Raw genomic sequence first — 72,089 nt, 5'->3', positions numbered from 1 at the left:
GAAAAGTGACCAAACAATCTTTTCTTTAGGAAAATATAGTTTCTCAAGTGGTTTTAGCACAACCCCAGCAACCAAGCTAAGGGTTACATCGTATCCCACCACACAGTGACACAATATATTGTAACAACATGTCTGAGAGGAGGGTGGGGAAGTCCCCAGGGAACCGGGGGGATCACTCCTCCTACCTTACCCTTAATACGGCCAGTTGAACAGGTAAACCTGTTAATATGTGAACACACTGTTCATTGTCATTACAGGCTGAGAAAAGAATTCATTCTTCACTCATATGTCACTGAGCATAGCTTTATAGGTTAAATTAACCCCCTTAGTTGTGAATACACGGTACATGAACACACATGATGTTTCTCAACACAACAAACCAGATCATTTTTACATCTGTAACAAACAACCCGATTTGCATGGAGAAGCTAATACCAGTGACAAGACAATTCACACACAACTCGCGTCGTATCCTAAATGTATTGCAGCAACACTCGTTTTGGAAAACATCGTTATTACAAAACATTAGAAGGGAAGGAAGAAGACGCGTTTTAAGGTCTGGTCAGGACCTTCCTTACCGTGAGCGCAGACCACGCGAACTGCAGTCTCTAACAGGGCACCGATAGTAAACACAGCATCCTGTGTTTGACGACACGGGCAGCGTCGCTGCTCCACCCCGCCGCTACGGTTCTCCTTGTTGACGCAGTCCTCGCCGGCCGGGCTCCCGGTAGGTTCGACTAACATCCTCTGTCAAAGATGACGTCGTAGTCAGAGTGTTTAAAGCATGTTATAGTCTCAGAACGTTCAACAGTGTAGCATTAAGCTAACAGCCGATCGGCTGATAACGAACATCCATGCCCACATTTCCTCGTTAGGGTATACTCTCATTTGTATATGAAAGATGGGGCCTACACGGTGACAGAGAAGCATCCACTCGTCCAGAGAATCCTGGGATCACTAGTTACTGGTCGTGGCCCGCTAGTTGACTATAATGGGCTTCAAACCAAGATCCTCCGCCGTCGCCTAAGAGGCTGAACAGAGGACCCTAATCTGGGGCCGGTTTTCGTAAACATTGTCAGCTAGCCCCATAGCACTAACAGACAAGTGGTGCTCGCAAGCAAACATTACTCACCCAACCTGGAACCCACCGCTTCTCACAACAGTCGGTGCGTCCTACAGTCCAGCTGTGTTGCTGGAGGGTCTTACCCCATCCAGCCGCAGCAAGGAGGATTGTAGTTGGGAAGCATGTCAGCGGCGTGAGCTCCTAATACGAAAAAACCCGGTGGAGGTGTAGAATGATCATCATCTTCCAGACACTCCAGTAACGAAGACAATATCGCCGTATTTTCTCGAAAATAGTGAGAGAGAAAATAAAGATATGATGTCAACGTATCTCTTGTTTTCCAACTTTCTTCTACTAACAACCTCGTCAAGTGGGGATCTACCGAAGGCACTTCCTTGTGGTGAAAGCGAAGGAGGTGAGTAGGTGACCACACCCCTGCTTATGTAGGTAAGCGGATGGGGGTGTGGCCAGACGATTGTTGGGATGTAAAGGTACATTGTGGAATTTTTTATTCAGTGCGCGTGCACGAGTGAAGTATAGTGCAGTAGTGACGCCGAGCGAGAACCATACGACACAGAACCCAAAATAAAGCACACTAGAATAAACTAAAATAAAAGCCACATAAACCGTGATCCATCACATAAACACCTCTGAAGCCGACTGGAAGCTGAATGGATGCAGAATGCATATTGAATAATTAATTGAATGTCCATATTAATAGGCCCCGTCTTACTCTGTACTGGGACTGCAGCACCCACTCTCCACACTTTAGATCACACAAACACACTTTATATTTATTGATAAAGGATTTGCACTACAACTCGTACACCTACTGTAAATTGTACCTAAATTGCACCTCATCCCATTTCTGCCTTGCACTATATAGTATTGTATATTAGTACACTGCATAGTATTGTATATTATATGGTAACTCAGTTACATCTATTCTGCATCGAACATTGTACATATGTCTATAGTACTGAACACTGTGACCTAATTTTTTTACTTCTAATTTACATGCTATACCATGTTATTTTATTTCATACTTATCTTGTCTTGCACAGTCTCTGGAGCGTAACAGTAAGAAGCATTTTGTATAAAAGTATTCTGTACTTCTGTATGACAACTATTAAAGAAACTTGAAACTTGACTTGTGCATTGCAACAACATTATTATGTATCAACATCGATTTAGTTAGCTGTTCAATTAGGCGTGTATGAACAAATGTGTGGGCATATAGTTGTGTAGTTAAGTATTCTTAGCTATTTCACATAGTTTGATTATTCCAGGACAACTATTGAAACCCTTCTGTAGTGAAAGGGTTAACCTTCTGTATTGTCGCAGTGAAAGGGTTAACCCTTTGGTAGTGTGGTAGTGAAAGGGTTAAACACAGTGCTCTGCCTCTTCTCCCAAGCTTGACAAATAAAATCTGCTACAAAAGAAGTTCCCATCCTGAAGCACAACATCTACTGCAGGGGTCGGCAATAGGCGGCCCGCGGGCCGAAATTGGCCCGCCAGCAATAATATCTGGCCCCTCAGATTATTTTCAAAAAAATAATAATAATAAATGTTTATTTTTTTATTTTTATTTTTTGCCCAACTAGGCTAGGCTATATGTTAGCTATAACGTCCAAATAGAGAAACTACCACCTAAAGAATGCTTATTATACTTTGTTTTATCCATGTTGAGAGTGAATAGCAGGTAGGCAGCGAGGTACAATGTAGCGCTTGCTCAACATGGAAAAAGTCGGTGGACAGCGCCTGGTGCTGAAATAACAAACAAGCAGTGTGGTGTGAAATTAAAACACCAGTTCAGTAAGTCATTCAAACTTTATCTTTACTTATATGACTGATGGCACCACACATGTGAACAGTAACAATGCAATTAAATTGAAGTCAAATCAGAGCAAAAAAAGCTGAATCTGCTTCAAGAAGATGCGCTACATTAGGTATATAAGGAATTACAACAAGACATTTATTAACTAAATAAAAAATACAATTAGGCTTTTAACCCTCTAAAGCCGGGCGCAACACTATAGACATGTTTTGTAAAACATTAAATATCATTGGATTTGTTTGTGATAAAGACTTGCTTTATTGTCATCTAAAAATTGTGTGCATCTCTCAGAGAATGCGCAGATGTAAAGCATAGAATCTTGAAATATCTAGATTGGTTGTTTTCTCTGGACTGCATCTAATCCGCTGTATCTATCCATTTATCATATATCTATGTCTGTCACTATAGCCAATGGAAATGCTAGAAATGGTCACGTGGACTGGGAGAACCAATGGAAGATTCCTATTGTTTCTCAATAGTCCAGTGCGCTCCACAGAAAGGGCTGTCAGATAGACGGGCTGGTTGTGCGTAATGTAAGATAGACCGATAAGAGAGAGGCGCTTGTCTCTGGTTTTATAATAAAATGGCAAAAAGACAAAGGTATAATGTTCAGTGAAAATGTGTATGTCGTTTACAGTTTATTATGCCACCTATGCAGCTAGTTTATTTTGTCCATTCTCTGCCTCTGCCACAAATGTATGTCTTAGTTATAAGGTGGTTAGTCACAGAGTTAAAATCTTTTCACTGTCAATATATTAAATTAGCCATTGTTTTTGTTCCCGGCCCCCCATACAATGGCTTGGAAAAAATGTGGCCCTCGGCCAAACTTAATTGAAGACCCCTGATCTACTGTATATAAAAGGACATTTTACTGAAAAGTACTTGTTGTGTAGTAAGAGACGGACAGACACGTTTGGTTCTATTGCAAAAACACACTGAGCTTTATTAGTCTCCACCCCCACAATCATCTCCAATGTCGTGCGTAACGTAACGTAACGTAACATGATGCATATAGCCAACAGCTGAGCTACATCCACAACAAAGTGCTTAGGAAGATAGTGGGTGACCCCTCTCACCCACTCTATGGGGAGTTTGAGCTGTTGCCCTCTGGTAGTCGTTACAGTTTTAAAAACTCCTTCATTCCTAATGCCATTAAGGCATTAAATTAATCTTGCACTCGTTAGACTCGGTCCTTTTATTGTATTCCCACGTTCTCTGCACTTCCTCATTACAGATGTGTGTATATGTATAATGTCTGTTGCCATTGTCATTGTTGTTTTATTTTCCACATTGGTATCTATAGGGACATCTATGGATCTCAGGGAATGTAATCACAGTGTCAGAAAAACTGTGTCTGTTACAGTGTTACATTTCAGTGAAAGCCAAGGTATGGTGAGGAGGGAGGGTGGGGGTGAGGGGGGTGCTTTCCCCCCCTAGGTGGATTTTTTTTGTCAAATCAGTTGTGCAATAGTCACTTTTGGTGAGTTGTTTCTATACAATTCACTTGTATGACATTTAGGTACCGTATGACACAGGACTACACAAGCATTTTTAATATAGAAATGTGTCAACCACAATATTTTGCATACAAATTATGCAGAATGTAATATCATAACTGTCTATTATTTTTCTTGCAATTGAGCCAATTTTCCTTAGGTACGGTTTTGAGGTGTGTGTTCAACAGAATATAGTATCAAAAACACATTCACAAAAAGTATGGGTTACTGAATGCTGAACTGCACTGTTATAATCACTAAGCCATTGTAAGACCTTACCTGTGTCCCTGTATCACTTGTCTCTGCTGCCCTCTGATTAAAAAACGTCTGTATGTCCATTTTCCCCTTTTTTTGGCATATTTCAGTTAGTCACAGTAAAAGTCACCTAGTAAAAGTGAGATAATTGACAATATCAAAACATGCTAGGGCTGTACCGAATAGTTCGAAGCCTTGTTCATAATGTTGACATTCGAATTCTAAATCAGCATAAAAAACTGTAATAAAAAAAAAATCAACTTTATTTTTTTATTTTTCTCATTTTTTATTTGCCAAGGTATGGCGAGTGCCATACCTTGCCATACCAAAATGACTCCCCTGGTCTGTTACTAGGCTTGAGTAAATTGTGATGAAACAAAGGAGAATATAAATTATGATTTTTCTTTGCATTTTTGACAGTGAATAATACCATGCTAAAAATGACCAGACATGAAACACTGATACTGAGCTCGTTCAGGACCTTCTTGAGATCACGTGTACAAAAAAGCTAAGCAAATTAATAAATGGAAGATGATTTAAACAGAAGGTTTTGTAGATACAGTACTGAATTCTGCCACCCGGACACATTATTCATTTGCGGTCCACTGATGGGCCGCTCGGGCTAAAGAGGTTAAGAGGGCAGATTATTTGACTATTTTCAAAGGCAGAAGGGCCAAAATATGGGTAGAGTTTATCGGTGAAGGTGCAGCCAGTGTAAGAATAGATGTGAGCCCTGGCTTCCACATCATAAAAGGAGACCTGACCCTCCTCATAATCTACAAACACCCCGATCACCTGTGGTTTCTCTCTCAGGGACAGGGCAAGGGTTTCCTGTCTAGCAGCTTCATATTTATCACCATTCGTCAGCATTATAGTCCAGTATCCATTGTCAGGGCTCAGACTGATGACTCCTTTCCTGTTGATGGACTCTCTGGCCACTCCTAAATCCCACTCAGGGTTCCCTTTAACCTGCACCTCATAGTAGAATCTCCCAGAGGAGAAGCTTTGCTTTCCCAGGACAATGGCTGCCCGGTCAAATCTCTCTGGGTTGTCAGGAAGGTCTTTCCGTATAACACTATCTTTTACTTCTTTCCCATCATCAGAGAGGATGAGGTCAGGATGTGCTGTGTCAGGGTCCAGAGTCACATCCACTGCATACCGCTGGATCCTCTTCAGCTTGACTTCAGGCAGCTTCTCCATCTCTTCACTGAGAGTCTCCTCCAGCCGAGCCACACTTCTCCTCATTATCTCCACACTCACATCACTGTGGACACTGACCTCAGACCAGTCCTTGGTGGGTGGAGGGGTGGAGAGAGATGGGAAGCTGTGGAGGAGGTGGAGGTGGTCTTCAGTGTGTGAGAGCTGCTCCAGCTCAGTGCTTCTCTTCTTTAGCTCAGTGATTTCCTGCTCCAGCTCCTTGATGAAGCCTTCAGCCTGTTTCTCTGCTGCTTTCTGCCTCCCCTCAATCACCTCAATGAGCTCAGCCTGACTTCTCTCAACGGAGGCCACCAGAGCAGTGAAGACCTTGACACTGTCTGCTATCTCTCTCTTTTCCTCGTTCTTGCTGAGGTCTACCGAGTGTTTGATCTGTTGGATCTTCTGCACACGCTCCTGGATCATCTGATGAACATCTGCCTCTTGTGTCCTCATCTCATCCTTCCTCTCTCTGTATTCTTTCTCTACAGGGACAGTGTCGTGGGTTTTGTGGTCTGTCTCAGTGCAGAACTGACACACACAGGCCTGGTCAGTCCTACAGAACAGCTCCAGCGGTCTCTCGTGCTTCTTACACATCATGTCCTCCAGGTTCTCCACAGGGTTGATCAGCTTGTGTTTCTTCAAGGCTGCAACTCTGTGATGAGGCTCCAGGTGGATCTCACAGTAAGAAGTCTGACACACCAGGCAGGACTTCATGGCCTTGATCTTCTTCCCAGTGCAGAAGTCACAGGTCACCTCTCCTGGTCTGGCAGGTTGCTGGTCTGGGCTTCTCTCTTGAACGGTCTTCCTGAACTGAGGTGCCATCTCTGATAGGACAATATTGACAAAGATATCTGGTCTCTTATCAAAAGTATGTTTACACATTGGACACTGGTATAGTTCAATGTTATCCCAGTACTTGGTGATGCAGGTCTTGCAGAAGGTGTGTCCACACTGGATGGAGACAGGCTCGGTGAAGACATCCAGACAGATGGAGCACAGGAACTGTTCTTCAGAAAAGAGATAGCTGGATGAGGCCATGTCTGTTAAATAATAAATACATTTCTTCATTAATTTTCAATTTAAAGTAACTGTAAATTCAACATAATTAAATCTTCATTTAAAATGTCATACATTTGATACAGTTAACCATTATCATCTTTTAAATAGACTAGATATAGCGTTGGATTTGCAGTTGGTTTCATAGCTACAGTACAGTATTTGTCTGAGAGACTAGTATGTGAAAACTGGGAAAGCCCAATCAGAATTCTTACCCATTACAAAAGTCCTTCAGGGATAAAAAAAAAAATATATATAAAGAATCTAACCCTAACCTTACTGTCATGCACTTGTCCTAATAAACTAACCTACACTGTAGCACTCAACACTTTGATACACAGCTGATAGAGTTGTACCCTTCCTGATGACTTGTCATACAGAACTTGTAAGTCGCTTTGGATAATAAGCTTGTGCAAACAAAACTAAATTAATAATGTTCTCTAGGGGCTAGAGATATTGTTTACAATGATTGAAACCAGCACATTAAATGCACATTCAAATGTGTAGATATGGTTTACATAAAAACCTTGGAGATCATTTTTCGTGCTAAGAGTAAGAACCTACGAGCTTGTATTCAATGTCTCTTTCAACCAAGAGAAGGAAAGTATAATTTAAGAGGGTTGTGTATTCTTAAAACATATAAAAGGGTAAGAACTAATGTAAAAGCTAGATGTGTTTCAATTTTGGGAGTTAAATTGTGGAATAGTCTTAGTGACGGGTTGAAGTTGTGTACCTCTCAGGGGAGATTTAAAAAGGCCCTGAAGGATAAAATAATTCAGGAGTACAGTTGAGTAAAACATCAAACGTCTATTTTCTCTTTTCTTTTTTCTCTTAAAGAATTTTTTTTTTATCTTGCAGCAAATTTTCTCTTATATATTTTGTTTTTAAGAATTGTAAAGGATAGGCAAAAATAAGCATGTGCTTCAGCCTATTCCTTTTTTCTGTTATTGAGTTTGGATTTTGTGTGTGAGCTTACTTTAAATAATGTACATTATTTTGTGATTTTTTCTTTTCCTTTTGAAAGTCCACACAAGTGTGTTTTTGATATTATCTGTAAACAAAGACCTATAAAACTATTCATCATCATCATCAAACCTCAAGGCACAGTCCTTCATTCTGCTCTCAGATTTATTAGATTAGATTCGTATATATATATATATATATATATGTGTTATTATACATTATTACACAGTCCCTTGTCCCACCATGTAAAATTCCTACAATTGAATTAAGTCTGTCTCACTTTTCTCTATCAAAACGCTTCTCTACAAGTATCTCACTCGGAAAGGGCCTCGGATCAAACAGGGACCAACATGTAACCACACGAGAATTTAGCCCCTTTCGTGACTTTCGGTTTGCAAGCCTGGGGCTTTTGTGACCGCGCTTTCGCATCGGGATCATCCAGGAAAACAACAACCAAGCGTGATCGCAGGGCTCGGGGTGTGTCAAAAATATATCAGATCTGAATTTCAAAGATACCCAGCGTACAATATGGGTTTAACACAGCTTCACGATGGGGTCTGGAAGCTCGGAGTTGCTAATAAACAGTTTAAAACATTGTTACTCGACGAGTGAACAATTTAGTGAACGCGGCATTAGCTGCCTGGTGCGCATGCGCTGTGACACCAACGGCGGAGATGGACGTTCGGTCTGTAAATACCACTCGTCGAGTAACAATGTTTTAAACTGTTTATTAGCAACTCCGAGCTTCCAGACCCCATCGTGAAGCTGTGTTAAACCCATATTGTACGCTGGGTATCTTTGAAATTCAGATCTGATATATTCTTGACACACCCCGAGCCCTGCGATCACGCTTGGTTGTTGTTTTCCTGGATGATCCCGATGCGAAAGCGAGTGACTGCGGTCACAAAAGCCCCAGGCTTGCAAACCGAAAGTCACGAAAGGGGCTAACGAGAACTGTACCTGCAGACCACGATAGTCAGCAGAAATAGCCACTGCTGAATAGTAAATATTATTCATTGCTGAAGATTCATATACATATTAACCCACCTGCAGTTCCTTTAGTGTCTTCAGTTCACAAGGCTAGATGTAACTTGTTTCTATTCAATAACCATGTAGACTAGCGAGTCAGTTTACTTTCACTTAGTAAACAATGAAACCTAGAAGGCTCCTCCCTCTTTTGGTGACGTGGCACTTAACCCTTCACATGAACCCCTTCTCCCATTTCCTGCTCTAAACCAACAAATTATCAAAGGATGACACACATTCTCTCTCTCACACAAACTTTATCTTCACTTTATTTCACATACTGTACTTCAATTGGATGTGTAAAATATTATTATATCCCAGACTGAGGGATATTATGGATTCACCTAATCGTGTCTGCAGATCATATGAAATGGACAAGCATCCGAACACAGTCAACCAAGCCTACTTAAAGGCACTGCACACCTGACACCAATCAAGCCCACACACCTGCCATGCCGCATGGCAATTAACTGGTGTCTGGTGATTGACAGCTCACCAGAGAAAACGTTAGGTTATGACTATAACCAAGTTCTGTTAGTTAGGGGCGATGCTTGGCATCACACTGCACTATCTCGCGTACGTGCACGCGTACTGAATAAACCACAAATGTACCTCTAATACCAGTATTAGTCTGACCACACCCCTCATCAGCTTACCTTCATAAGCAGGTGTGTGGTCACCTGCTCTCCTCCTTCCCAAGCTTTCACCACAAGGTGAGGACAAGGGCTGCAGCGGCCGTCTGATGCCAAGCATCGCCCCTAACTAACAGAACTTGGTTATAGTCATAACCTAACGTTCTGTATCGTTAGTGGCTTAGCTTGGCATCACACTGCACAAGGGAGGCCAAGCGGAGCCACTTGGCTGACAAATACACCCCGCTGACAGCCCCCCAAAACCATCAGAACAGGGAGGGCCGAGCCCCCCCGACCCCCCCTAATGGAGGGTATCCCCCCTATTAGAGGCTTCACGGGAAGGCGACGGACCCGACCGTGCGAAGAGGCACTCAAGCAACTTAACGCACAGGGTGAGCAGACCGTGGCTTGACCCCACGACTACACACACGCACAACCCGCATGCCACCCGGGAACGAACGGAGGAACAACCTCGTCATTGCCCCCAGAATCACGGGTCAAGGGCAAACCCAACCCCGTGGCAAGGCCGTAGCAGCGGAGCGCGAAGGAAGACCCAGACCCACCAAAAGGACTGGACTCCCTGGAATGGGGGCCCGGAGAAGTCCATGATGCCAGCATCAAGACCCCACCAGGTGGGCACGTAGTGCCCCGCCCCCCACATCGCCAGCGTATTCGGACAAAGGCCCCCCAGTTACTGCACCTGGTAATCCCAGGCGGTATCCCAACCAAGTACTAACCAGGCCAGAACCTGCTTAGCTTCCGAGATCGGACGAGATCGGGCGTGGTCAGGTCGGTATGGCCGTAAGCCGAGCGGGCCCCGTCCCCCCAACAGTACACCGCCTGGCACACTAACCCTGCAGAACAGACAGTCAGCATGGCCGTAAGCACACAAAAAAGGTTAACCAACGGAAGCAGGCAGCGCACCGGGGAAAAACCAGGCAACAGGCTGTTAACCCTAGCCTGGAGACTGCGGACGAGACAGGCGCCAGAGGGGACAGCTGAACACAGCCGCCCCGGCGGAAGGAGCGTAAGCTGGCGGTGTTGCATGACCAAGCCTCCATTCAACAACCCCCACCCAGAGGGGTCGAGGCAGAGAAGGCTGACACGATTGGCAGACGTCATGAACGTGCAGGGGCACCCTCAAACGGTGAACCCGGGAGTTGACACTGCTCCAACACACCAGGGAATCAACCACCTCGGTGTTACCCAATGCGGTGGTTGTTCCTATAACCCCTCAAGAAAAAACTCCAAAACACACCTGCGGGTATACACCGGCTATACCGCAGTACAAGTGTTCCAGTTTCCAAAAAGGGTTAACCCAGGCCTACGGGTCGCAAACATCACTTCGGACCGGGCCTGGCGGTACGGGAAGCACAGGGTCACCAGAGGAGGTCAAAAAACCACCCCCACAGGCCCCTCTTCGCCATGCGTGAGAGAGGAGCGAAAAATAATGGAGAACCAGCCCCTAAGCACACCGTACCTGGTATTCCCCGGCGGTCTCCCAACCAAGTACTAACCAGGACCAACCTGTGTAGCGGCCGAGATCCGACGAGATCGAGCGCGTACAGAATGGCATGGCTGTAAGCCATGACGACAGTGCTGAGTAAAAACATACCCAACCAGGGTCTCCATAGCGCTTAACCCTGTGACACCCAGACCGACCTGGCATTTTTCCCCCTGAAAAAAGCCCAAGTCCCTCAGGGTACCAGAACAGCAGATCTGCATCCCCGGCGGACAACGGGTTCAACTGATCTGGACCAGCGTGACCAGAACCAGTCCCGTGCCCTAACCACGCCGACATGCCTACTCCAGGAGAAGGGCAGATATGCGTGTTGATCTTAACATGAAAAGAAGGCGCCACCCAGACGTTCGGACGAACCGCGCCTGGTGGCCCACCCCAAGGGCGTGAGACCCCACTACATATGTTCAGATCCATCCCGTCATCATCCCCCAGACATGAACGAGAATCCGTCGACAACCCACCCAGGTCATGGGATGTGGTCGTCGGAAGAGGAAAAACCCCCATCTCAGTTGCTTTATAAAAACGCTGTTTCAACCACAAGCAACCAAGGCGTGCCAGTCAATCGCCTGTTTACAGCGAGCTAGCACTATACGTGCGTCGGGACACACCCCCATCAATGAACAGGCTATTCAGACCTGTCATTGAATCCCCAAGGCGCCCAGGGGAACGACAAGAGGGGTGTGACACTCCCTAACTCCAACACTTCTGGAATAGAAAGAAGGAAGCATCAACAGTATGTATCCCAGTCTACACAGCCGGGGTAAAAAAAATTTCACATTTTTACATCCCACCACCCTCCCATAGGAAAGAGACGGGGATCCCCAGAGAGACTTCCTACGCGAGCTGTACAGATTGAAAAGAATATATTGCACCTTGAGCCATGTAAAAAACTGGTTTTAGGGCCTCCGGGGAAGAGGCACTGAACCCATACACACTCAATAAACGAATTGAATCGAATATACATACAATAGAAAAGGACCCTTCTAGAGGGTCCACTCACTTTGACAATCTGAGGAGGAAGGCTCTGTACTCTGATGGAGGCTTCCTCACATGGAAGAAGGAGTCCGAACTCACAGAAGGCCTGAATAGGCGCTTGGTGAGGAGGAGCCCTGACCACCCCCCCTGAAAACAGATCCATCACATGGACCTGAACAGCACACGGAAGTCCTACCAACAGAGACGCGTCGCGCACGGTGACGTACTCTATGGCGGGGGAATTCCTGCGGTGCACACGCCCAATATACCAGGCCGTGGGACCAGGAACTCCCTCCCCCCCCCCCCCCCGTAACGTGCCGAACCGCCACGTGACGGGAACCTTGAAGGACAGGGGGTGTACCCCTGACCGACAGAACAATGGGGAGAGGAAAGGTTACCAGTTCACCCCTTTACGACCCCACACCCATGATACGACGTAACGACAAAAAGAGAATATGACACAGTCATAGTCAGCTCTATGAAGCGTTTCACAGCTCCACACAGCGCATGAGCTAACCTGCTATCTGATTTTTACTAAGGAAAAACACAGAATAGAGAGGGCTCTAAGAACCCCGGTCCAACATACACATGTGCTTCTGTGGCCAGTACAACCCAGTTGTAGGTCACATGACACACACAACCCATCATCACCTACAAAAAATGGCAAAAACACTCAACAGAGGAACGCCGTTTTTTTCACAATGAGAGAATACATCATTCTTGATTAGTATCGACCACAGGCCTTGCTAAGCACACATGACAGCAACCAAACCAATTTCCCTTTAGGAAATAAGTTTCTCCAGCAGATTTAGCACAACCTCAGCAATCAAGCTAAGAGTTACATCGTATCCCTACCACACAAAAGACACAATTAATGCACAACATGTCTGATAGGAGGTGATAAAGTCCCCAGGGAACCGGGGGGGAAAAAACACAATCCTCCTATTTTACCCTCAATACGGCCAGTTAAAACAGGAAAACCTGTTAATGTGTGAACACACTGTTCATTGTCATTACAGTCTGAGAAAGAACATTCTTTTACTCACTTGTCACCAAGCATAGCTTCATAGGTTAGTTGCCTTAGTAGTGAGTACACGGTACACATAAACACCATGATGTTTCTCACACAACAACCAGATCAATACATCACGATCTGCACGGAGAAGCTAACTGCCAGTGACAAAAACAGCTCACACATAACCCGCAACGTATCCTAAATGTATTGCAACAACACACGTTTTGGGAAAAAACACCGTTATTCACAATACATTTAGCAAAGTAAAACCAGAAGACGTGTTATGAGGTCTGGTCAACCCCGTACCTACCCGGAACGCAGATCAGCGAAGTGCAGTCACAAGACACCGTAGAACACAGCCGTCCTGTGTTGTTCGATCCGGGCAGCGTCGCCGCTCCAACCAGTCGCTACAGTCCTTTTTGTTGACGCAATCCCCGTCCAGGCTCAGGGCAGGGTCGACGAAACATCCCCTGTCAAGGATGACGTCGCGGTCAAGAGTGTAAAACATGTTAAAATCAAAGCACGTTCAACATCAGAAGCAAGCTCCCGGCGGCGCGCGAGAAGCTAAGCTACCCCGCGCCAGCCATGGCCATAGCAGCAAGCTAACGTTACCTAGCGACCACGACATGCTAGCCCCGCAGCTAACAGCTGACTGGCTAATAGTAGGCCTTAAGCAGGCCATGCAGCGATCCAGCAGGCTAACGCAGCAGTTAACAGCTGACTGGCTAACCGTAAGCTATGAACATGTAAACAATGACATAACACTCACCCAGACAGGCCGCCGTTCTGAACCTCTCCTCACTTTTTAAGAGAAAAGAGAAAACAAGACGTCAACACCGCTTCACAACGGTGACATTACCACATCCGACGGAAATCAGCACAGTACCAACTGGCCTGTGTAGCTGACTTTAAACATGAATCTGCCGCTATCGCACATTACATGCACATATCCCCTCGTGAAGGAATACTCTCATTTGGATATGAAAGATGGGGCCTTAACACGGTGACAGAGAGAATCCACTCGTCCAGAACACACAGGGATCACCAGTGTCAATGGTCGCGGCCCACTATAGTTAAAACTACAATGGTCTTCAGACCAAGGTCTTCTGTCGCCTAGGTGGCTAAACAAAGGACCCTAGCCTGGGGCCGGTTTCCATAAACTTTGTCAAGTAGCCCCCATAGCACTAACAGACAAGTGGAGCCCGCCAGCAAACACTACTCACCCAACCTGGAACGCACCGCTTCTCACAACAGCGGCATGTCCGACAGTTCAGCTGTGGCCTGACAGGTTTCACCCCAACAAACACAGCAAGGAACTGCAGTTGAGAAGCATGCAGCGGCGTGCTCCCAATACGAAAACCAGTGGAGGGTTTTTAGAATGATCATCATCTTCCAGACACTCCAGTACGAAGACAATATCGCCGTATTTTCTCGAAAAAATAGTGAGAGAGAAAATAAAGATATGATGTCAACGTATCCTTGTTTCCCAAAGCTGTTCCTAATCCAATTTCTTCCATCATGGTGTCAAGTGTGGGGATCTACCGAGGCACTTCTTCCTTGTGGTGAAAGCGAGAAGGAGGAGAGCAGGTGACCACACACCTGCTTATGAAGGTAAGCTGATGAGGGGTGTGGTCAGACTAATACTGGTATTAGAGGTACATTTGTGGTTTATTCAGTACGCGTGCACGTACGCGAGATAGTGCAGTGTGATGCCAAGCTAAGCCACTAACGATACAGAACCCAAAATAAAGCACACTAGAATAAACTAAAATAAAACCCACATAAACCGTGATCCATCACATAAACACCTCTGAAGCAGGCTGGAAGCTGAATGGATGCAGAATGCACATTGAATAATGAATTGAATGGCAACCATCCATATTAATAAGCGCTGTCATACTATGTACTGGGACTTGTGCATTGCAACAACATTAATATGTATCAACATCCATTTAGTTAGCTGTTCAATTAGGCGTGTATGAACAAACGTGTGGGCATATAGTTGTGTACAGTTAAGTATTCTTAGCTATTTCACATAGTTTGATTATTTCAGGACAACTATTCAAAACCACTATTATTTGCTGAGAGACAAAACCAGATCTATATTATGTAGATTGATTGATTGATTACAAAGTGCCCAACCCTCGTGGGTTTATAAGACACTAAAAATACTGTTGCAGTGTTTTATTACATTGCATTATGTAAATAAGAATTACATACAGATTACAGCTCAGCCTTAACCCTTTCACTACCACACTACAGACGGTTAACCTTCTGTAGTGAAACTGTTAACCCTTTGTCCCGTGGTAGTGAAAGGGTTAACCTTCTGTATCATCGCAGTGAAAGGGTTAACCCTTTGGTAGTGTGGTAGTGAAAGGGTTAAACACAGTGTTCTGCCTCTTCTCCCAAGCTTGACAAATAAAATCTGCTACAAAAGTTCCCATCCTGAAGCACAACATCTATATAAACGGAAGACATTTTACTTAAAAGTACTTGTTGTGTAGTAAGAGACGGACAGACACGTTTGGTTCTATTGCAAAAACACACTGAGCTTTATTAGTCTCCACCCCCACAATCATCTCCAACGTTGTGCGTAACGTAACATAACATAATGCATATAGCCAACAGCTGAACTACATCCACAACAAAGTGCTTAGGAAGAAAGTTAGGAAGATAGTGGGTGACCCCTCTCACCCACTCTATGGAGAGTTTGAGCTGTTGCCCTCTGGTAGTCGTTACAGTTTTAAAAACTCCTTCATTCCTAATGCCATTAAGGCATTAAATTAATCTTGCACTCGTTAGACTCTGTCCTTTTAATGTATTCCCACGTTCTCTGCACTTCCTCATTACAGATATAGGTATAATGTCTGCTGTCATTGTCATTGTTGTTTTATTTTCCACATTGGTATCTAGGGACATCTATGGATCTCAGGGAATGTAATCACAGTGTCATAAATACTGTGTCTGATACTAGGCTTGAGTAAATTGTGATGAAACAAGGAGAATATAAATTATGATTTTTCTTTGCATTTTTGACGGTGAATAATACCATGCTAAAAATGACCAGACATGAAACACTGATACTGAGCTCGTTCAGGACTTTCTTGAGATCATGTGTACAAAAAAGCTAAACAAATTAATAAATGGAAGATGATTTAAACAGAAGGTTTTGTAGATACAGTACTGAATTCTGCCACCCGGACACATTATTCATTATTCATCACTGAAGGACCGCTCGGGCTAAAGAGGTTAAGAGGGCAGATTATTAGACTATTTTCACAATTCATGCAAGGGCCAAAATATGGGTAGAGTTTATCGGTGAAAGTGCAGCCAGTGTAAGAATAAATATGAACCCTGGCTTCCACATCATAAAAGGAGACCTGACCCTCCTCATAATCTACAAACACCCCGATCACCTGTGGTTTCTCTCTCAGGGAGAGGGAGAGGTCTTTCTCTGCACAAGCTATATATTCATCACCATCACTCAGCATTATAGTCCAGTATCCATTGTCAGGGTTCAGCGTGATGTCTCCTTTCCTGTTGATGGACTCTCTGGCCACTCCTAAATCCCACTCAGTATTATCTTTAACCTGAACCTCATAGTAGAATCTCCCAGAGGAGAAGCTTTGCTTTCCCAGGACAATGGATGAGGGGTCAAATCTCTCTGGGTTGTCAGGAAGGTCTTTCCGTGTAACACCGCATTTTACTTCTTTCCATCATCGGAGAGGATGAAGTTAGGATTTGCTGTGTCAGGGTCCAGAGTCACATCCACTGCATACTGCTGGATCCTCTTCAGCTTGACTTCAGGCAGCTTCTCCATCTCTTCACTGAGAGTCTCCTCCAGCCGAGCCACACTTCTCCTCATTATCTCCACACTCACATCACTGTGGACACTGACCTCAGACCAGTCCTTGGTGGGTGGAGGGGTGGAGAGAGATGGGAAGCTGTGGAGGAGGTGGATGTGGTCTCAGTGTGTGAGAGCTGCTCCAGCTCAGTGCTTCTCTTCTTTAGCTCAGTGATTTCCTGCTCCAGCTCCTTGATGAAGCCTTCAGGCCTGTTTCTCTGCTGCTTTCTGCCTCCCCTCAATCACCTCAATGAGCTCAGCCTGAATTCTTCAACGGAGGCCACCAGAGCAGTGAAGACCTTGACACTGTCCGCTATCTCTCTCTTTTCCTCGTTCTTGCTGAGGTCTACCGAGTGTTTGATCTGTTGGATCTTCTGCACACGCTCCTGGATCATCTGATGAACATCTGCCTCTTGTGTCCTCATCTCATTCTTCCCTCTCTCTGTATTCTTTCTCTAGAGGGACAGTGTCGTGGGTTTTGTGGTCTATCTCAGTGCAGAACTGACACACACAGGCCTGGTCAGTCCTACAGAACAGCTCCAGCGGTCTCTCGTGCTTCTTACACATCATGTCCTCCAGGTTCTCCACAGGGTTGATCAGCTTGTGTTTCTTCAAGGCTGCAACTCTCTGATGAGGCTCCAGGTGGATCTCACAGTAAGAAGTCTGACACACCAGGCAGGACTTCATGGCCTTGATCTTCTTCCCAGTGCAGAAGTCACAGGTCCACCTCTCCTGGTCCTGGCAGGTTGCTGGTCTGGGCTGCTCTCTTGAACGGTCTTCCTGAACTGAGGTGCCATCTCTGATAGGACAATATTGACAAAGATATCTGGTCTCTTATCAAAAGTATGTTTTACACATTGGACACTGGTATAGTTCAATGTTATCCCAGTACTTGGTGATGCAGGTCTTGCAGAAGGTGTGTCCACAAGGGATGGAGACCGGCTCGGTGAAGACATCCAGACAGATGGAGCACAGGAACTGTTCTTCAGAAAAGAGATAGCTGGATGAGGCCATGTCTGTTAAATAATAAATACATTTCTTCATTAATTTTCAATTTAAAGTAACTGTAAATTCAACATAATTAAATCTTCATTAAAATGTCATACATTTGATACAGTTAACCATTATCATCTTTTAAATAGACTAGATATAGCGTTGGATTTGCAGTTGGTTTCATAGCTACAGTACAGTATTTGTCTGAGAGACTAGTATGTGAAAACTGGGAAAGCCCAATCAGAATTCTTACCCATTACAAAAGTCCTGCAGGGATAAAAAAAAAATAAAGAATCTAACCCTAACCATACTGTCATGCACTTGTCCTCAGGGAGCGAAATTAACTTTTTGACTCACCGGCCAGTGGCGGGTAGATGGGAAGAGTCTACCCGCCAAGCATATTTCTTACCTGCCAAATTTCTTTTGATTAAAAAAATATATATATAGATTTTATATAAAAAAAAAATTTAAATAAAATATATATTATATAATCATACTTGTAGTTGTATTATCTGCGAGACATCGCCACCACGCAATAAGTCAAAATGCTTGCTATCTGCAAACAGCTCCACTGTCTGTGTGTATACTTGAGTAGTCTCCAGCTCCAGCAAGGATTCTCCGGCCCTGCAGCTAGACCCTATATTCAGCTAGACCCTACATTCAGCATGCAAGGATTCTCCGGCGATGCAGCTGGACCTATTTATAACGTTACCGTTCTTTTGTCAAATCACATTCAACATGCCCTCTTCTAGAATACGCATTCAATCAATGTTATAAGACATTGATATCAGGAGCTATCTGTAGCTACTGCTAGTCCGGTAGATAACGTTAAGACAATTTAGTTTACTGGGACAGATGGATCAGCGTGAGCTAGCTAAGCTAGCTAACGAGGGACCGGAGGTATTATGCACTCGAGTAGACTATTGCTGGAGCATTTGTTGATATCAGCAGCTATCAGTAGCTAGCCAGCTAGATACCGTTAGACAATGCCTCGTCATGTATTAAACTAAAAGTGAATAGTTGACTGGGTCATTGTTTAAACAGTAACGTTAGACTCTTGGAGGTCCGATATAGACTAGAGCAGATGAAGTAAACAAGCCAGATAGCTTCCGATTGGTCATTTGCTTTTTTTCTCATGAAACCAGTCACGTCACTCTACTGTGATTGGACCTAGTGCGATGTGGGACTTGTAGTTTTTTAACGATCTCGCGGCGGAGAAAAAAAAGACGAGCGGCTATAATCTGTACTCGCACAAGAGTATCGTTATGAAGTTATGAACTACACGTCTACACGCCACACGGCGGGCAGCCCTCTAAGTGTCATGCGCCAAAGGTAAAAACAGCCCGCCCCTGGCGGGCGGCGGGCTTTAGTTTCGGTCCCTGCTTGTCCTAATAAACTAACCTACACTGTAGCACTCAACACTTTGATACACAGCTGATAGAGTTGTACCCTTCCTGATGACTTGTCATACAGAACATGTAAGTCGCTTTGGATAATAAGCTTGTGCAAACAAAACTAAATTAATAATGTTCTCTAGGGGCTAGAGATATTGTTTACAATGATTTGCATATATCGTATATGAATGGGTTTGTCATCGAACAAGTTACAGAACACAAATATCATGGCATCTGGCTTGATGATAATTCTTGTACAGGAATAGAACCAGCTTCTCTATGATTAGCAGAACGAGGGTAGTCTATCTATCTTGGATTATGGAGACGTGGTTTATAGAAATGCTGCCCCTTCCACTCTGAATGAAACCAGCACATTAAATGCACATTCAAATTTGTAGATATGGTTTACATAAAAACCTTGGAGATCATTTTTCGTGCTAAGAGTAAGAACCTACCAGCTTGTATTCAATGTCTCTTTCAACCAAGAGAAGGAAAGTATAATTTAAGAGGGTTGTGTATTCTTAAAACATATAAAAGGGTAAGAACTAATGTAAAAGCTAGATGTGTTTCAATTTTGGGAGTTAAATTGTGGAATAGTCTTAGTGACGGGTTGAAGTTGTGTACCTCTCAGGGGAGATTTAAAAAGGCCCTGAAGGATAAAATAATTCAGGAGTACAGTTGAGTAAAACATCAAACATTTATTTTCTCTTTTCTTTTTTCTCTTAAAGATTTTTTTTTTATCTTGCAGCAAATTTTCTCTTATATATTTTGTTTTTAAGAATTGTAAAGGATAGGCAAAAATAAGCATGTGCTTCAGCCTATTCCTTTTTTCTGTTATTGAGTTTGGATTTTGTGTGTGAGCTTACTTTAAATAATGTACATTTGTGATTTTTTCTTTTTCTTTTGAAAGAAAAACAAGTGTGTTTTTGATATTATCTGTAAACAAAGACCTATAAAACTATTCATCATCATCATCATCATCAAACCTCAAGGCACAGTCCTTCATTCTGCTCTCAGATTTATTAGATTAGATTCGTATATATATATATATGTTATTATACATTATTACACAGTCCCTTGTCCCACCATGTAAAATTCCTACAATTAAGTCTGTCTCACTTTTCTCTATCAAAACGCTTCTCTACAAGTATCTCACTCGGTGCATCACAGTCACGAAAGGGCCTCGGATCAAACAGGGACCAACATGTAACCAAACGAGAATTTAGCCCCTTTCGTGACTTTCGTGACCTGTTTGCGGACGACTCAGCCCTGCTGGTCTCTGACAAGAACAAGTTACAGGTTGAAAAAACCCTCAGCTCAGAACTAGGCAAAATCTGCATATGGCTCGCTGATAACAAACTATCATTACACATGGGCAAAACAGAGTCCATTCTCTTCGGTTCAAATAACAAACTCAGCAAGACCGACGGCTTCTCAGTTACAGTGGGTGACAATATTGTCACAAGGAAAGAAGATATTACCTACCTGGGTTCCATCCTAGAGGCAAATCTTTCCTGTGACAAAATGGCATCCAATGTAATAAAAAAAAGTCAACCAACGAACTCGATTCTTGTACCGGATCTCCTCACTGGTAAACAAGAATACCCTGAAGACTCTAGCAGGAGCACTCATTCAAGGGTACTACGACTATGCTTGCACCTCATGGTACCAAAGCACCTCAAAGGCGCTAAAAACAAAATTACAAACATCTCAAAACAAACTGGTCAGACTACTGCTCAGCGTTTCCGTTAGAACATATTCGTGCCGGTCTGGATGTCCTGCAAGATTTCTATCCCCGGACATATTCCTGAAATTCCGGTCAGAGTTTTAAACAGCAGTCTGTTATAATCACATTTTTATGAGCTAACGAATTCCGTTATATTGGACATTTGTATTAATTACATCAAGCGAAGAATGAGAAATTTATTTGCAGAATCAAATTACTATCTCTCGCCTCCCAAGTTAGTGCGATACGCTACCAGCATCAAGCTCCCGCGCCGCAGGCTCGCGGCTGCAGCAGCTGTCACACGCACCCCCAAATGAATCTCGAGTCGACATCGCTTCACCTCGTTGTATCAGACACGTCACACATGTCATAATGTTCAACTTCACACACAGCAAACTGTAGTTGATCATCACATTGCCTCGTTTGCATGCAGAGAGCGAGAGGACGAGCCACATGCTCGTAATGCGTTTGTTGATTTCATTATAGCCTACATTTAGTTATAATCAATTATATGCATTACTATGTGACACGGCAGTCAACCAACAGTTGCATTATGATTAAAAAATGTCAACACTTACTCACCCCGTCTCGTTCTGCCTATCCGTTTTGTACCTGCGACTAGATCCCCATTGCATTGGAACAGGTGGACTTCTGCGAGGCTCGCAACGGTAGCAGCAGACTGGGGATGCTCTTTGTGGTTCAATCAATAAAGTGTACTTTGTGTACGTTCAATCAATGTTATCTCTCGTACATCATAGACGCTAGACTACTAGACTATAATGTCGTACCTCAGCCAGGAGAATTTAACTTTCCACTCGGGCCGCCGCCTGAACGCTCGACATTTGTTTATTTTCCGCGGGAGCATCGGCGGTCTCTGTGACTTCAGAAGACTCATCTTCGTTGTCAATGTCATTATTATTAGACCTGCTTGTGCTTGGTTTCATGAAATATTTGTTAAGTTTAGCTTGTTTGGCCATCTCTCTCTCTCGCTCGTATAGCTGTTTGTCGTTATTATGGTGGCCAGACAGGCTCAAAAAAAGAAAAAAAAAGATTCACATCCGAGCGGCGCCATCCGCGCTTTATTAGAGCGAAGCACAATGAAACAAATGTAATGATTGTTTCGTTCATCGCATAGGCTATTTAATTTTAGCCTATTTTAATACAATTCAAATAATAAAATTGTGCTTAGAGGAATTATTTCCACCGGACATTATGACCGGAGATATTTAAATATTCGGACTTCAACATATTTTGCCAGTCAAATACCGGTAATTACCGGCTAACGGAAACGCTGCTACTGCTTGACCTTACTCCTAGAACCCACCTCACCCCTGCCCACTTTGCCAACCTAGGATGGCTTAGAGTAGACGACAGAGTACAGCAACTTGCAATGGGCCTGGTCTACAAGATACACTATACGACCGGGGTGCCCATGTACATGACAAAATACTTCCCAAAGGTCAGTGAATACCACGATCACTACACCAGAGGAAGCTCAACAAATCATGTTAAACCCAGATTCGGCTCAAACAAGGGACTAAACACGTTTCGCAATTATGCCACAACAATGTGGAACGCCCTACCCAAAGCTGTAAAGGAATGTGAATCCCTGCCCACATTCAAAACCGCTCTTAAAGAGCACCTACGGGAGGCTGCAATTCGAAACTGGCCACCGTAAATGCCCAAAACCCCCACCACCTCCTAATAGACAGTCTCCTCCCCACCGCATGTATATATTCCCTCCCCGCCGTATGTATATTTCCCTCCCACCCACCCACCCCCTCCTAATGTACAGTCCCCTCCCCATCATATGTATATACTCTGTCAGGATCTAGGGGTAACAGTACTGTATATTTGAATACCGCCTATGTCACAAATGTATCAGTACTAAATACCTATATGTCCCTATGCCATAAATGTCATGTATGTTGTGTATGTCATAAATGTCTATATGAATTGAAAATGGGGGACCCTGATGGAAACAAGACAAACGTCTTTCTCAGGTCTGCATCCCCTTAACAATTGTATGTATTGAGCCGTACTGTATTGTACCCATTCTGCAATCTGTTAAATAAAGTTTTCATTCATTCATTCAGCTGCCTGGTGCGCATGCACTGTGACACCAACGGCGGAGATGGACGTTCGGTCTGTAAATACCACTCGTCGAGTAACAATGTTTTAAACTGTTTATTAGCAACTCCGAGCTTCCAGACCCCATCGTGAAGCTGTGTTAAACCCATGTTGTAAGCTGGGTATCTTTGAAATTCAGATCTGATATATTTTTGACACACCCCGAGCCCTGCGATCACGCTTGGTTGTTGTTTTCCTGGATGATCCCGATGCGAAAGCGAGTGACTGCGGTCACAAAAGCCCCAGGCTTGCAAACCGAAAGTCACGAAAGGGGCTAACTAGCCCCTTTCGTGACTTTCGGTTTGCAAGCCTGTGGCTTTTGTGACCGGAGTCACTTGCCCACCCGCCCCGATCACCCAGTAGCGAAACGACCAAGCGTCGTCAAGGGGCTTGCGGTGTGTCAAGAATACATCAGATCTGAATTTCAAAGATACCCAGCGTACAATATGGGTCTAACACAGCTTCACGATGGGGTCTGGAAGCTCGGAGTTGCTAATAAACAGTTTAAAACATTGTTACTCGACGAGTGGTATTTACAGACCGAACGTCCATCTCCGCCGTTGGTGTCACAGCGCATGCGCACCATGCCGCGTTCACGTTACTGGGAAGAAGCGGAAGAACCAGTTTCCGACTGGGAAAAACCATTCACGTCAGCCTCCTAGTGGTAATTCCTACTAGGACATATGGGATTCTTTTATAGACCCCATATCTCCCACTTCGCGTCACGAATTGCGGAAGTATGGATGTGGGCGTTTCATCCATAGATATATATAGAGTCAAAGCGTGAAGGCTTCCTAGTTGTAGCAACGAGATGTCCTCTGGTTCTTCCGCTTCTTCCCAGTAACGTGAACGCGGCATGGTGCGCATGCGCTGTGACACCAACGGCGGAGATGGACGTTCGGTCTGTAAATACCACTCGTCGAGTAACAATGTTTTAAACTGTTTATTAGCAACTCCGAGCTTCCAGACCCCATCGTGAAGCTGTGTTAGACCCATATTGTACGCTGGGTATCTTTGAAATTCAGATCTGATGTATTCTTGACACACCGCGAGCCCCTTGACGACGCTTGGTCGTTTCGCTACTGGGTGATCGGGGCGGGTGGGCAAGTGACTCCGGTCACAAAAGCCACAGGCTTGCAAACCGAAAGTCACGAAAGGGGCTAGGGGCTAACGAGAACTGTACCTGCAGACCACGATAGTCAGCAGAAATAGCCACTGCTGAATAGTAAATATTATTCATTGCTAAAGATTCATACATATTAACTCACCTGCGGTTCCTTTAGTGTCTTCAGTTCACAAGGCTAGAGGTAACTTGTTTCTGTTCAATAACAATGTAGACTAGTAGCGAGTCAGTTTACTTTCACTTAGTAAACAATGAAACCTAGAAGGCTCCTCCCTCTTTTGGTGACGTGGAACTTAACCCTTCACATGAACCTCTTCTCCCATTTCCTGCTCTCTCTCTCTCTCTCTCTCTCTCTCTCTCTCTCTCTCTCTCTCTCTCTCTCTCTCTCTCTCTCTCTCTCTCTCTCTCTCTCTCTCTCTCTCTCTCTCTCTCTCTCACACACACACACACACAAACTTTATCTTCACTTTATTTCACATACTGTACTTTATTTGCCACAAATACTTCATTTGGATGTGAAAAATATTATTATATCCCAGAATGAGGGATATTATGGATTCACCCTAATCGTGTCTGCAGATCATATGAAATGGACAAGCATCCGAACACAGTCAACCAAGCCTACTTAAAGGCACTGCACACCTGACACCAATCAAGCCCACACACCTGCCATGCCGCATGGCAATTAACTGGTGTCTGGTGATTGACAGCTCACCAGAGAAAACGTTGGGTTATGACTATAACCAAGTTCTGTTAGTATAGCGACGCTCGGCATCGCTCTCTGCACTATCTCGCATACGTGCACGCGCACTGAATAAAGACCACAATGTACCTTTAATCCCAATATTCGTCTGACCACACCCCTATCAGCTTACCCATATAAGCAGGGGTGGGGCCACCCACTCTCCTCCTTCCCAAGCTTTCGCCACAAGGCGAGGTCAAAGGCTGCAGTGGCGTCGGATGCCGAGCGTCGCTATACTAACAGAACTTGGTTATAGTCATAACCCAACGTTCTGTATCGTATCGCTCTCGCTCGGCATCGCTCTCTGCACAAGGGAGGCCGAGCGAGAGCCAACGGCCGACAAATACACCCCGCTGACAGCCCCCCACAAACCATCAGAACAGGGAGGGCCGAGCCCCCCCGACCCACCCTAATGGCGGGCACCCCCCCTATTAGGGGCTTCACGGGAGGGCGACGGACCCGACCGTGCGAAGAGGCACTCAAGCAACTCAACGCACAGGGTGAGCAGACCGTGGCTTGACCCCACGACTACACACACGCACAACCCGCATGCCACCCGGGAACGAACGGAGGAACAACCTCGTTACTGCCCCCAGAATCACGGGGTCAAGGGCAAACCCAACCCCGTGGCAAGGCCGTAGCAGCGGAGCACGAAGGAAGACCCAGACCCACCAAAAGGACTGGACTCCCTAGAATGGGGGCCCGGAGAAGTCCATGATGCCAGCATCAAGACCCCACCAGGTGGGCACGTAGTGCCCCGCCCCCCACATCGCCAGCGTATTCGGACAAAGGCCCCTCAGTTACTGCACCTGGTATTCCCAGGCGGAATCCCATCCAAGTACTAACCAGGCCAGAACCTGCTTAGCTTCCGAGATCGGACGAGATCGGGCGTGTTCAGGTTGGTATGGCCGTAAGCCGAGCGGGCCCTGTCCCCCCAATAGTACACCGCCTGGCACACTGACCCTGCAGAACAGGCAGTCAGCATGGCCGTAAGCACACAAAAAAGGTTAACCAACGGAAGCAGGCAGCGCACCGGGGAAAAACCAGGCAACAGGCTGTTAACCCTAGCCTGGAGACTGCGGACGAGACAGGCGCCAGAGGGGACAGCTGAACACAGCCGCCCCGGCGGAAGGAGCGTAAGCTGGCGGTGTTGCATGACCAAGCCTCCATTTAAAAACCCCCACCCAGAGGGGTCGAGGCAGAGAAGGCTGACACGATTGGCAGACGTCATGAACGTGCAGGGGCACCCTCAAACGGTGAACCCGGGAGTTGACACTGCTCCAACACACCAGGGAATCAACCACCTCGGTGTTACCCAATGCGGTGGTTGTTCCTATAACCCCTCAAGAAAAAACTCCAAAACACACCTGCGGGTATACACCGGCTATACCGCAGTACAAGTGTTTCAGTTTCCAAAAAGGGTTAACCCAGGCCTACGGGTCGCAAACATCACTTCGGACCGGGCCTGGCGGTACGGGAAGCACAGGGTCACCAGAGGAGGTCAAAAAACCACCCCCACAGGCCCCTCTTCGCCATGCGTGAGAGAGGAGCGAAAAATAATGGAGAACCAGCCCCTAAGCACACCGTACCTGGTATTCCCCGGCGGTCTCCCAACCAAGTACTAACCAGGACCAACCTGTGTAGCGGCCGAGATCCGACGAGATCGAGCGCGTACAGAATGGCATGGCTGTAAGCCATGACGATAGTGCTGAGTAAAAACATACCCAACCAGGGTCTCCATAGCGCTTAACCCTGTGACACCCAGACTGACCTGGCATTTTTCCCCCTGAAAAAAGCCCAAGTCCCTCAGGGTACCAGAACAGCAGATCTGCATCCCCGGCGGACAACGGGTTCAACTGATCTGGACCAGCGTGACCAGAACCAGTCCCGTGCCCTAACCACGCCGACATGCCTACTCCAGGAGAAGGGCAGATATGCGTGTTGATCTTAACATGAAAAGAAGGCGCCACCCAGACGTTCGGACGAACCGCGCCTGGTGGCCCACCCCAAGGGCGTGAGACCCCACCACATATGTTCAGATCCATCCCGTCATCATCCCCCAGACATGAACGAGAATCCGTCGACAACCCACCCAGGTCATGGGATGTGGTCGTCGGAAGAGGAAAAACCCCCATCTCAGTTGCTTTATAAAAACGCTGTTTCAACCACAAGCAACCAAGGCGTGCCAGTCAATCGCCTGTTTACAGCGAGCTAGCACTATACGTGCGTCGGGACACACCCCCATCAATGAACAGGCTATTTAGACCTGTCATTGAATCCCCAAGGCGCCCAGGGGAACGACAAGAGGGGTGTGACACTCCCTAACTCCAACACTTCTGGAATAGAAAGAAGGAAGCATCAACAGTATGTATCCCAGTCTACACAGCCGGGGTAAAAAATGTTCACATTTTTACATCCCACCACCCTCCCATAGGAAAGAGACGGGGATCCCCAGAGAGACTTCCCACGCGAGCTGTACAGATTGAAAAGAATATATTGCACCTTGAGCCATGTAAAAAACTGGTTTTAGGGCCTCCGGGGAAGAGGCACTGAACCCATACACACTCAATAAACGAATTGAATCGAATATACATACAATAGAAAAGGACCCTTCTAGAGGGTCCACTCACTTTGACAATCTGAGGAGGAAGGCTCTGTACTCTGATGGAGGCTTCCTCACATGGAAGAAGGAGTCCGAACTCACAGAAGGCCTGAATAGGCGCTTGGTGAGGAGGAGCCCTGACCACCCCCCCTGAAAACAGATCCATCACATGGACCTGAACAGCACACGGAAGTCCTACCAACAGAGACGCGCACGGTGACGTACTCTATGGCGGGGGAATTCCTGCGGTGCACACGCCCAATATACCAGGCCGTGGGACCAGGAACTCCCCCCCCCCCCCCCCCCCGTAACGTGCCGAACCGCCACGTGACGGGAACCTTGAAGGACAGGGGGTGTACCCCTGACCGACAGAACAATGGGGAGAGGAAAGGTTACCAGTTCACCCCTTTACGACCCCACACCCATGATACGATGTAACGACAAAAAGAGAATATGACACAGTCATAGTCAGCTCTATGAAGCGTTTCACAGCTCCACACAGCGCATGAGCTAACCTGCTATCTGATTTTTACTAAGGAAAAACACAGAATAGCGAGGGCTCTAAGAACCCCGGTCCAACATACACATGTGCTTCTGTGGCCAGTACAACCCAGTTGTAGGTCACATGACACACACAACCCATCATCACCTACAAAAAATGGCAAAAACACTCAACAGAGGAACGCCGTTTTTTTCACAATGAGAGAATACATCATTCTTGATTAGTATCGACCACAGGCCTTGCTAAGCACACATGACAGCAACCAAACCAATTTCCCTTTAGGAAATAAGTTTCTCCAGCAGATTTAGCACAACCTCAGCAATCAAGCTAAGAGTTACATCGTATCCCTACCACACAAAAGACACAATTAATGCACAACATGTCTGATAGGAGGATGAAAAAGTCCCCAGGGAACCGGGGGGGAAACACAATCCTCCTATTTTACCCTCAATACGGCCAGTTAAAACAGGAAAACCTGTTAATGTGTGAACACACTGTTCATTGTCATTACAGTCTGAGAAAGAACATTCTTTTACTCACTTGTCACCAAGCATAGCTTCATAGGTTAGTTACCTTAGTTGTGAGTACACGGCCGTGTTTCTCACACAACAACCAGATCATTACATCCCGTTTGCACGGAGAAGCTAACTGCCAGTGACAAAAACAGCTCACACATAACCCGCAACGTATCCTAAATGCATTGTAGCAACACACGTTTTGGGAAAAACACCGTTATTCACAATACATTTAGCAAAGTAAAACCAGAAGACGTGTTATGAGGTCTGGTCAACCCCGTTCCTACCCGGAACGCAGATCAGCGAAGTGCAGTCACAGACACCGTAGGAACACAGCCGCTCCTGTGTTGTCCGAACTGGGCAGCGTCACCGCCCCAACCCGCACTACAGTCCCCTGTTGATGCAACCTTGCCGTCCTGGCTCAGGGCAGGGTCGACGAAAACATCCCCTGTCAAGGATGACGTCGTGGTCAAGAGTGTAAAACATGTTAAAATCAAAGCACGTTCAACAGAATAGCATCAAGCTAACGGCCGCTCCAACCGTTCGGGTGCTACTGCTTCTGCTCGCGAGACGCCGATCTAACGACGCACGCGATCAGAAGCGAGCTCACGGCGGCGCGCGAGAAGCTAAGCTACCCCGCGCCAGGCCATGGCCATAGCAGCAAGCTAACGTTACCTAGCGACCACGACATGCTAGCCCCGCAGCTAACAGCTGACTGGCTAATAGTAGGCCCTAAGCAGGCCATGCAGCGATCCAGCAGGCTAACGCAGCAGTTAACAGCTGACTGGCTAACCGTAAGCTATGAACATGTAAACAATGACATAACACTCACCCAGACAGGCCGCCGTTCTGAACCTCTCCTCACTTTTTAAGAGAAAAGAGAAAACAAGATGTCAACACCGCTTCACAACGGTGACTTTACCACATCCGACGGAATCAGCACAGTACCAACTGGCCTGTGTAGCTGACTTTGAACATGAATCTGCCGCTATCGCACATTACATGCACATATCCCCTCGTGAAGGAATACTCTCATTTGGATATGAAAGATGGGGCCTTAACACGGTGACAGAGAGAATCCACTCGTCCAGAACACACAGGGATCACCAGTGTCAATGGTCGCGGCCCACTAGTTAAAACTATAATGGTCTTCAGACCAAGGTCTTCTGTCGCCTAGGTGGCTGAACAAAGGACCCTAGCCTGGGGCCGGTTTCCATAAACTTTGTCAAGTAGCCCCCATAGCACTAACAGACAAGTGGAGCCCGCCAGCAAACACTACTCACCCAACCTGGAACGCACCGCTTCTCACAACAGCGGCATGTCCGACAGTTCAGCTGTGGCCTGACAGGTTTCACCCCAACAAACACAGCAAGGAACTGCAGTTGAGAAGCATGCAGCGGCGTGCTCCCAATACGAAAACCGGTGGAGGGTTTTTAGAATGATCATCATCTTCCAGACACTCCAGTACGAAGACAATATCGCCGTATTTTCTCGAAAATAGTGAGAGAGAAAATAAAGATATGATGTCAACGTATCCTTGTTTCCCAAAGCTGCTCCTAAACCTTTCTTCCATCATGGTGTCAAGTGTGGGGATCTACCGAGGCACTTCTTCCTTGTGGTGAAAGCGAGAAGGAGGAGAGTGGGTGGCCCCACCCCTGCTTATATGGGTAAGCTGATAGGGGTGTGGTCAGACGAATATTGGGATTAAAGGTACATTGTGGTCTTTATTCAGTGCGCGTGCACGTATGCGAGATAGTGCAGAGAGCGATGCCGAGCGAGAGCGATACGATACAGAACCCAAAATAAAGCACACTAGAATAAACTAAAATAAAACCCACATAAACCGTGATCCATCACATAAACACCTCTGAAGCAGGCTGGAAGCTGAATGGATGCAGAATGCACATTGAATAATGAATTGAATGGCAACCGTCCATATTAATAAGCGCTGTCATACTATGTACTGGGACTTGTGCATTGCAACAACATTATTATGTATCAACATCCATTTAGTTAGCTGTTCAATTAGGCGTGTATGAACAAATGTGTGGGCATATAGTTGTGTACAGTTAAGTATTCTTAGCCATTTCACATAGTTTGATTATTCCAGGACAACTATTCAAAACCACTATTATTTGCAGAGAGACTAAACCAGATCTATATTATGTAGATTGATTGATTACAAAGTGCCCAACCCTCATGGGTTTATAAGACACCAAAAATACTGTTGCAGTGTTTTATTACATTACATGATCTAAATAAGGATTACATAAATACAGATTACAGGTCAGCCTTAACCCTTTCACTACCACACTACAGACGGTTAACCTTCTGTAGTGAAAGGGTTAACCCTTTGTCAGTGAAAGGGTTAACCCTTTGGTAGTGTGGTAGTGAAAGGGTTAAACAGTGTTCTGCCTCTTCTCCCAAGCTTGACAAATAAAATCTGCTACAAAAGAAGTTCCCATCCTGAAGCACAACATCTACTGTATATAAAAGGACATTTTACTGAAAAGTACTTGTTGTGTAGTAAGAGACGGACAGACACGTTTGGTTCTATTGCAAAAACACACTGAGCTTTATTAGTCTCCACCCCCACAATCATCTCCAACATTGTGCGTAACGTAACGTAACATGATGCATATAGCCAACAGCTGAGCTACATCCACAACAAAGTGCTTAGGAAGATAGTGGGTGACCCCTCTCACCCACTCTATGGGGAGTTTGAGCTGTTGCCCTCTGGTAGTTGTTACGGTTTTAAAAACTCCTTCATTCCTAATGCCATTAAGGCATTAAATTAATCTTGCACTTGTTAAACTCTGTCCTTTTATTGTATTCCCACGTTCTCTGCACTTCCTCATTACAGATGTGTGTATATGTATAATGTCTGTTGTCATTGTCATTGTTGTTTTATTTTCCACATTGGTATCTATAGGGACATCTATGGATCTCAGGGAATGTAATCACAGTTACAATCCTCAGGGCAGCTCTGGCTGCAATTGTAGCTTACCACCACTGGTATGACTGTCTATGAACGAATAATGGACTCTGTGAAGCGCTCTGGGTCAGTGAAGAGCGCTATTTAAATCCAAGTCATCATTATTATTATTATTACAGTGTCAGAAATACTGTGTCTGTTACTAGGCTTGAGTAAATTGTGATGAAACAAAGGAGAATATAAATTATGATTTTTCTTTGCATTTTTGACGGTGAATAATACCATGCTAAAAATGACCAGACATGAAACACTGATACTGAGCTCGTTCAGGACCTTCTTGAGATCACGTGTACAAAAAAGCTAAGCAAATTAATAAATGGAAGATGATTTAAACAGAAGGTTTTGTAGATACAGTACTGAATTCTGCCACCCGGACACATTATTCATTTGCGGTCCACTGATGGGCCGCTCAGGCTAAAGAGGTTAAGAGGGCAGATTATTAGACTATTTTCAAAGGGAGAAGGGCCAAAATATGGGTAGAGTTTATCGGTGAAGGTGCAGCCAGTGTAAGAATAGATGTGAGCCCTGGCTTCCACATCATAAAAGGAGACCTGACCCTCCTCATAATCTACAAACACCCCGATCACCTGTGGTTTCTCTCTCAGGGACAGGGCAAGGGTTTCCTCTCTAGCAGCTCCATATTTATCACCATTCCTCAGCATTATAGTCCAGTATCCATTGTCAGGGCTCAGATTGATGCCTCCTTTCCTGTTGATGGACTCTCTGGCCACTCCTAAATCCCACTCAGGGTTCCCTTTAACCTGAACCTCATAGTAGAATCTCCCAGAGGAGAAGCTTTGCTTTCCCAGGACAATGGCTGCCTCGTCAAATCTCTCTGGGTTGTCAGGAAGGTCTTTCTGTATACCACCATCTTTTACTTCTTTCCCATCATCAGAGAGGATGAGGTCAGGATGTGCTGTGTCAGGGTCCAGAGTCACATCCACTGCATACTGCTGGATCCTCTTCAGCTTGACGTCAGGTAGCTTCTCCATCTCTTCACTGAGAGTCTCCTCCAGCCGAGCCACACTTCTCCTCATTATCTCCACACTCACATCACTGTGGACACTGACCTCAGACCAGTCCTTGGTGGGTGGAGGGGTGGAGAGAGATGGGAAGCTGTGGAGGAGGTGGAGGTGGTCTTCAGTGTGTGAGAGCTGCTCCAGCTCAGTGCTTCTCTTCTTTAGCTCAGTGATTTCCTGCTCCAGCTCCTTGATGAAGCCTTCAGCCTGTTTCTCTGCTGCTTTCTGCCTCCCCTCAATCACCTCAATGAGCTCAGCCTGACTTCTCTCAACGGAGGCCACCAGAGCAGTGAAGACCTTGACACTGTCTGCTATCTCTCTCTTTGCCTTGTTCTTGCTGAGGTCTACCGAGTGTTTGATCTGTTGGATCTTCTGCACACGCTCCTGGATCATCTGATGAACATCTGCCTCTTGTGTCCTCATCTCATCCTTCCTCTCTCTGTATTCTTTCTCTACAGGGACAGTGTCGTGGGTTTTGTGGTCTGTCTCAGTGCAGAACTGACACACACAGGCCTGGTCAGTCCTACAGAACAGCTCCAGCGGTCTCTCGTGCTTCTTACACATCATGTCCTCCAGGTTCTCCACAGGGTTGATCAGCTTGTGTTTTTTAAAGGAGGCCACTCTGTGATGAGGCTCCAGGTGGATCTCACAGTAGGAGGCCAGACACACCAGGCAGGAGTTCATGGCCTTGATCTTCTTCCCAGTGCAGATGTCACAGGTCACCTCTCCTGGTCTGGCAGGTTGCTGGTCTGGGCTGCTCTCTTGAACGGTCTTCCTGAACTGAGGTGCCATCTCTGATAGGACAATATTGACAAAGATATCTGGTCTCTTATCAAAAGTATGTTTACACATTGGACACTGGTACAGTTCATTGTTATCCCAGTACTTGGTGATGCAGGTCTTGCAGAAGGTGTGTCCACACTGGATGGAGACCGGCTCGGTGAAGACATCCAGACAGATGGAGCACAGGAACTGTTCTTCAGAAAAGAGATAGCTGGATGAGGCCATGTCTGTTAAATAATAAATACATTCTTCATTAATTTTCAATTTAAAGTAACTGTAAATTCAACATAATTAAATCTTCATTTAAAATGTCATACATTTGATACAGTTAACCATTATCCTCTTTTAAATAGACTAGATATAGTGCTGGATTTGCAGTTGGTTTCATAGCTACAGTACAGTATTTGTCTGAGAGACTAGTATGTGAAAACTGGGAAAGCCCAATCAGAATTCTTACCCATTACAAAAGTCCTGCAGGGATAAAAAAAATAAAAAATCTAACCCTAACCTTACTGACATGCACTTGTCCTAATAAACTAACCTAACACTGTAGCACTCAACACTTTGATACACAGCTACTCAGCTGATAGAGTTGTACCCTTCCTGATGACTTGTCATACAGAACTTGTAAGTCGCTTTGGATAATAAGCTTGTGCAAACAAAACTAAATTAATAATGTTCTCTAGGGGCTAGAGATATTGTTTACAATGATTTGCATATATCGTATATGAATGGGTTTGTCATCGAACAAGTTATAGAATACAAATATTATGGCATCTGGCTTGATGATAATTCTTGTACAGGAATAGAACCAGCTTCTCTATGATTAGCAGAACGAGGGTAGTCTATCTATCTTGGATTATGGAGACGTGGTTTATAGAAATGCTGCCCCTTCCACTCCAGCACATTAAATGCACATACAAATTTGTAGATATGGTTTACATAAAAACCTTGGAGATCATTTTTCGTGCTAAGAGTAAGAACCTACCAGCTTGTATTCAATGTCTCTTTCAACCAAGAGAAGGAAAGTATAATTTAAGAGGGTTGTGTATTCTTAAAACATATAAAAAGGTAAGAACTAATGTAAAAGCTAGATGTGTTTCAATTTTGGGAGTTAAATTGTGGAATAGTCTTAGTGACAGGTTGAAGTTGTGTACCTCTCAGGGGAGATTTAAAAAGGCCCTGAAGGATAAAATAATTCAGGAGGAATTATAGGCAAAAATAAGCATGTGCTTCAGCCTATTCCTTTTTTCTGTCATTGAGTTTGGATTTTGTGTGTGAGCTTACTTTAAATATGTACATTTGTGATTTTTTCTTTTTTTTCTTTTCCTTTTGAAAGTCCACACAAGTGTGTTTTTGATTTATCTGTAAACAAAGACCGAAAATAAAACTATTCATCATCATCATCATCATCATCATCAAACCTCAAGGCACAGTCCTTCATTCTGCTCTCAGATTTATTAGATTAGATTCGTATATATATATGTTATTATACATTATTACACAGTCCCTTGTCCCACCATGTAAAATTCCTACAATTAAGTCTGTCTCACTTTTCTCTATCAAAACACTTCTCTACAAGTATTCACTCGGTGCATCACAGTCACGAAAGGGCCTCGGATCAAACAGGGACCAACATGTAACCAACGAGAACTGTACCTGCAGACCATGATAGTCAGCAGAAATAGCCACTGCTGAATAGTAAATATTATTCATTGCTGAAGATTCATATACATATTAACTCACCTGCGGTTCCTTTAGTGTCTTCAGTTCACAAGGATAGAGGTAACTTGTTTCTGTTCAATAACTATGTAGACTAGCGAGTCAGTTTACTTTCACTTAGTAAACAATGAAACCTAGAAGGCTCCTCCCTCTTTTGGTGACGTGGACCTTAACACTTTGACGACCACGGTTTTCAGTGTAATATGGTTCTATACAACCAGGGTTTGTCAACAAACCGATGTACTTTTGGATAGCTATATATATACTTTATAGTATTGCTATCTGTCCATTCTCATTGTCACTTGAGTGCATAAACCGTGCCTTCATATTGGCTTAAAGAAAATAAAAATCCATCGGTTGGTTGTCATTTTATAGCGTTGTGAATATAAGCTTTATCGCAGTTTTAGTCTCGTCTTTTTTCTGGAAAGCTGTTTATAGGGCTAAAGGCTAGTCACGTTATATCTTACGGCATTTCTGTTGTATATATACGAATGAAATAAAACAAACTGCTTAGCATCCGGACTATTACAGAGCATCTATGGATGAAATGGGGGCAGCGGGGGACGCTGATTAGTATTATTGATTAGCAATACAGTGTGCGTTCAAGTAGCCACATTAACTGATCGATCGCTTGCGAATTACAACAATGTCCAATCCGGCTGTAATTTGGGTGAATAGTATCCTACCGTCAGCCCATGTGATCGCCGGCAGCATTTCCCCATTATTCCTCGGCATCTGGTAGATCGATATGTCCATTGGCTGATCATAAATCCCATTATTCCAGGCTGAAATCTGCACTTCGAACCGTGATCCATGGTGCAGGATGTTCGCCTGGGACCCAGGCTCATATGAAACGCCCAAAGACAGTAAAAAATGTTTTCCCCTATTCGCCCTCAATGATACTGCAGTGGAGCGATGGCGCCCATAAGCGGATCTGGCCGGTATTGCATGTTGCGGAAATCAAATATGCGGGTAAATCTGCAGAGTCGATCGGGGACGTTAACACTTTGGTCGCCAGGCTTAAATTCAGAATAAACCATCCCACGCCAGCTCTATTTGTCTATGGAAAAGTTCCCCTTCTTTGCAGGGCTATAACTTTTTAAATTGTATTGCTAAATTGACATTACTATGGCCCATTCAACATCAAGTATCTATTGTTCAGGGTGTAGCAACGTTATACTTTTTCATTCACATATTCATACTAAAATATGGTCTAAAGTATAAGTATGTTTTTATCGTTTTCTGCAGCTTTCTCCAGAACGTGATTTATAGCCCTAAATGCATTATATTGATTCAGATTCAGATTCAGAGTTTTTATGATGATTTGATGATTGTATACAGTTTGATAGCAATCGGCGCGAGATAAAAAAAATGTCAAATGGACGTGCTTCTAGAAGTTACTACTTATCATCTGATGTTGACCGGATGGGGGGGGGGGTCGTTTATAATTCCGTGGCCAACGTTCGGTGATGAGTGTGGAGCAGAAATATTCCTATTATGGGATGTAGAAATATGCGATCCATCTCCAGGTTGTAATAGTATATACGTCCAAATCATGTTGTTTATCGAGTTATTGGTAACGGATTGCTATCCATTGTGTCTAGCTTGAGTCCCGGGACTATTAGCGAGTGATCGAACCGAATTGGAATGAGCACCAGCTTCCATTTCCGGTTTCCGGTTTGAGCGATCCGCCGATCGGCCACCAGATGGCGCTCTTGAAATCGTTGGAGAGTTGAGAGGGGATCAACAGTAGATCTCAAGTCTCCGGGGGAGAAATATGATTTTTGAAATATTGATCTCAAAGACGTGGTACGGCGTCTTTGGCAGAATGAGCATGGCGGGGAATGACTTGGAAAGGCGTTTTTGGAGACCATAGTGTTAATACGGTTATTAATATGGAATAAAACAATAACAACTTGCCACAAGTTAACTCGTGGCTCTGGTCCACAACGCATGGCACCGAAACCCGAGTTAACTCGTGGCTGGTCCCTATAGTGTTTGTTAACCATTCACATGAGGTCCGTGTACGTTTTGATAGTTCATTTTTCATTTCAAACGGAACTACGAAAAAAGGAAAAAAACTGAAATACGAGGTGTTTTCCTATTTCCGTTTGAAACCAAAATAAAAAAAACAGGGAAAAACTGAAATACGAAGCTGTTTTTCATATTTTGGTGTCAGAATCAAATGAAAAAAGGAGTAAATAATGGGCCGATTTAGGTCCGTGTACATTTTGATAGTTCGTTTTTCGTTTTTGATGTGAAGAATGGAGAACGGAACCACGTGACAAGTACATTTTTCAATGTAAAAGCCATGCACGATCTAACGTTAACGAATATGTATAACGTTATGAATAAATACATGCATACAGATCTATACCAGGGCAACGTTATGATACATACATTTTTTGTTTTGTGCATTTCATTTAGACATGATCTTTTATGTGAAGTAATAGCCTAATATGGTCTGTCCCAAATAGTGTTGTCTAAACGCACGTTACCCAACAGATATCCTAGTTCAGTGGTCGCAATAGGCGACTCGCAGGCTGAAATAGGTCTGCCAGCAATAATATCTGCCCGTCAGATTATTTTGAGAATGATTTTTGTTATGAAGATTCGCTTTATTGTATCGCAATCGGGAGATTTAGGTAAAGTTAGAAAGATATTCACAGATTCGAATTTCCGCTGTCAATAATTCTTAAGCGAAATGTTTTTAAAACACAAAGTCGAAGCTTTTAAATCCCTGCTTAAGACTCATCTTTTCTCTCTCTCCTTCAACCTACCTTGATCTCACCTGGTCGGGGACTGACCTTTAGATTAATCTGTGTAGTTTAGTTATGGTACAGGGTACTACATGGTACCACTGGGTAGTTTACTATAGGGTAGTTTAGTTAGGGTACAGGGTACTACATGGTACCACAGAGTACTACATGGTACTGCATGGCACTACAGGGTACTACATGGCTCTACATGGCTCTACATGGCACTACATGGCACTACATGGCACTACAGGGTACTACATGGTACCACAGGGCACTACAGGGTACTACATGGCACTACAGGGTACTACAGGGTACTACAGGGTACTACATGGCACTACGGAGTACTATAGGGTACTACATGGCACTACAGGGTACTACATGGCACTACAGGGTACTACATGTCTGCTCCTTTGCAGCACCACAAACATGGGAACTCTCTAACTCTCCCCCCCCCCCCCCCCCCTCTTTCCCCCCCCCTCCCCCCCCTCCCTCCCCCCCCCTCCCTTCCCCCTTCTCTCTGAGTGCCCGTCTCCTGGCGCTGACTAAGGTGATGGATGCCTCGGGGTCTTGGCCAAGATTGTAGTGACTGCTCTACATGCACCTCCGAGGCCTTGGATCAGTTATTCACCGCCGTCTGTCCGTGGTCCTGTCAACTGATTAACAGTATTAACAGACTGTTAACCAGTGATGGGAATAATGGCACTATAAGTAACTTCGTTACTAACGGCGTTCGTTTTTTCAGTAACGATTACTCTTCCAATCTTAATAACGTCGTTACCGTTACTACAAAAAAATGCGGCGCGTTACTATGAATGAACCTGTTTCTTTCATCAGACATATCTCTGCGCCGAGAGGCAATAATATGTTCTTCCTTGTTTAGTGGACAGTGCGCGAGCCAAGCATACATGCTGACGATTGGCTGAGGTTGAATACAATGTCATGGTAAGCCAATCAGAGGTGGAGGTGGGCGGGTGTCTAAAGCATCCAGAGTCTGACACACAGCGCGACAAGACAAGCGATCACTGATCAGTCAGCATGAGACCGCGGTCCGTGTAGTGTACGTTTTGAGCTCAAAAACGAATCCAACGAACAACACAAGCGACTCAGTCAACATGAGACCGCGGGTCCATGAGCATTTTGTGTTCACTCTTTGCAGCGCAGGGCACTGAGTGGCTCTACAGCAGTGCTGACAGCCTTATCAACAGTGCTGCACTTCCTGGTTTAATAGCACAGGCTTCAGGTGCTCAGAGATATATATATCTCTGTATGTCATGCATGTCTTAAATGTAATGATTAGATTAGTTTAGATGATTCGATTAGATTCTTATATCTGTATGTTGTGTATGTCATTGATTGATTGATTGAAAAGTTTATTAACAGATTGCAGAATGGGTACAGTACAGTACAGCTCAATACATACAATTGTTAAGGGGATGCAGACCAGAGAAAGACTTTCGTCATAAATGTCATGAATTGAAAATGGGGGACCCTGATGTAAACAAGACGAAACTCTTTCTCTGGTCTGCATCCCCTTAACAATTGTGTGTATTGAGCCGTACTGTATTGTACCCATTCTGAAATCTGTTAATTAAAATGTTCAATCAATCAGTATATATGTTATTTATTTTTGGTATAGTGCTTAACAAGCATAATTTAATGTTGCCCAGTTGTGGCCTGTTGAGGGGCAATACATATCAAAAGTTCCAAAACATCTATTCGGTTTGTATTTGTATGATCCACTATATAAACATAGTAATTATAATATCTACATAGCCTACATGTCATTTGATTGGAGGCTAGTCTCACTTTGTCCCACAGCAACATTAAAATAGTTTAGATTTGTGTATGTTGTTTATGTAAAAAAAAATCTTGAAAGTAACGCAATAGTTACTTTCTGAAGTAACTAGTTACTTTTATAATTTGTAACTGAGTAAGTAATTTAGTTACTTTTTGGAAGAAGTAACTAGTAACTGTAACTAGTTACTTTTTTAAAGTAACTTGCCCAACACTGCTGTTAACAGATTAACAGTCAACGCGGTTTCATTGCTGGGTTAAGTACTTCTATTCTATTCACATAATACGCTTACTTCATATATCTACTCCATTCACATATATGCCTACCACTTGTATCTATTGCTATGTCCGCCTACTACAATCTCATGAGCTGTCTAACGCCTGTCCCGTCTCCCTGTCTCCCTATGACTTGCTGTCCTGGAGTGTTGACCGGAGTGTTGGACGTCCCGTGACGAAGGCCAGGAGATTGCGACCCCCTCTGCGTGCCCCCCTGTCTCCGGAGGTCTCGTAGTGGTGACCGGAGTGCCGGATGTCCCGCGATGATGTCGGGGAGTTCGCGACCCTCTCTGCGCCACCCCCTATCTCCCTGTCTCCGGCTGTCCCTGAGCAACGACCGGAGTGTTGAATGTACCGTGACTAAGACGGGGAGGACGTGACCCTCTTTGCGCCGCCCCTGTGCCTCAAATAGATCCGCTATCAACTCTATCTTTAATCTTTCAAAATGTTCAGTTGCTATCGCTATCAGCTCGGAGCGAATTTCCGGCAGTGTAGACGCATCGTGGCGTATTACTGCCCTCCGCAATTCTTTTTATGGGCTCTTCTACTTCGCCTTCTTCTTCTTCTTCTACTGGACCCCGTCATCAACTACATTGTCCATTGGAGTGCAGCTAATGCTGCTACTTCCTGTCTGAGCCCCCCTCCGCGGGACCCTCCTTGCCCCCTGCAATCTTTTTCTGGGCTGCTTTGTCCCTCGCAGCCCCCTCAGCCAATTCCCTAAGCACCACCTCCCAGTCCAGACCTTCCATTCCCAGATGTTGAACCGCTATCCTAACAATCATCTTCACCATCGCTGTTCTACCCTTAGCCTCTGCCATACCAGTAACTACCCCTGCCACGAAGGCCACAATACCTAATTTCTCCTCCCTTCCCCTCTCTCTTTCCTCCTGCTCTACCCTCTCTGCCAAACGCCCTCCTTCAACCCCCTGCACCCTTTCTTGGCTGCCCTGTCCCACCCTGCTAACCGCCTCAGCATACGACAACTTACCCTCCCTTCTCACTCTCCGATCCGCGACCTCCTTCTTCATCACCTCACACCCCCTAAACGCTACACTATGCTCCCCACCACAACTACAGCACATCGGCTTCACTCCCTCTCCACACTTCCCATATTCATGTTCCCCGCCACACCTAGCGCACCTCAGCCCCTTCCTACACGTGGTAGCTATATGGCCAAACTCCTGGCACCTATAGCACCTAAGAGGATTCTGGACAAATGCCCTAACCCTATACATCCTACGCCCTACAAACACCTCACTAGGAACAACACCACCCTCAAACTTAATCACTACCGTCTCCGTCACTGCCCTCTCTGCTCCCCTCTTCATCCTTTCTGCACTCTTAACTATGCCATTACACCCGTCCTCCTTTAGCTTTTCCACCAGCTGCTCTACGCTAACTTCGACCGGTACCCAAGCTATCATACCCCTTACATCCCCCCTCCCCTACTCTCGCCACCCTACTTATACCCACCCCACCAATGCTCCCCATCTTCCTAGCCCTCTCCACCTGCCCCTCACTACTACACCCTACGGCCAGATTCCCATCCCACAAAACTCTCGCGTACTTTACCTCACCTAATTGCTCGGCAATGAGTTTGGGCAACTCGAGCCTACCTACTTTCCCCACTCCCCTCTCCCCCTCAAGCCTGACCACTATATGAATCACTTCCTCTTTTGCCACATCATTTCCAGCACCCTCGCCTCCCGGCCCACTTGAGCTATCGTCCCTCGCTTTCTTCCTCTTCCCCCATTCTTCCCCACTCTCCTCCCCCCTACTCTCCACGTCACCACCCGACCCCTTACCCTTGCCCTGGCTACTCTCACCCCCATCGCTGTCGTTCCTCTCCGTCTGTTTCTTCCTCTTCTTCACCACCATTACCCACCCCTCTTTCTCATTCTCCTCCCCACTCTTCTCCATTCTGTCCAGGTGTCTGGTGTCTTCCTCCTCCCACACGGTGTCTTCCTCCCACATCTTATGGTCTCTGGTGTCTTCCTCCTCCCCACTATACTCCATTCTGTCACCACCCGACTCCTTCCCTTTGCCATTCTTACCCCTATCGCTATCTACCTCGCCCTTCTCACTCCATTTACTTCCATCATGATCCTCCCAATACCCTGGATAGCCTCTCTTCTTCTTCTTCTTATTTGAATTTCCGGCAGTGTAGACGCATCGTGGCGTATTACTGCCCTCCGCAATTCTTTTTATGGGCTCTTCTTCTTCTCCTTCTTCTCCTTCTTCACCATCTTTTTCTCCTTCTACTGGACCCCGTCATCAACTACATTGTCCATTGGAGTGCAGCTAATGCTGCTACTTCCTGTCTGAGCCCCCCTCCGCGGGACCCTCCTTGCCCCCTGCGATCTTATTCTGGGCTGCTTTGTCCCTCTCAGCCCCCTCAGCCAATTCGCTATACACCTCCTCCCAGCCCAGACCTTCCAATCCCAGATGTTGAACCGCTATCCTAACAATCATCTTCACCATCGCTGTTTTACCATTAGCCTCTGCCATACCAGTAACTACCCCTGCCACGAAGGCCACAATACCTAATTTCTCCTCCCTTCCCCTCTCTCTTTCCACCTGCTCTACCCTCTCTGCCACATGCCCTCCTTCCACCCCCTGCACCCTTTCTTGGCTGCCCTGTCCTACCCTGCTAACCGCCTCAGCACACGACAACTTACCCTCCCTTCTCACTCTCCGAACCGCGACCTCCTTCTTCATCACCTCACACCCCCTAAACGCTACACTATGCTCCCCACCACAACTACAGCACTTCGGCTTCACTCCCTCTCCACACTTCCCATATTCATGTTCCCCGCCACACCTAGCGCACCTCAGCCCCTTCCTACACGTGGTAGCTATATGGCCAAACTCCTGGCACCTATAGCACCTAAGAGGATTCTGGACAAATGCCATAACCCTATACATCCTACGCCCTACAAACACCTCCCTAGGAACAACCCCACCCTCAAACGTAATCACTACCGTCTCCGTCACTGCCCTCTCTGCTCCCCTCTTCATCCTTTCTGCACTCTTAACTATGCCATTACGCCCGTTCTCCTTTAGCTTTTCCACCAGCTGCTCTACTGTAACCTCGACCGGTACCCCAGCTATCACCCCCTTACATCCCCCCTCCCCTACTCTCGCCACCCTACTTATACCCACCCCACCAATGCTCCCCATCTTCCTAGCCCTCTCCACCTGCCCCTCACTACCACACCCTACGGCCAGATTCCCATCCCACAAAACTCTCGCGTACTTTACCTCCCCTAATTGCTCGGCAATGAGTTTGGGCCACTCAAGCCTACCTACTTTCCCCTCTCCCCTCTCCCCCTCAAGCCTGACCACTATATGAATCACTTCCTCTTTTGCCACATCATTTCCAGCACCCTCGCCTCCCGGCCCACTTGAGCTATCGTCCCTCGCTTTCTTCCTCTTCCCCCCTTCTTCCCCACTCTCCTCCCCCCTACTCTCCACGGCACCACCCGACCCCTTACCCTTGCCCTGGCTACTCTCACCCCCATCGCTGTCGTTCCTCTCCGTCTGTTTCTTCCTCTTCTTCCCCGCCATTTCCCACACCTCCCTCTCAATCTCTTCTTTCTCACTCTCCCTCTCCTCCCCACTATACTCCATTCTGTCACCACCCGACTCTTTGCCCTGGCTATTCTCACCCCTATCGCTGTCGCTCCTTGCTTGCAGCTCCTTTTTAGCTCGCGACGACATTCTCGCCAAGACCGAGTTATACTCGTCAAGGCTCAACAATTCCCACCCGTCGTCACGCGTCTTCAGCTCGTCAAGGCTCATCAATTCCCACCACTTGTTGTCACTCCCCTTCATGTCACCATCGTTTCTTCCACTTGAGCTATCGTCCCGCACTTTCTTCCCTTCTCCCCCACTCTCCTCCCCCCTACTCTCACCCGACCCCTTACCCTTCCACTGATCGCGAATATCTGTCGTTCTGGAAATTCGTATCTCCATTTGCCGTTCTTCCTCTCCCTTCTTCTTCTTCTTTCCACCACCCATCCTTTCCACAGCAAAACAGTCGGCAAGGCACCTTGGTTGAGAAATGCAGGTCTATCTGTTCAGTACTGTTTCCAGCTTTCCACAGCAAAACAGTCGGCAAGGCACCTTGGTTGAGAAATGCAGGTCTATCTGTTCAGTACTGTTTCCAGAGAATTGTTGAATATATATAGAACACAAATGTTCTAGAATGTGCTATTATGACATCATCTGTGACATCACAAATGTTCTAGAATGTTTGATTATGACATCATACTGTGACACAAATCTTCTAGAATGTTCTATTATGACATCATACTGTGACATCACAACAGAACATGTTTGCGTTCCAAACCTTCGTTTTTAATTAAAAAAAAAAAAAAAAAAAAAAATTGTTTTATTATTATTATATATCCTCAAACTAAATCCTCAATTTGAATAAAGTGATTCAAACTTCGTCAGGGTTTTTCGCACGAATGTTCGAACCTTCGTTTTTAATAAAAAAAAAAAGAATAAATAAAATAATTCTAATTTATTTTTATAATTTTTATAATTTTTTTTATATATCCTCAAACTAAATCCTCAATTTGAATAAAGTGATTAATCTGATTAAATTAGTCTTTTTTCGTTTATTATTTTGTTAGTGATGTAATAAAAAATAACGGAACAAAAAAAACGATAATATACGATTGCTAAACAGTATGTCTGATATTATCGGCCTACCGATATTATCGGCCGATATTGGCATACAAATTTGATATCGGAAAATATCGGTATCGTTTTTCAAATTATTATTATTTTTTACATTTATTTAACCTTTATTTACCCAGGCAAGCAAGTAAGAACAAATTATTATTTTATTTATTGTCAAAGTATGCATAATGTTGTGTTAATTACACGACAAGAGATATGTAATGTTAATTACCTGAAATTATTCAGTTTTTGGGGGGGGGGGGGGGGGGACCCTGCATATATCGGTATCAGGCCATGTGAGCGGATCGGCGCGGGCGTGAAATCCGCTCTTCGCTCTAGACGGCTTGTTCCGCTCCGCTAATCGCTCATGTTGACCCCGCCCCCAAGTCGCTCTCCGCTCGCTCACCGCTCACCTTGAATCGAGCTCTCCCCGCTCCACATCGCTCGGCAGATTTTTATTTTATTTTTTTTTGAGCATGGTGTAAATGAGCTCAAACTACAACAGTCTACACCCCCTGGGCCCCTTAACAATTGTTTGTATTGAGCCGTATTGTAATTGTACCCATTCTGCAATGTTAAATAACGTTGTTTATCCATTCACTAGCTCTACTAAGCGATGATAGCTAGCCTAGCCACAATGCTATGGTCGCTGCCATTAACGTTAGCATGTAAGCTAACAACAACAACAATGGCGTCATACTTTTTCTAACAGGACGGTTCACCCTTCTCATTGGTTGAAAATGGCCTTCATGTTTGTACATCGCCATCTGTTGCTTTGGCATTGTACTACATGTATATTACATCAGTGTTAAACCACTGTGAGCGTCCTGGAGTGGATTGGAGCGGAGGAGAACTCTCGTTCCGTACGTCGCACCGACCCATTTTAAAACCCACTCCTCGCTCACGTCAAAACCGCCCGATCCGCTCCCCGCGCCGCTCACGCGCCGCGCCGCTCACATGGCCTGATTGGTATCGGTTGATATCGGTATCGGAAATTAAGAGTTGGACAATATCGGTATATCGGTAAAAAAGCCAATATCGAGCATCACTAAACACTCTGATTAACCAAAACACTTGAAAACTGGATGAATTATTATAATAATATGTGGTTGGCACTTTTTTATCGTTGCTATTGTAGATAACTGTGGCAATTCTAGAGTTAATACATGTAAAAAAATGTATTCATTGATAACCCAAAAAAAACATTATCTACTTGAGGAGAGAATGTGTATATCTGTGTTTTAACTTTGTGTACACACTTACCGCCCATAATGGGAGTAGGTATGCGTTACTCATAAATTGTTTCTGCTTGGGGAGAAGTCTTGGTTTTGGGGAGAGTAATACTTAGGGTTTCCAACCTGCTCTACTTCTAGAAACAAAACAGTGAACAAAATGTGTATTTTAGCAGCTTTAGGGGCTACAGGCGTGTAGTTCACCAGTTTGATAAGAATCTATTATTTGGGAAACAGAAAATACTCTGTTACACTTGTGAGTGTAATTTCATAGTTCTCCTAATCTCTCCCAGACACCAAGGTCGGTCGTGAAGTCATGCTCGCTACAAGACTGTTAAAACACTGCAGGCATTCATCATAATCAGGATTCATACGCAGGCTTGATAAAGTAGCTACACCACCAAGGCCGCAGTGTTCCTGCGAGGGGCCCCGTTTGCACCTCTTCAAAAGCATATCTCTTCCGTCTTCCAAATTACCATATAAAGCCCAACCCAATCAAAAATGATCCTCCCAAAACTAAAAGGCACCAATGATACGTCTCTATTCGCTATGCTTATAACGTAACACAATATGCTTTTGTTTGCTTTTCGCTCTGGCAAACCTGTGTTCATGTACGTGAGCTGTCTAACGCCTGTCCCGTCTCCCTGTCTCCCTGTGAGTTGCTGTCCCGAAGTGTTGACCGGAGTGTCGGACGTCCCGTGATGAAGGCCGGGAGGATGCGACCCTCTCTGCGTGCCCTCCTGTCTCCCTGTCTCCAACGGTCTCGTAGTGGTGACCGGAGTGCTGGACGTCCCGCGTTGATGTCGGGGAGGTTGCGACCCTCTCTGCGCCGCCCCCTATCTCCGGCTGTCTCGGAGCGATGACCGGAGTGTTGAACGTCCCGTGATTAAGACGGGGAGGACGCGACCCTCTTTGCGCCGCCCCTGTGCCTCAAATAGATTTGCTATCAGCTCTATCTTTAATCTTTCAAAATGTTCAGTTGCTATCGCTATCAGCTCTATCTTAAATTTTTCAAAATGTTCAGTTGCTATTGCATGCACTCATCTGTGTTTCACTACACACGTGAGTGCATGCTTACCAACTGTTAGTCTGCAACACTACTATCACCGACATCTAAGAACCATCTTCGACACAGTCAACCACCAGATCCTCCTTGCGGCCCTCGCAGGAATGGGAGTGGCTGGCTCTGCGCTGACATGGCTGTCATCATACCTCAATGACCGCTCCTACCAAGTGTCATGGAGAGGGACCCTGTCGGCCACCCGCCCCCTGCGGACGGGTGTCCCCCAGGGCTCGGTTTTAGGACCCCTTCTCTTCTCCCTCTACACTAAATCACTGGGTAACATTATCACGTCTCATGGCTTCTCCTACCATTGTTATGCCGACGATACTCAACTCTTCCTCTCCTTCCCTCCCTCAGATATCCACGTCTCTGAGCGGATCTCGGCCTGTCTGTCCGACATCTCAGCCTGGATGACGTCCAACCACCTCAAACTGAACCTAAGCAAAACAGAATTGCTCCACCTGCCGGCCAAATCCTCCCCCCTAACCGACCTTTCAATCACAGTCGAGAATACAGCTGTGACTGCGTCCCCGACCGCCAAGAACCTTGGTGTTGTCCTCGACGACCAGTTGAACTTCTCTGCTCACATCGCAGCGACGACCAGAACCTGCCGATTCCTCCTGAGCAACGTCAGAAGGATACGCCCCTTCCTGACAAAAGAAGCCACCCAACTCCTCGTCCAATCAACAGTCATCTCCCGCCTCGACTACTGCAATGCACTGCTCGCTGGCCTCCCGGCCACTGCCACTAAGCCTCTTCAACTCATTCAGAACGCAGCGGCCCGCCTGATCTCAAACCTACCGAAGTCGGCCCATGTCACCCCACTTCTTAGGGACCTGCACTGGCTCCCCATTGCTGCACGAATCCGCTTCAAGGCCCTCGACCTAGCATACCGTGCGGCAAAGGGAACCGCTCCCGCCTACCTCCGGTCAATGGTCTCTAACTACACACCCTCAAGACCCCTACGCTCTGCATCTTCTGGCCGCCTCAGACCTACTCCTATCCAAGCTCCGGGAGGGTCATCAAAGAGAAGTCGCCTATTCTCAGTCCTTGCCCCACAATGGTGGAATGAACTACCCACCCCAGTTAGGACAGCCGAATCACGTCCAATCTTTTGCCGTCGACTAAAGACGCACTTCTTCAACCATTATCTAAAAAAAAAAAAAAAAAAAAAAAAAAACAATAAAAAAATCTAACCCTAACTAACCGTACTGTCATGCACTTGTCCTAATAAACTAACCTACACTGTAGCACTCAACACTTTGATGAACATTGTTGCTCAGCTGATAGAGTTGTGCCCTTCCTGATGGCTTGTCGTACAGAACTTGTAAGTCGCTTTGGATAAAAGCGTCAGCTAAATGACTAAATGTAAATGTAAATGTAAATGTAAGAAGGGAGATCCCCCCTTGAATGGCCCTTCTAAGGTTTCTCTCCTCCACACTGCCTGTGGTGCATTTTTTCCTATTGTTAGGTTTTAGTGAGTTTTTCCTTACCTTCGCGTGGGGTATGTCTGGGAGTGCTTGCATTCATTCATTTATTTGCATTTATTTAAAATTTGTTGGACCTTATGGTGTTCTTGTTCTGTTCTTGACTTATTGGTATGTTTCTTCTTGACTTGTTTAAAGAAGACGTGTCCGGCCCATGGGGACATTAACGTGTGTTGTCGGGCCTTATAAATAAATTGTATTGTATTTGATTTGATTATGTACCGTGATATACGCTCTGCCAAACTGAGAGTCCCTCCATGGATGTAAACCTTCTTTTTCAAATAAACCAACCATCGTGAGTATCCAGAGCCTTATCTCCTTGCTTCATTTGATTACTTGATTCTTGTCTGACCATGTTACTGTTTGCTTTAATGCCGGGCGAGAACCTGTTGTGGTCTGACATTTACACACGCTCATCAGGCCTATCTTGGGTCTATTCTGTATGCCTTAAGCATTCTATGACCAGTCGAAATCCACGACATTCTTTGGTGTCTGAAGTGGGACGCTGACCGTTTTCTGTCCGGTGCCGACAGTCTCTTACCGGGGTTGCACCCCCTCGCATCGCTCTGCTACAGCCACGCCAGGACAGTGAGAGAGTCTGAGGGTAGTCGTCTGTCTGCACCGGCGGGACGGGCCAGTGTCCTCCCGGCATTTCATGCAAACGTCACTACACTCAGGGATAAGCAGGAGAGGAGCCGTCTGAATATTTCATTCTGTGCGTGCGTGCGTGTGTGTGTGTGTGACATCACATAGGGAAAGCCCCTATAGTCTTTCAGCTAGTTACTAACTTATTGTCTGTAAATATTGTCTTATTTAAACAGAAAGAACTACCAGATGTGCCTTTATTCCCTCGGGACGACTGTGTCTATGGTGAGGGTTAGAGTTGTGTCTATGGTTATGTGTTATGGTTTGTAACCGACCCCAAATGCACAACACAAGACAGGTATGAGAGTAAGCCAAGAAACGGGCATTTATTGAACAAAAGGAAAAACCGGCACTGTCCCTTTAAGGGAGAAACACAAAATACTGGAATAACAAGAGGGGAAGGTACAGTGCCTTTAAGAGGCGAGCTGGCTAAGGGGAAGGCAAGGGAAACAGGGCCGGAGCAAGGGAAGGCTGGAAAACAGGGAGGAACTAGGAGGACCGGACGGGAGGACTAGGAGGAACTAGAGAGGGGAGAACTAGGGACAGAGGCCCGCGGAGGCGGGCTGGGGACAGGGAAAGCAGGTGGGAACATCAGGGCCGCTCTGCAGACTTCTCTCGGCAGATCTCCAAGGTGGGAAGACGGGGCCGAGAGGGAGAGAGGAGAGGGTTAGAGTACAAAGGGGGAAAACAGGGGAGGTGCAGGAGAGGTGACTAGTCCAAATACAAAGTTATCCAAGTAAAAACAATCTTCGTGTAAAATACACAATGAGCAAAGTTCCAAAAACAATCCAAGGTGAATACTATCTTCGGTGTGAACAAACACACAGTGGGAGATGTAAAGTCCAAAAATAATATCCCAGTGAAAACAAACAAAGGCACACGCTGGGTGAGTGACTGTCTGATTAAAAAGGTGGTAATCTTCAGTGTTATAGAAACACACGAAAACGGAATTGATCAAGACAGTCAATAAAAACTCACCCAGACGTAATGCGTAATGGTGCTGGAACAGCAGCGGGGCGAGAGCGTCGCCACCGGGGAGCCGGCTGTCCGAGCGGAGGTCAGAGTGGTGCGCCACTGCTTGGAGTGCGCGCCGGTACAGAGAATGCATCTGGAGTGCGTCAGCGCGGAGGAGCGTGCCAAGCTCGGAGGTCTGGAAGGTGCGCGTCTACTGGGAGTGCGCGCTGGTACGGAGAGCGTGCCAAGCTCGGAGGTCTGGATGATGCGCGTCTGCTGGGAGTGCGCGCTGGTACGGAGGAGCGTGCCAAGCTCGGAGGTCTGGATGATGCGCGCCTGCTGGGAGTGCGCGCTGGTACGGAGGAGCGTGCCAAGCTCGGAGGTCTGGATGATGCGCGTCTGCTGGGAGTGCGCGATGGTACGGAGGAGCGTGCCAAGCTCGGAGGTCTGGAAGATGCGCGTCTGCTGGGAGTGCGCGCTGGTACGGAGGAGCGTGCCAAGCTCGGAGGTCTGGATGATGCGCGTCTGCTGGGAGTGCGCGATGGTACGGAGGAGCGTGCCAAGCTCGGAGGTCTGGATGGTGCGCGTCTGCTGGGAGTGCGCGCTGGTACGGAGGAGCGTGCCAAGCTCGGAGGTCTGGATGATGCGCGTCTGCTGGGAGTGCGCGATGGTACGGAGATAAAAACAGCATAGACAGAACAGAGGACCTCCCGAAGGAGTCTTGATGATAGAGAATATGATACCGAAAGTTACGGCATGTTACAACACGACCCCACGAGGAACAGAGTGGAAGAGCCAGGTACTTAAAGGCCACAGGGGAACTAATTAAAATGCACCACAGGTGCGAGAGGTAATTGATAATCGAACTAAAAGTGTGAGTTCGGCACCAGACCAATCAAACACATAATGACAGGTAGTACAAGGGTGTGGCCGCTGAGAGCAAACGAGAGTAACGAACAAGAGGGTGGGGGCTAGTGAGAGTGAGTGAGAAGGGAATTCCCTAACAGTAGGCTAAAGGAACAGAGAAAGTTGGTGAGCAGCGGACAAAACCTCACAGTTATGGTTAGAGTTAGGGTTAGTTATGTCCATGCAGAGCCACCCGTATCGAGTACCGATCTGATCCACCGCTATTACTGAACAGTTTAGACTTAGACAGTTTGGGGTCATTGGACAAAAGTGTTTGAGATATATGATACATTTATCTCCATTAGAGATAAATAATATGGTATCAGGTATCAGATTTTAGCATTGGGGAAATTATCTGATAGATAGCCTGATAATAGACCCATATCAGATGCTCTCTCTCTCTCTCTCCCTCTCTCTCTCTCTCTGATATCAGATGCTGTATTTTAGCCTGATAATATACTTATATCTGATGCTGTGTTTTAGCCTGATAATAGACCCATATATACATTTCAGGTCTTGCTCGAGAAAGAGATTGTTGATCTCAAGTGACTACCTGGTAAAATAAAGGTTAAATACATCATTTGAACTATTTATCTTCTGGAAATTTATTATAACGTGTTCCTTTTATCACAACTATAATAGTCATATTTGTTTTGAATGCTTAACTAAATAGTTTTTCCCTCCTAGCAATTTGTGTTCATATTATTCTTGTTAATCTTTTCACTGTCAATATATTAAATTAGCCATTGTTTTTGTTCCCGGCCCCCCATACAATGGCTTGGAAAAAATGTGGCCCTCGGCCAAACTTAATTGAAGACCCCTGATCTACTGTATATAAAAGGACATTTTACTGAAAAGTACTTGTTGTGTAGTAAGAGACGGACAGACACGCTTGGTTCTATTGCAAAAACACACTGAGCTTTATTAGTCTCCACCCCCACAATCATCTCCAATGTCGTGCGTAACGTAACGTAACATAACATGATGTTCCCCCCCTAGGTGGATTTTTTTTGTCAAATCAGTTGTGCAATAGTCACTTTTGGTGAGTTGTTTCTATACAATTCACTTGTATGACATTTAGGTACGGTATGACACAGGACTACACAAGCATTTTTAATATAGAAATGTGTCAACCACAATATTTTGCATACAAATTATGCAGAATGTAATATCATAACTGTCTATTATTTTTCTTGCAATTGAGCCAATTTTCCTTAGGTACGGTTTTGAGGTGTGTGTTCAACAGAATATAGTATCAAAAACACATTCACAAAAAGTATGGGTTACTGAATGCTGAACTGCACTGTTATAATCACTAAGCCATTGTAAGACCTTACCTGTGTCCCTGTATCACTTGTCTCTGCTGCCCTCTGATTAAAAAACGTCTGTATGTCCATTTTCCCTTTTTTTGGCATATTTCAGTTAGTCACAGTAAAAGTCACCTAGTAAAAGTGAGATAATTGACAATATCAAAACATGCTAGGGCTGTACCGAATAGTTTGAAGCCTCGTTCATAATGTTGACATTCGAATTCTAAATCAACATAAAAAACTAATAAAAAAAAAAAAAAAAATCTACTTTATTTTTTTATTTTTTTATTTGCCAAGGTATGGCGAGTGCCATACCTTGCCATACCAAAATGACGCCCCTGGTCTGTTACTAGGCTTGAGTAAATTGTGATGAAACAAAGGAGAATATAAATTATGATTTTTCTTTGCATTTTTGACTGTGAATAATACCATGCTAAAAATGACCAGACATGAAACACTGATACTGAGCTCGTTCAGGACCTTCTTGAGATCACGTGTACAAAAAAGCTAAACAAATTAATAAATGGAAGATGATTTAAACAGAAGGTTTTGTAGATACAGTACTGAATTCTGCCACCTGGACACATTATTCATTTGCGGTCCACTGATGGGCCGCTCGGGCTAATGAGGTTAAGAGGGCAGATTATTAGACTATTTTCAAAGGCAGAAGGGCCAAAATATGGGTAGAGTTTATCGGTGAAGGTGCAGCCAGTGTAAGAATAGATATGAGCCCTGGCTTCCACATCATAAAAGGAGACCTGACCCTCCTCATAATCTACAAACACCCCGATCACCTGTGGTTTCTCTCTCAGGGACAGGGCAAGGGTTTCCTCTGCACAAGCTATATATTCATCACCATCACTCAGCATTATAGTCCAGTATCCATTGTCAGGGTGCAGCGTGATGTCTCCTTTCCTGTTGATGGACTCTCTGGCCACTCCTAAATCCCACTCAGGGTTCCCTTTAACCTGCACCTCATAGTAGAATCTCCCAGAGGAGAAGCTTTGCTTTCCCAGGACAATCCATGTCTCGTCAAATCTCTCTGGGTTGTCAGGAAGGTCTTTCCGTGTAACACCGCATTTGACTTCTTTCCCATCATCGGAGAGGATGAGGTCAGGATGTGCTGTGTCAGGGTCCAGAGTCACATCCACTGCATACCGCTGGATCCTCTTCAGCTTGACTTCAGGCAGCTTCTCCATCTCTTCACTGAGAGTCTCCTCCAGCCGAGCCACACTTCTCCTCATTATCTCCACACTCACATCACTGTGGACACTGACCTCAGACCAGTCCTTGGTGGGTGGAGGGGTGGAGAGAGATGGGAAGCTGTGGAGGAGGTGGAGGTGGTCTTCAGTGTGTGAGAGCTGCTCCAGCTCAGTGCTTCTCTTCTTTAGCTCAGTGATTTCCTGCTCCAGCTCCTTGATGAAGCCTTCAGCCTGTTTCTCTGCTGCTTTCTGCCTCCCCTCAATCACCTCAATGAGCTCAGCCTGACTTCTCTCAACGGAGGCCACCAGAGCAGTGAAGACCTTGACACTGTCTGCTATCTCTCTCTTTTCCTCATTCTTGCTGAGGTCTACCGAGTGTTTGATCTGTTGGATCTTCTGCACACGCTCCTGGATCATCTGATGAACATCTGCCTCTTGTGTCCTCATCTCATCCTTCCTCTCTCTGTATTCTTTCTCTACAGGGACAGTGTCGTGGGTTTTGTGGTCTGTCTCAGTGCAGAACTGACACACACAGGCCTGGTCAGTCCTACAGAACAGCTCCAGCGGTCTCTCGTGCTTCTTACACATCATGTCCTCCAGGTTCTCCACAGGGTTGATCAGCTTGTGTTTCTTCAAGGCTGCAACTCTGTGATGAGGCTCCAGGTGGATCTCACAGTAAGAAGTCTGACACACCAGGCAGGACTTCATGGCCTTGATCTTCTTCCCAGTGCAGATGTCACAGGTCACCTCTCCTGGTCTGGCAGGTTGCTGGTCTGGGCTTCTCTCTTGAACGGTCTTCCTGAACTGAGGTGCCATCTCTGATAGGACAATATTGACAAAGATATCTGGTCTCTTATCAAAAGTATGTTTACACATTGGACACTGGTATAGTTCAATGTTATCCCAGTACTTGGTGATGCAGGTCTTGCAGAAGGTGTGTCCACAAGGGATGGAGACCGGCTCGGTGAAGACATCCAGACAGATGGAGCACAGGAACTGTTCTTCAGAAAAGAGATAGCTGGATGAGGCCATGTCTGTTAAATAATAAATACATTTCTTCATTAATTTTCAATTTAAAGTAACTGTAAATTCAACATAATTAAATCTTCATTTAAAATGTCATACATTTGATACAGTTAACCATTATCGTCTTTTAAATAGACTAGATATAGCGTTGGATTTGCAGTTGGTTTCATAGCTACAGTACAGTATTTGTCTGAGAGACTAGTATGTGAGAACTGGGAAAGCCCAATCAGAATTCTTACCCATTACAAAAGTCCTTCAGGGATAAAAAAAAAAAATAAAGAATCTAACCCTAACCTTACTGTCATGCACGTGTCCTAATAAACTAACCTACACTGTAGCACTCAACACTTTGATACTCAGCTGATAGAGTTGTACCCTTCCTGATGACTTGTCATACAGAACTTGTAAGTCGCTTTGGATAATAAGCTTGTGCAAACAAAACTAAATTAATAATGTTCTCTAGGGGCTAGAGATATTGTTTACAGTAATTTGCATATATCGTATATGAATGGGTTTGTCATCGAACAAGTTACAGAACACAAATATCATGGCATCTGGCTTGATGATAATTCTTGTACAGGAATAGAACCAGCTTCTCTATGATTAGCAGAACGAGGGTAGTCTATCTATCTTGGATTATGGAGACGTGGTTTATAGAAATGCTGCTCCTTCCACTCTGAATGAAACCAGCACATTAAATGCACATTCAAATTTGTAGATATGGTTTACATAAAAACCTTGGAGATCATTTTTCGTGCTAAGAGTAAGAACCTACCAGCTTGTATTCAATGTCTCTTTCAACCAAGAGAAGGAAAGTATAATTTAAGAGGGTTGTGTATTCTTAAAACATATAAAAGGGTAAGAACTAATGTAAAAGCTAGATGTGTTTCAATTTTGGGAGTTAAATTGTGGAATAGTCTAAGGCCCCGTTTAGACGGAAACGCTAGCAGGTGAATCCGCAAAAATATTTTTGCTGATGTGCCTTTCGTTTATACGGAAATGGCGTTTTTACGGGGTGAAACCGCAAAAAAGTGAGACTACCTTCCAGGGTGGAATTCCTAGAAACGCAAAAGCTTTGCGATCTCGTCTAAACTATCAAAACGTATAAATCTGTTAAAACGATGACGAAAGGGTTGTCACGGCTCTGGTCGCGCGTACTGCTTACGTCACAGGTAGCAGGTATGCGCCAGTAGCCGAGACGTAAACAAAGCAAGTATGTCTGACTTATATCAACGGAGATCACCTGAAGGCTACATTGGCAGTACTTTTAACCCTTTCACTGCCACACGAGTCACACGACAGAAGGTTACCCCTTTACTATCACACAACCGGCTGTCGTGTGGCAGTGAAAGGGTTAAATACACAAGAATCTGTCCCGCGGCGTGAGACCCGTGAGTGGACCCACTGTCTGTGAGTGACCCTGCTTTGGTGCAATCACATTCCCCATCCACAGTCTGCGAATCAGAGGCAGAGTAGGGCGGGTCTTCACAGCACGTCATGTGGCATATGCGCCAATCGTGTGACAGCGGGTCTCCGTCGTTACAGCGTCGTCTGCACGGAGAATTCCACTCCAAAACGCTCGTCTAAACGTAAAATTAAAAGTGAAACCGCAAGATGACTTTTGCGGTTTCTGTTCACAAAACGCTCGTCTAAACGGGGCCTTAGTGACAGGTTGAAGTTGTGTACCTCTCAGGGGAGATTTAAAAAGGCCCTGAAGGATAAAATAATTCAGGAGTACAGTTGAGTAAAACATCAAACATTTATTTTCTCTTTTCTTTTTTCTCTTAAAAATTTTTTTTTTCTTGCAGCAAATTTTCTCTTATATATTTTGTTTTTAAGAATTGTAAAGGATAGGCAAAAATAAGCATGTGCTTCAGCCTATTCCTTTTTTCTGTTATTGAGTTTGGATTTTGTGTGTGAGCTTACTTTAAATAATGTACATTTGTGATTTTTTTCTTTTTTTTCTTTTCCTTTTGAAAGTCCACACAAGTGTGTTTTTGATATTATCTGTAAACAAAGACCTATAAAACTATTCATCATCATCATCATCAAACCTCAAGGCACAGTCCTTCATTCTGCTCTCAGATTTATTAGATTAGATTCGTATATATATATGTTATTAAATTATACATTATTACACCGTCCCTTGTCCCACCATGTAAAATTCCTACAATTAAGTCTGTCTCACTTTTCTCTATCAAAACGCTTCTCTACAAGTATTCACTCGGTGCATCAGTCACGAAAGGGCCTCGGATCAAACAGGGACCAACATGTAACCAAACGAGAACTGTACCTGCAGACCACGATAGTCAGCAGAAATAGCCACTGCTGAATAGTAAATATTATTCATTGCTGAAGATTCATACATATTAACTCACCTGCGGTTCCTTTAGTGTCTTCAGTTCACAAGGCTAGAGGTAACTTGTTTCTGTTCAATAACAATGTAGACTAGCGAGTCAGTTTACTTTCACTTAGTAAACAATGAAACCTAGAAGGCTCCTCCCTCTTTCGGTGACGTGGAACTTAACCCTTCACATGAACCTCTTCTCCCATTTCCTGCTCTAAACCAACAAATTATCAAAGGATGACACATTCTCTCTCTCTCTCTCACACACACAAACGTTATCTTCACTTTATTTCACATACTGTACTTTATTTGCCACAAATACTTCCTTTGGATGTAAAAAATATTATTATATCCCAGAATGAGGGATATTATGGATTCACCCTAATCGTGTCTGCAGATCATATGAAATGGACAAGCATCCGAACACAGTCAACCAAGCCTACTTAAAGGCACTGCACACCTGACACCAATCAAGCCCACACACCTGCCATGCCGCATGGCAATTAACTGGTGTCTGGTGATTGACAGCTCACCAGAGAAAACCCAAAATAAAGCACACTAGAATAAACTAAAACCCACATAAACCGTGATCCATCACATAAACACCTCTGAAGCAGGCTGGAAGCTGAATGGATGCAGAATGCACATTGAATAATGAATTGAATGGCAACCGTCCATATTAATAAGCGCTGTCATACTCTGTACTGGGACTTGTGCATTGCAACAACATTATTATGTATCAACATCCATTTAGTTAGCTGTTCAATTAGGCGCGTATGAACAAATGTGTGGGCATATAGTCGTGTACAGTTAAGTATTCTTAGCTATTTCACATAGTTTGATTATTCCAGGACAACTATTATTTGCTGAGAGACAAAACCAGATCTATATTATGTAGATTGATTGATTACAAAGTGCCCAACCCTCATGGGTTAATAAGACACTAAAAATACTGTTGCAGTGTTTTATTACATTGCATTATGTAAATAAGAATTACATAAATACAGATTACAGCTCAGCCTTAACCCTTTCACTACCACACTACAGACGGTTAACCTTCTGTAGTGAAACTGTTAACCCTTTGTCCCGTGGTAGTGAAAGGGTTAACCTTCTGTATCGTCGCAGTGAAAGGGTTAACCCTTTGGTAGTGTGGTAGTGAAAGGGTTAAACACAGTGTTCTGCCTCTTCTCCCAAGCTTGACAAATAAAATCTGCTACAAAAGTTCCCATCCTGAAGCACAACATCTATATAAACGGAAGACATTTTACTTAAAAGTACTTGTTGTGTAGTAAGAGACGGACAGACACGTTTGGTTCTATTGCAAAAACACACAGCTTTATTAGTCTCCACCCCCACAATCATCTCCAACGTTGTGCGTAACGTAACATAACATAATGCATATAGCCAACAGCTGAACTACATCCACAACAAAGTGCTTAGGAAGAAAGTTAGGAAGATAGTGGGTGACCCCTCTCACCCACTCTATGGAGAGTTTGAGCTGTTGTCCTCTGGTAGTCGTTCGTTTTAAAAACTCCTTCATTCCTAATGCCATTAAGGCATTAAATTAATCTTGCACTCGTTAGACTCTGTCCTTTTATTGTATTCCCACGTTCTCTGCACTTCCTCATTACAGATATAGGTATAATGTCTGCTGTCATTGTTGTTTTATTTTCCACATTGGTATCTAGGGACATCTATGGATCTCAGGGAATGTAATCACAGTGTCATAAATACTGTGTCTGTTACTAGGCTTGAGTAAATTGTGATGAAACGAGAATATAAATTATGATTTTTCTTTGCATTTTTTGACGGTGAATAATACCATGCTAAAAATGACCAGACATGAAACACTGATACTGAGCTCGTTCAGGACTTTCTTGAGATCATGTGTACAAAAAAGCTAAGCAAATTAATAAATGGAAGATGATTTAAACAGAAGGTTTTGTAGATACAGTACTGAATTCTGCCACCCGGACACATTATTCATTATTCATCACTGACGGACCGCTCGGGCTAAAGAGGTTAAGAGGGCAGATTATTAGACTATTTTCACAATTCGGGCCAAAATATGGGTAGAGTTTATCGGTGAAGGTGCAGCCAGTGTAAGAATAGATATGAGCCCTGGCTTCCACATCATAAAAGGAGACCTGACCCTCCTCATAATCTACAAACACCCCGATCACCTGTGGTTTCTCTCTCAGGGAGAGGGCTTCCTCTCCAGGAGATTTATATTCATCACCATTACTCAGCATTATAGTCCAGTATCCATCGTCAGGGCTCAGACTGATGTCTCCTTTCCTGTTGATGGACTCTCTGGCCACTCCTAAATCCCACTCAGGGTTCCCTTTAACCTGCACCTCATAGTAGAATCTCCCAGAGGAGAAGCTTTGCTTTCCCAGGACAATCCATGTCTCGTCAAATCTCTCTGGGTTGTCAGGAAGGTCTTTCCGTGTAACACCACATTTTACTTCTTTCCCATCATCGGAGAGGATGAGGTCAGGATGTGCTGTGTCAGGGTCCAGAGTCACATCCACTGCATACTGCTGGATCCTCTTCAGCTTGACTTCAGGCAGCTTCTCCATCTCTTCACTGAGAGTCTCCTCCAGCCGAGCCACACTTCTCCTCATTATCTCCACACTCACATCACTGTGGACACTGACCTCAGACCAGTCCTTGGTGGGTGGAGGGGTGGAGAGATATGGAAAGCTGTGGAGGAGGTGGAGGTGGTCTTCAGTGTGTGAGAGCTGCTCCAGCTCAGTGCTTCTCTTCTTTAGCTCAGTGATTTCCTGCTCCAGCTCCTTGATGAAGCCTTCAGCCTGTTTCTCTGCTGCTTTCTGCCTCCCCTCAATCACCTCAATGAGCTCAGCCTGACTTCTCTCAACGGAGGCCACCAGAGCAGTGAAGACCTTGACACTGTCTGCTATCTCTCTCTTTGCCTCGTTCTTGCTGAGGTCTACCGAGTGTTTGATCTGTTGGATCTTCTGCACACGCTCCTGGATCATCTGATGAACATCTGCCTCTTGTGTCCTCATCTCATTCTTCCTCTCTCTGTATTCTTTCTCTAGAGGGACAGTGTTGTGGGTTTTGTGGTCTGTCTCAGTGCAGAACTGACACACACAGGCCTGGTCAGTCCTACAGAACAGCTCCAGCGGTCTCTCGTGCTTCTTACACATCATGTCCTCCAGGTTCTCCACAGGGTTGATCAGCTTGTGTTTTTTAAAGGAGGCCACTCTCTGATGAGGCTCCAGGTGGATCTCACAGTAGGAGGCCAGACACACCAGGCAGGACTTCATGGCCTTGATCTTCTTCCCAGTGCAGATGTCACAGGTCACCTCTCCTGGTCTGGCAGGTTGCTGGTCTGGGCTGCTCTCTTGAATGGTCTTCCTGAACTGAGGTGCCATCTCTGATAGGACAATATTGACAAAGATATCTGGTCTCTTATCAAAAGTATGTTTACACATTGGACACTGGTACAGTTCATTGTTATCCCAGTACTTGGTGATGCAGGTCTTGCAGAAGGTGTGTCCACACTGGATGGAGACCGGCTCGGTGAAGACATCCAGACAGATGGAGCACAGGAACTGTTCTTCAGAAAAGAGATAGCTGGATGAGGCCATGTCTGTTAAATAATAAATACATTTCTTCATTAATTTTCAATTTAAAGTAACTGTAAATTCAACATAATTAAATCTTCATTTAAAATGTCATACATTTAATACAGTTAACCATTATCCTCTTTTAAATAGACAGATATAGCACTGGATTTGCAGTTGGTTTCATAGCTACAGTACAGTATTTGTCTGAGAGACTAGTATGTGAAAACTGGGAAAGCCCAATCAGAATTCTTACCCATTACAAAAGTCCTGCAGGGATAAAAAAAAAAAAAAAAAAATCTAACCCTAACCTTACTGTCATGCACTTGTCCTAATAAACTAACCTACACTGTAGCACTCAACACTTTGATACACAGCTACTCAGCTGATAGAGTTGTACCCTTCCTGATGACTTGTCATACAGAACTTGTAAGTCGCTTTGGATAATAAGCTTGTGCAAACAATACTAAATTAATAATGTTCTCTAGGGGCTAGAGATATTGTTTACAATGATTTGCATATATCGTATATGAATGGGTTTGTCATCGAACAAGTTACAGAACACAAATATCATGGCATCTGGCTTGATGATAATTCTTGTACAGGAATAGAACCAGCTTCTCTATGATTAGCAGAACGAGGGTAGTCTATCTATCTTGGATTATGGAGACGTGGTTTATAGAAATGCTGCTCCTTCCACTCTGAATGAAACCAGCACACTGGGATAACCAGAGGCAAGACCACCCGCATTTCATTGTATACTTGTATGCCGTGACAAATAAAACTCTTGACTTGACATTAAAATTTGTAGATATGGTTTACATAAAAACCTTGGAGATCATTTTTCGTGCTAAGAGTAAGAACCTACCAGCTTGTATTCAATGTCTCTTTCAACCAAGAGAAGGAAAGTATAATTTAAGAGGGTTGTGTATTCTTAAAACATACGGTAAGAACTAATGTAAAAGCTAGATGCGTTTCAATTTTGGGAGTTAAATTGTGGAATAGTCTTAGTGACGGGTTGAAGTTGTGTACCTCTCAGGGGAGATTTTAAAAGGCCCTGAAGGATAAAATAATTCAGGAGTACAGTTGAGTAAAACATCAAACATTTATTTTCTCTTTTCTTTTTTCTCTTAAAGAATTCTTTTTTCTCTTGCAGCATATTTTTACATTTTCTCTTATATTAAAGTATATTTAGTTTTTAAGAACTGTAAAGGATAGGCAAAAATAAGCATGTGCTTCAGCCTATTCCTTTTTTCGGTCATTGAGTTTGGATTTTGTGTGTGAGCTTACTTTGAATATGTACATTTGTGATTTGTCATTTTTTTTCTTTTCCTTTTGAAAGTCCACACGTGTGTTTTTCATTTATCTGTAAACAAAGACCGAAAATAAAACTATTCATCATCATCATCAAACCTCTAGGCACAGTCCTTCCTTCTGCTCTCAGATTTATTAGATTAGATTCGTATATATATATGTTATATATAATACATTATTACACAGTCCCTTGTCCCACCATGTAAAATTCCTACAATTAAGTCTCTCACTTTTCTCTATCAAAACGCTTCTCTACAAGTATTCACTCGGTGCATCACAGTCACGAAAGGGCCTCGGATCATACAGGGACCAACATGTAACCAAACGAGAACTGTACCTGCAGACCACGATAGTCAGCAGAAATAGCCACTGCTGAATAGTAAATATTATTCATTGCTGAAGATTCATATACACAATAACTCACCTGCGGTTCCTTTAGTGTCTTCAGTTCACAAGGCTAGATGTAACTTGTTTCTATTCAATAACCATGTAGACTAGCGAGTCAGTTTACTTTCACTTAGTAAACAATGAAACCTAGAAGGCTCCTCCCTCTTTTGGTGACGTAGAACTTAACCCTTCACATGAACCTCTTCTCCCATTTCCTGCTCTAAACCAACAAATTATCAAAGGATGACACACATTCTCTCTCTCACACAAACTTTATCTTCACTTTATTTCACATACTGTACTTTATTTGCCACAAATACTTCATTTGGATGTGTAAAATATTATTATATCCCAGACTGAGGGATATTATGGATTCACCCTAATTGTGTCTGCAGATCATATGAAATGGACAAGCATCCGAACACAGTCAACCAAGCCTACTTAAAGGCACTGCACACCTGACACCAATCAAGCCCACACACCTGCCATGCCGCATGGCAATTAACTGGTGTCTGGTGATTGTCAGCTCACCAGAGAAAACCCAAAATAAAGCACACTAGAATAAACTAAAATAAAACCCACATAAACCGTGATCCATCACATAAACACCTCTGAAGCAGGCTGGAAGCTGAATGGATGCAGAATGCACATTGAATAATGAATTGAATGGCAACCGTCCATATTAATAAGCGCTGTCATACTATGTAATGGGACTTGTGCATTGCAACAACATTATTATGTATCAACATCCATTTAGTTAGCTGTTCAATTAGGCGTGTATGAACAAATGTGTGGGCATATAGTTGTGTACAGTTAAGTATTCTTAGCTATTTCACATAGTTTGATTATTCCAGGACAACTATTCAAAACCACTATTATTTGCAGAGAGACAAAACCAGATCTATATTATGTAGAGTGATTGATTACAAAGTGCCCAACCCTCATGGGTTTATAAGACACCAAAAATACTGTTGCAGTGTTTTATTACATTACATGATCTAAATAAGGATTACATAAATACAGATTACAGCTCAGCCTTAACCCTTTATCGAGTTGTGTGGCAGTGAAAGGGTTAAACACAGTGTTCTGCCTCTTCTCCCAAGCTTGACAAATAAAATCTGCTACAAAAGAAGTTCCCATCCTGAAGCACAACATCTATATAAACGGAGGACATTTGACTGAAAAGTACTTGTTGTGTAGTAAGAGACGGACAGACACGCTTGGTTCTATTGCAAAAACACACTGAGCTTAATTAGTCTCCACCCCCACAATCATCTCCAGCGTTGTGCGTAACGTAACATAACATGATGCATATAGCCAACAGCTGAGCTACAGTAAATCCACAACAAAGTGCTTAGGAAGAAAGCTAGGAAGATAGTGGGTGACCCCTCTCACCCACTCTATGGGGAGTTTGAGCTGTTGCCCTCTGGTAGTCGTTACAGTTTTAAAAACTCCTTCAATCCTAATGCCATTAAGGCATTAAATTAATCTTGCACTCGTTAGACTCTGTCCTTTTATTGTATTCCCACGTTCTCTGCACTTCCTCATTACAGATATAGGTATAATGTCTGCTGTCATTGTCATTGTTGTTTTATTTTCCACATTGGTATCTAGGGACATCTATGGATCTCAGGGTATGTAATCACAGTGTCAGAAATACTGTGTCTGTTACTAGGCTTGAGTAAATTGTGATGAAACAAGGAGAATATAAATTATGATTTTTCTTTGCATTTTTTACGGTGAATAATACCATGCTAAAAATGACCAGGCAGACATGAAACACTGATACTGAGCTCGTTCAGGACTTTCTTGAGATCACGTGTACAAAAAAGCTAAGCAAATTAATAAATGGAATATGATTTAAACAGAAGGTTTTGTAGATACAGTACTGAATTCTGCCACCCGGACACATTATTCATTTGCGGTCCACTGACGGACCACTCGGGCTAAAGAGGTTAAGAGGGCAGATTATTAGACTATTTTCACAATTTGTGCAAGGGCCAAAATATGGGTAGAGTTTATCGGTGAAGGTGCAGCCAGTGTAAGAATATATATGAGCCCTGGCTTCCACATCATAAAAGGAGACCTGACCCTCCTCATAATCTACAAACACCCCGATCACCTGTGGTTTCTCTCTCAGGGAGAGGGAGAGGTCTTCCTCTGCACAAGCTATATATTCATAACCATTCGTCAGCATTATAGTCCAGTATCCATCGTCAGGGCTCAGACTGATGTCTCCTTTCCTGTTGATGGACTCTCTGGCCACTCCTAAATCCCACTCAGTATTATCTTTAACCTGAACCTCATAGTAGAATCTCCCAGAGGAGAAGCTTTGCTTTCCCAGGACAATGGCTGCCAGGTCAAATCTCTCTGGGTTGTCAGGAAGGTCTTTCAGTGTAACACCGCATTTTACTTCTTTCCCATCATCGGAGAGGATGAGCTTTGGATGTGCTGTGTCAGGGTCCAGAGTCACATCCACTGCATACTGCTGGATCCTCTTCAGCTTGACTTCAGGCAGCTTCTCCATCTCTTCACTGAGAGTCTCCTCCAGCCGAGCCACACTTCTCCTCATTATCTCCACACTCACATCACTGTGGACACTGACCTCAGACCAGTCCTTGGTGGGTGGAGGGGTGGAGAGATATGGAAAGCTGTGGAGGAGGTGGAGGTGGTCTTCAGTGTGTGAGAGCTGCTCCAGCTCAGTGCTTCTCTTCTTTAGCTCAGTGATTTCCTGCTCCAACTCCTTGATGAAGCTTTCAGCCTGTTTCTCTGCTGCTTTCTGCCTCCTCTCAATCACCTCAATGAGCTCAGCCTGACTTCTCTCAACAGAGGGCACCGGAGCAGTGAAGACCTCGACACTGTCCGCTATCTCTCTCTTTTCCTCGTTCTTGCTGAGGTCTACCGAGTGTTTGATCTGTTGGATCTTCTGCACACGCTCCTGGATCATCTGATGAACATCTGCCTCTTGTGTCCTCATCTCATTCTTCCTCTCTCTGTATTCTTTCTCTAGAGGGACAGTGTTGTGGGTTTTGTGGTCTGTCTCAGTGCAGAACTGACACACACGCCTCGTCAGTCCTACAGAACAGCTCCAGCGGTCTCTCGTGCTTCTTACACATCATGTCCTCCAGGTTCTCCACAGGGTTGATCAGCTTGTGTTTCTTCAAGGCTGCAACTCTCTGATGAGGCTCCAGGTGGATCTCACAGTAAGAAATCTGACACACCAGGCAGGACTTCATGGCCTTGATCTTCTTCCCAGTGCAGATGTCACAGGTCACCTCTCCTGGTCTGGCAGGTTGCTGGTCTGGGCTGCTCTCTTGAACGGTCTTCCTGAACTGAGGTGCCATCTCTGATAGGACAATATTGACAAAGATATCTGGTCTCTTATCAAAAGTATTTTTACACATTGGACACTGGTACAGTTAATTGTTATCCCAGTACTTGGTGATGCAGGTCTTGCAGAAGGTGTGTCCACAAGGGATGGAGACCGGCTCGGTGAAGACATCCAGACAGATGGAGCACAGGAACTGTTCTTCAGAAAAGAGATAGCTGGATGAGGCCATGTCTGTTAAATAATACATTTCTTCATTCATTTTCAATTTAAAGTAACTGTAAATTCAACATAATTAAATCTTCATTTAAAATGTCATACATTTGATAGTTTCATAGCTACAGTACAGTATTTGTCTGAGAGACTAGTATGTGAAAACTGGGGAAAGCCCAATCAGAATGCTTACGCATTACAAACGTCCTGTACCATTTATATGAATGATTGTTTTTTTGAACTTTTTCTCCCTTTTCAATTTTTCTCCCATCCCAATTTTAGCCGTGCCAACTCTCCCCTCCCCTGTCTTGATCGTTGCTTGCATGTGCCCCCCACTGGCTGGTTGTAGGGAGGATAGAAGCCCATCGCATGTCCCCTCCGATACATGTGGAGGCAGCCAGTCGCATCTTTTCACCTGCCAGCGCGGACTCATTTGGCGAGGAGTAACGTGTAGGAGGCTCACACTGCACCTGCCATTTTCCTGTCTCTGCTGTGCAGGTGCCCCAACAGACCTGTAGGAGTCTCTGTTTACAACGTCCAGATTACTACCCATCGACTTCCCACCCGCTAACTCTGCCAATTGAGTTCGTATGACGGCCGGCCCAAGCCGGAGGCAACGCCGACAGCCGGATTCGATACCGGTGTCTCTTGCGTTGGTGACAAGCGCAATGTCCGCTGCGCCACCCAGCCGCATTGATTGTCTCATCTTTGAATGGATGTCAAGTTCATCTTTATGCAGATGACACTATTGTTTATTGTATTGCTCCATCTGTTCAACTAGCCAATGATAACCTGCAACTCATTTAATGTTCTGCAAGATGTGGTTGTTGGCATTAAGCTTGTACTCGATGCAAACAAAACTAAATTAATAATGTTCTCTAAGGCTAGAGATATTGGTTACAATGATTTGCATATATCGGATATGAATAGGTTTGTCATCGAACAAGTTACAGAATACAAATATCATGGCATCTGGCTTGATGATAATTCTTGTACAGGAATAGATCCAGCTTCTCTATGATTAGCAGAACGAGGGTCGTCTATCTATCTTGGATTATGGAGACGTGGTTTATAGACATGCTGTTCCTTCCACTCTGAATGAGACCTCTAGGCACAGTCCTTCATTCTGCTCTCAGATGTATTAGATTAGATATGTATATATTTTATATATTATAAAATGTATTGTCATTATACAGCACAAGTACGGTACAACAAAAATTTAATTGGCATCCAATCAGAGGCAAATGTAACAGTAAAGCGCAATAGTAATATAAAATGTACAGGTGATTATATGGGCATAACATATATAAATGAGTGCTACTAGTAAGTAGTACTACGAGTAATAGTGCTAATCAGATATATGTACAAACTTTTAGTATTAATATGTACAATGATACAGGATATACACTATGATAAGTCATACTGGCCAGCAGCATAACTAGTAAGAGTAGGTAAGAGATATGTACATATATAGATATAATATTGTAATTAGTGCTGTCAGGCGATTACAAAAATTAATCTAATTAATTACAGGATTTGTAATGAATTAATCTAATTAATCACATTTTAATCGCATAACCATTTTATGCCTGATATTCTATATTCTATAATCATATTTCAAATTGCATGTGTCCGGATGGCAGAATTCAGTACTGTATCTACAAAACCTTCCGTTAAATTATCTTCCATCTATTAATTTGCTTAGATTTTTCAGGTCTGGTCAATTTGAGCATGGTGTTATTCACAGTCAAAGATAAAAAAAATGTATTGATATTCTCATTTGGTTCATTACAATTTACTCAAAATAAAATCTTCATTCAATCAATCACCACGCAGATTGATTGATTGAATGAAAATGTTATTAACAGATTGCAGAATGGGTACAATACAGTACGGCTCAATACACACAATTGTTATGGGGATGCAGACCAGAGAAAGACTTTCATCTTGTTTACATCAGGGTCCCCCATTTTCAATTCATAATGAATTGTAAGTAAGGGTGCAACTTGCACCGTGCAATCCATTCTTTGTGGATCTAGCCCACAGTATTTCTGACACTGGGAATACATTCCCTGAGATTTATAGATGTCCCTAGAATCAGATACCAAGAACATGCAAATGGACCATATAAAAAAAAGTCTGTAAATGTGTATTCTACATTCTTATGGAATGAATGATAAAAATAAATTATAAAAAAAAAAAATGTAATTAATTTTTAGTTAATTTTCATAACGCGATAATTCGCTGTGTAATTAATTAATCTAATTAACGCGATAAACTGACAGCCCTAATTGTAATGTTTCAAGGTTTCAAACGTTATTGACGACTCTCGAGGCAGGTGTTAGTTCTCACTCTTTGCTTCTTTATTACAACACAGGTGCATAGGTTGCAGTAGTATACACGTGACTCATCGCTACCACTTAACATGCCTCAAGAGAGTGCACCCTAGGTGTCACACCCTCTTATACCCTTTCCAGGTCAGCCCCTGCCCCCAATAGCATAAAACTGCAGTGCCGCAGCCCCATACATAGGAGGGGCCTGTACTGTGCGTTGGGGGCCTGTACTGTGCGGTGCACTACTGCGCATGCGAGAAACAAAGTAAAGTAATTCTAATCTAGTATAAGGGTTACATTTAGGCCCTAATCCAGAAGAGGTTAAGTTTAAGAGTAACAGTCAGGGCTGGTAATCCAATTGATATTCAGTTTAAGATAAAAATTGGTTGCAATTGAATGCTTTATTTGATTACTCCTAATCCAATTGATATTCAGTTTAAGACAAAAATATATTAGGTCCAATTTTCCGTATGTTACTTTATGTTCCGTTATGTTTCTAGTGTCCTATATTATATGTTACTTTGTTTCTCGCATGCGTAGTAAGTGCACCACACAGTACAGGCCCCCAATGCACAGTACAGGCCCCCAACTCACAGTACAGGACCCTCCTATGTTTGGGGCTGCGGCACTGCAGATATACCCTACTCCCTGCCCTGCCCCCTCCCCTCCCCTCTGCCAACCCCCGGCTCGCGCGACCAATAGCGTTGTTGGCAGAGTGCAGAGTGACAGCTCGGCTGACCAACCGACCCAAATCCCAGTATCTACAAATATGTAAAAAGGATTATATGCAGTTATGTACAGACAGATGTGGATATATATATATATATGGTAAGAATAAATATATATACGGTATATACAGCATTGTTTTACATGGGAGGGGGGGGGTTAGAGAATGGTAGATAATGTAAATCATATTAATTAATATTCCAATTAGGCTATTTACATCAACCTCCAGAACCAAAGTCTAGAACTGGGATCAAACTAGCCCCTTTCGTGACTCTGATGCACCGAGGGAATACACAGTCCCTTGTCCAACCATGTAAAATTCCTAAAATTAAGCCTGTCTCGCTTTTCTCTATCAAAACGCTTCTCGTACAAGTATCAGAGAAATTTCAAAGGTATTCACAGTTGCACGAGAGTTTCGGACAGACAAACGCTATGGTTTGAAAGCTCTGTGTTGCTAATAATTTTTTTTTATAAACTGGTCAATACTGGTCAACACAGCTTTATTTCCGGCATAGGGTGCCTGATGCGCCTGCGCTGTGATCACAGTGCAGGCGCATCAGGCAGCTAAAGCCATTTTGAGCAGTGTTGACCAGTTTATAAAAGATATTTAAAATGTTTATTAGCCACGCTGAGCTTTAAAACTGTCTGTTCGAAACCCTCTGGCAACTTAGCCCCTTTCGTGACTTTCGGTTTGCAAGCCTGGGGCTTTTGTGACCGCAGTCACTTGCTTTTACGCCCCGATTACCCAGTAAAGAAACAACCAAGCGTCATCGAGGGGCTCGGGGTGTGTCAAGAATACATCATATCTGAATTTCAAAGATACCCAGCGTACAATATGGGTCTGACACAGCTTCACGATGGGGTCTGGAAGCTCGGAGTTGCTAATAAACATTTTAAATAATTTTTATAAAACGAGTGTACTCACAGAGCGAACCTTGGCAAAATGGCTGGTGCGTTGGCAATCACTGCGCTCCCTATCGGTCCCTGTTGGTCATTACCTATAGGCCATTACAGGGTAGAATCTGCTGAGCGCGTCTCCTGTGTATTGTTGTAATGACCAACAGGGACCGATAATGAGCGCAGTGATTGCCGACGCACCAGCCATTTTGCCAAGGTTCGCTCTGTGAGTATACACTCGTTTTATAAAAATGATTTAAAATGTTTATTAGCAACTCCGAGCTTCCAGACCCCATCGTGAAGCTGTGTTAGACCCATATTGTACGCTGGGTATCTTTGAAATTCAGATATGATGTATTCTTGACACACCCCGAGCCCCTCGATGACGCTTGGTCGTTTCTTTACTGGGTAATCGGGGCGTAAAAGCAAGTGACTGCGGTAGTGTTGTCAAAAATATCGAAGTATCGATACATATCGATACTGAATATTTAAAACGGCTTCGATACTCATTTCCCGAAGTACCGATACTTTCTGCAGTATCGGTACCAGCTGGCGAGTGTTCTACCGCAAGTTGTTGACGCGCTGTTCAGAGCGCTCAGCGCGCTTGCTCCCCGGCTCCTCCGAGTCCAGCCCTCCCCCTCACAGAGTCACAGAGAGCCGTCTTCTTCAGTTAGTAAACAAACATTTTAGCTGAAGATGGTAAATGCAGAGCCTCCGCAACTTGTGCTTGTGGATAAAGAAAACAGCAGAAGTGCTGTTTGGAGGTACTTCGGGTTTCAAGTAAACAACGAAGGACAAGCTACAAATGCCCCAATGCTATTTGCAAGCGGTGTTAGAGCAGTGCCAGCGCCGATCTCCATAAAGAAATTAAAGAGGTTCGTGACAGCTGCTCTTTCAACGTCACTGTGACTGAAGCATTAAACCATTAACTCTAGTTTAATACATGATACGTTGTCTACTGATGGCGCATAATATCAACAGCTGATTCGTTGTAACGTTACAGCTACCAGCTAACGTTAGCTACTGCTAGCTCCGTTAGCTTAGCTGGCTACTTGTATAATTACTGCATGGTAACGGAGTAACGTTAACGTGTAAACGTTATGTCGAGGTCATACAATACTACAGTCGACATAAGGTTAACGTTACCCCGTTTCCATCAAGTGTTTAAATAGCAGCAATCTTGTTGAAAATGTAACATTACTAAAATGCTCCGAGCATAGCCTCTCTCTCTCTCTCTATCGCTACCTCTCTCTCTCTCTCTCTCTCTCTCTCTACCGCTACCTCTCTCTCTCTCTCTCTCTCTCTCTCTCTCTCTACCGCCCTCTCTCTCTCTCTCTCTCTCTCTCTCTCTCTCTCTCTCTCTCTCTCTCTCTCTCTCTCTCTCTCTCTCTCTCGTTATCTTTAAATAAAAACGAAACTGTTACTAACTGTAATATAAACAGTTCAGTTTGTCAGGTACATGCAACACAGATTACAGTGTTTACATCTGTCTGCTTGAGAAAATACCATGTTCTGCATTGAAGTGAGATGAACAGTTATTTTTAAATGTGTGATCTAAAGATAAACAAAGGGTTTTAAAATTGTTATATTTATCTTCTCTTATAGTACCAGAGAGAAGCTAAATTTGAAGCTAAATTTGTTTAAAAAAATATATATATATATATATATATATATATATATTTTTTTTTTTATATATCGAAATAATATCGAAGTATCGATACTTTTCAAGGTATCGTATCGAAGTCGAAATTCCAGTATCGTGACAACACTAGACTGCGGTCACAAAAGCCCCAGGCTTGCAAACCGAAAGTCACGAAAGGGGCTACTGGCAACTTTGAGTACCTTTGACATTTCTCTGCGATACTTGTATGAGAATAGTTTTGGAAAAGCGAGACAGACTTAATTGTAGGAATTTTACATGGTTGGACAAGGGACTGTGTATTCACTCGGTGCATCAGTCACGCAGGGGGCTAGGAGGCTAGGATCAAACAGGGACCAACATGTAACCAAACGAGAACTGTATACCTGCAGACCACGATAGTCAGCAGAAATAGTAGTAAATATTATTCATTGCTGAAGATTCATATACATATTAACTCACCTGTGGTTCCTTTAGTGTCTTCAGTTCACAAGGCTAGAGAGGTAACTTGTTTCTGTTCAATAACAATGTAGACTAGCGAGTCAGTTTACTTTCACTTTCTAAACAATGAAACCTAGAAGGCTTCTTCTTCTTCTTCTTTGAGGTTTTACGGCAGTTGGCAAACCAATTGTTTGGGGCATTACCGCCATCTTCTGGTATCCTTTACCTCCTACAATGTCCATTTTCCTTCACCATCATGAAGTGCAGCTATTGCTGCTCCTCCCTGACTGAGCCCCCCTCTGTGAGACACTCCTTGCCTCCAATGGGTTGACTGAACTTCCTGAATATTCACAATCCCCTTCTCTAATTCCCTAACCACATCCTCCCATTTCAAACCTTCC

At 44.3% G+C, this 72,089-nt stretch overlaps 2 protein-coding genes and 2 pseudogenes across 4 annotated transcripts; all 4 read right to left on the bottom strand.

The window, feature by feature from the left end:
• Nucleotides 1-5,144: 5,144 nt before the first annotated feature.
• Nucleotides 5,145-6,886, bottom strand: LOC311247863 (E3 ubiquitin-protein ligase TRIM39-like; the record flags this gene model as incomplete). Its single annotated transcript, XM_084337937.1, has 1 exon — nucleotides 5,145-6,886. One exon carries the CDS (start codon nucleotides 6,884-6,886, stop codon nucleotides 5,243-5,245), a length of 1,644 nt encoding a protein of 547 aa, XP_084194063.1. The 3' UTR covers nucleotides 5,145-5,242.
• Nucleotides 6,887-15,632: 8,746 nt separating this feature from the next.
• On the bottom strand, nucleotides 15,633-33,630 carry LOC311223769 (annotated as a pseudogene). The gene is made up of 2 exons: nucleotides 32,049-33,630; nucleotides 15,633-17,897 (listed from the first exon to the last, which is right to left on the bottom strand). The product of its transcript is annotated as an uncharacterized misc_RNA (transcript).
• Nucleotides 33,631-52,832: 19,202 nt separating this feature from the next.
• LOC311223768 (E3 ubiquitin-protein ligase TRIM39-like) lies at nucleotides 52,833-54,476 on the bottom strand (the record flags this gene model as incomplete). The annotated part of the gene is made up of 1 exon (XM_084308536.1): nucleotides 52,833-54,476. The coding sequence occupies one exon, from the start codon at nucleotides 54,474-54,476 to the stop codon at nucleotides 52,833-52,835; it is 1,644 nt and encodes a 547-aa protein (XP_084164662.1).
• A 3,723-nt stretch (nucleotides 54,477-58,199) lies between these two features.
• On the bottom strand, nucleotides 58,200-65,671 carry LOC311223767 (annotated as a pseudogene). Its single transcript has 2 exons — nucleotides 64,050-65,671; nucleotides 58,200-60,436 (listed from the first exon to the last, which is right to left on the bottom strand). The product of its transcript is annotated as an uncharacterized misc_RNA (transcript).
• Nucleotides 65,672-72,089: the final 6,418 nt, after the last annotated feature.

This window comes from Notolepis coatsorum, assembly GCF_963971535.1.
Source record: "Notolepis coatsorum genome assembly, chromosome: 2".
Classification (NCBI taxonomy): domain Eukaryota; kingdom Metazoa; phylum Chordata; class Actinopteri; order Aulopiformes; family Paralepididae; genus Notolepis; species Notolepis coatsorum.
Note: the sequence above shows the minus strand (reverse complement) of the source record. Positions and strands in the feature narration are given on the sequence as shown.